At 37.8% G+C, this 72,089-nt stretch overlaps 1 protein-coding gene and 1 long non-coding RNA gene across 2 annotated transcripts; both read right to left on the reverse strand.

Moving 5' to 3' along the window:
- Positions 1–3,021: 3,021 nt before the first annotated feature.
- On the reverse strand, positions 3,022–59,551 carry LOC141431507 (fatty acid synthase-like). Its single transcript, XM_074092694.1, has 39 exons — positions 59,337–59,551; positions 55,744–55,936; positions 55,172–55,292; positions 54,788–54,991; positions 52,277–52,393; positions 51,955–52,133; positions 50,710–50,852; positions 48,676–48,879; positions 48,413–48,599; positions 47,993–48,155; positions 47,730–47,899; positions 46,546–46,697; positions 46,176–46,359; positions 45,937–46,085; positions 45,661–45,845; positions 45,456–45,575; positions 43,195–43,304; positions 40,609–40,799; positions 39,896–40,059; positions 39,235–39,483; positions 38,809–38,929; positions 36,693–36,938; positions 33,939–34,373; positions 33,518–33,673; positions 18,114–18,232; positions 15,790–15,940; positions 15,538–15,718; positions 14,308–14,417; positions 14,057–14,221; positions 11,023–11,198; positions 8,821–8,970; positions 8,512–8,730; positions 8,329–8,437; positions 7,841–7,994; positions 7,603–7,756; positions 7,378–7,525; positions 7,111–7,287; positions 5,711–5,819; positions 3,022–5,401 (listed from the first exon to the last, which is right to left on the reverse strand). Exons 1-39 carry the CDS (start codon positions 59,499–59,501, stop codon positions 4,755–4,757), a joined length of 7,077 nt encoding a protein of 2,358 aa, XP_073948795.1. The 5' UTR covers positions 59,502–59,551; the 3' UTR covers positions 3,022–4,754.
- A 6,261-nt stretch (positions 59,552–65,812) lies between these two features.
- LOC141431305 (uncharacterized) lies at positions 65,813–67,070 on the reverse strand. Its single transcript, XR_012451711.1, has 2 exons — positions 66,378–67,070; positions 65,813–65,978 (listed from the first exon to the last, which is right to left on the reverse strand). It is a non-coding gene; the product is annotated as an uncharacterized lncRNA (long non-coding RNA).
- Between the last annotated feature and the right edge of the window lie 5,019 nt (positions 67,071–72,089).

A 72,089-nucleotide genomic window follows, 5' to 3' on the forward strand; every position in this document is an offset into this window, starting at 1 on the left:
CATGTCCGTCTGTCTGTCTGTCTGTCCGTCCGTCCGTCCGCGCCTTTGCTCAGGGACTATCAATGCTAGAAAGCTGTATTTTTGCACGGATATAAATGTAAACTATGCCGACAAAATGGTACAATAAAAAAACTAAAAAAAATTTTTTAGGGTAGGTACCTCCCATAGACGTAAACTGGGGGTGATTTTTTTTCTCATCCAACCTTATAGTGTGGGGTATCGTTGGATTGGAATTTTAAAACCATTAGGGGTTTGCTAAGACGATTTTTCGATTCAGTGATGTGTTTGCGAAATATTTAACTTAAAAGTGCAAATTTTAATTAAAATTGAGCGCCCCCCCCTCTAAAATCTAAACCGGTGGGTGGAAAACTATGAAAAAAATCAGGATGGTATTAAGTATATCGAAATTTCAAGGAAAACTATAACGGCTAAGTTTTCTTGAGAATTATTAGTAGTTTATGAGTTAATACCAGCCTAAGGTATAAAATATACCTAAACTTGGAAGATTCTGTATAAAATACGAAATTCTTCGAAAAATATTAAGTACTTAAGTTTTTCGAAATGGTTACGGAACCCTATTTTGGGCGTGTCCGACACGCTCTTGTCCGGTTTTATCCACTACGGCCACTGTTAAAAAAAATGCAATTTAAGTAAGCTATTTCTGAAATAGACGACATCAAGGGCCTATGTCATTCACAACACATTGATAAATTTTGCGACAGATAAATGTGATGCCGTCCCTGTTTGCTGGGACTAAACAAACAGAGACCTAGGTATTACTATTTATTACTACTCGTATTACATTATATCTATTACATAAAATTATCAATGAGTGCCGTTAGTTAAAAGTATACAAAACGTTTATACTTAACTCACATTTCTTATTTCAAACCTTATGTTAAATCAATTTATAGGAACTTTTACACAAAGTTTTACACAAAGACGCAGCAACAGCGTGCTTTTAAATAAATGCTTTAAAACATATTCGCCTTAATTAATGCTCATTTAACAGCAATTCAATATTTCTTTCCATTTGCATGAATCTGAATTCTAAATTATTTAGTTCACGTGTAACAAGGTCTTGTATGATATGTTTATTGAAACCAGTTTAAAAACCTGGAGCGTGTCCTTATTAACCGACTTCAAAAAAAGGAGGAGGTTATCAATTCGGTTGTATTTTTTTAAATGGTTTTACCTCACAATTCCGTTATTTGTGAACCGATTTGAAATTTTTTTTTCGTTCGTATAAATCAGGATTTGATGATTGGATCCTAAGGCAATCGAGGGAACTTTTCAAATATTGTAGGGACACCTATGGTAATTTGGATGTATTTAGTAGTAACTCGTGCATTTTGCTCTTGAAAATCTTTATTAACCCCCGACGCAAAAAGAGGGGTGTTATAAGTTTGACCGCTATGTGTGTCTGTGTGTTTGTGTGTGTGTCTGTCTGTCTGTGGCACCGTAGCTCTTAAACGGGTGGACCGATTTGAATGCGGTTTTTTAATTGAAAGCAGGTTTTCTAGCGATAGTTCTTAGACATGTTTTATCAAAATCGGTTCAGCCGTTTTTGAGATATTGAACTGGAGCTACTACTCAATAACAAGTATTTCACGGGTTGAATTTCAATTATTTTAACACAGTTAATACTTAAATTGTAGTTACCTACATCTTCGACAAGGATTACATTTTCTTCTCTGGCTATCCTGGCCTCTTTAGTTATTTTTTCTACTCTGGCCACGGTCGCTTTCTTTTGTTACACATTGTTTGCAGAAACTATAATTTATTGAATCATATCAATGAACTATAAACAATTACTTACTTTGCTCACCCACAACCAACGCGCGCAACTTTTTGGTCGCGGGTGAGCAAAGTATGCTCGTGAAGTTGACCACCCATTTTTTTCCCCGCTGCTGCCCCATCGTTTGTTCATCGTTAGTTCATGTTTGTTCAGTTAGCTACGCTTCGTCCGTCAAACTCTACTCATCCACGAATTGCTTTTTCCCGGCCTCGGTAGTAATGTATGTACTATTTATGCTCCTATACTTTATCTGTGATGTAGCTATTTAATCACGAATACTAATATAAGAACATACATTACATATGTATATGACAAGATTTTGTTAAAATCTATACTCTATTCACCAAAACAACACTTGTATCGTTATGTTTTTAAAACGATACGTAGCACTGCAGCCCATTAATTTATATCACTTAACAAATTACAATCCATATGGTTTTTAAATAGAACATAATGCATACGAACTCAAAATTCAATGAATGTGCGATCAATACGGCGGAATAAGGGTTTCCGTGGACATAAAAAAACAAATCTAAACATCTTTTCATATCAACACCATTTATTGTAATTAATTCACCTCAACACTAATTACGTACTAATTAAACAGAAATGAAGAAGAGACTTTCCATTTCTCATGATCTTAAATAGAAATAAATATCCTATTTATGCTGGATCTAGGCGACATTGAATGACTTTTTAGGCTTTAGTGCATAAGGTAAACTTCCTCTAACAAAAAAAAAAGACAAACAAAAAGCTTTTATACATTTTTTTAATAATTTTTAATTTATATAAAACTAAAAATCAATCAAATAAATCAAAATAAATCAATAAAACGAAATATTTATGATTATATTAACAATGCATGAAAATTAAAAGGTACCTAATAAGTGAACCATGTTTCCACTGTTGTTATTTCATCTCTTCGTAATCGAAGTGAAAGGCAGTGTAAAATTCGAGCATTAAATATTACTGTACTGCTTTTAGTGATCAATAAAGGATATTTGCATTGTATTGTATTTTTTAGCTATTTTTTTTGTAAGCTTGAGCCAAATCTTGAGATAATTTTATTTATTAAAAAATCGGTCAAGTGCGAGTCGGACTCGCGCACTGAGGGCTCCGTACAAATTTGTATGTAAATAGTCTCGAGAATTTTTCCCGTTTTATTAGATTGTTGTTTCCTCTAATATACCTATACAAAAAAATACAAAATATTTTATTGGTCTCAATTTTTTTACATTTTATTTTTAATATATAAAATAGAAAATATTTAATACAATGGAAAGAGAAAAATTAATAAACAAAAACATTTTTTTTAAATTATTGTTCTAGGATTCGAACTCGGGGCCCCGTGCACCGTAGTCACTACGCCGCCTTGATCAACGCAGTGTCGAAATAAACCATCGCTTTCGAACGAAATAAGTTTGTAATCAAAAAAATATATTTTATTTGTGATGGAGCAATAAATTAGCGATTTTCGTTTTTTTTTTCCTTTACTTATGCTGTAAGATCGGAAGTCTTACAGAATTTCATGATTCTAGGTCTACGGGAAGTGCCCTATAGGTTTTGATTCTAATGCGAAATGTATGAAAAATAAGGCTCAAATGGTCGTATCTTTTGATTGCGTTAATGTAGAAGCTTTATTTTTTTACAGCTTCAAGGGCCGCATGCATAAGTATTAGGTGTTAATTTCAACTTGATTCCTCCATGCGTTCCCGAGAAAAAGGTCTTGACAGACTGATCGACACAGAGACGGACAACAAAGTGATCCTATAAGGGTTCCGTTTTCCTTTTTTAGGTAGGTACGGAACCCTAAAAATGATGATACCTTATTAATTGGTTATTTTAATAAATTATTAACAATAAATGTCAATCCTTGTTTATTATATTGAATACCTGATTTAATCTAGGCAAATAAGAGATTTAAAAGTAAATACACATTCACGAACTATGTTTTTCTTATATGATATGATAGCCAATAATAGTAGATTATTGTCGTGGCCTGGAAGTAGGCAATTGCTGGCTGAGTATGAGTATTAAACACGAGCTTGCGAGTCCGTTTAACTAATACGAAGCCAGCAACTGCTATTCCAGCCGAGACTAATATAAAGCTTTTCTCAAAAATGGTGAATAATTCTGAAATAGAATAAACTTTTTCTCAAAATATATTATAAAATTTAATTTTATTCGAATATTTTTCTTATGCTTTCCCGCCTTTTATCATTAAAAATAAACTGCAGGTGTATTTTTCCACCGAAAACACCACAAGCTATTTCAGACCCAATAGAGTAAGTCCGGAGTTCCAACAAAATATCTGATACCGGCCAATAGACTTGGCTGTATATATACGACTTGTGCCAACATTACCATGGCCTTTTTAACTTAAAAAAAAAGTGACTGATTGCAGGCGCGCTAATTCATTATTTTCGAGCTAGCGCGCCTGCAATCTTTTTAACTTTTTAATTTTTCGCTCACCATAAACTATGCACTTCACCTTCTGATATGTAAAGAATAATGTCAACTTTTACGGACATTTTTAAGAAAAAGAAATAAAACCCACTGACACATAAGACAATCTCTTTGCTGACCATGGTCAGCAATATTGTATGAAATTCCATTACCATCCTCTAATTTGAAACTAGAACGAATCTTCAATAAGTGCTACACAAAGACGTACTGGGCGTTATATTATCACAAAGATAAGGACGACATTTCCTTGGATGTTTGAAAAAAATAATATACATGGCAATGCATGATTACTAAAAGGTACCTAGTAAGTGAACAATTGTACCCAATGTTGCTATTTAATTTAAACGCAATCGAAGTTAAAAGCAGAGTAAAACTCGAGCATGATCTCATTTTCCCCTCGATTTGTCTATCTACCCTCTTCGTACTCGAATATGAACGTCTCAGGTAAAATGGCTCGTTTTATGCTCTTCTTGTACAGAACGTATGATTATTACTTTTGACTCTCTTGTGAGGCCATGAACTCAACAGGATTTTCGATGTAAGTATCTAATAAGATTTTGTTTTGGAACTTTTCTAATATTTGTTGATCGAGGTTTTGGTTGATGAAGGCGGCGACGCGCAAGTCGTCGGTACAGCGCGTGAGCGGCGCGCGCAGGTCGTGCACTCGGAGAGTTTGCCGCGAGTAGCGCTGCAGCGGGTGCGGGGCGGCGGCGGGCGCGGCGGCGGCGGCGGCGGCGGCGGCGGGCGGCGGGGAGCGCAGCAGCACCACGCGCGACTGCAGCGCGCGCGGCTCGCGCTGCGCCTGCGCCCGCGCGTGCTGCCGCGCCTGCGTCACGCGCGCGTACGCCGCCTCGATGAGCGCGCGCGCGTACTGCGACGAGTGCGCCACGCGGCCGCGCAGCGCGCGCACGCTCGCCTCCACCTTCTCGCGCCAGCTGGACGCGTCGCGCAGCGCGGCCTCGAGCTGCGCGGAGCCGCCGCCGCCCATGAGCGCGCACATGTGACGCACCACCGCGTCCTGCAGCGCCTGCTCCGAGGACGAGGATTCGCTCGCTGTCGCCACACGCAGCTGCTGCTCCAGCTCCGACAGGTACTCCTCCGGCCCACCGCCCAAACAGAACACTGTGCCGGTCATCCCTGCACAATAAAAAACGCGTTTTATACAATGTACAATACATTATAGTATATTTTTTTACTCCTATACATACTATTATCTGTGATTGACTTAATCACGAACACTAATTTGAGAACATCTCATCAAAAGTGCCTAAGTAAATATTATCCCTAAACAGTTGCTGACATTACAATATAGCCATATTACTACTCTCATAGTTTCTATGACTTCTCCATACTGACCCATTTGGATTGATCACCCTTTATTTTTAAATCGATTTCATAATATGTAATTAGGTTTATTCCTTCAACATGTATATGAAAAATATGAACTTTTTTTATCATTATCTTCCAATATCGAAGCCATCTCCAAAGCCATCGGTACACCCATTTCGTACCCTAAGAGATAGAATCTCTTGGATGCGATCTTCGTCAAATAAATCTGTAAATTTTGGAATATAGAATAGAGTATAATAAATTAATAATAATGAATCCTCTTATAAATATTTTGTTTAGGTATGGTTTAGGTGAAAGAAACTATGTAATAAGAATAAGAATAGTTTATTTGTCAAACATAGGTACAGATGTAGAGATGATAAAATAAAAAAATATAGAGCCCTGTATGTTTTGCCACATGGCGTGCAAAATTTCAGTTTTTTTTCTTTTATAATTGCATACATCAGTCGAAGAAAAAAAGAAAAAAAAAACAATATAAATATGTCATATAAAAAAAAAATAATCAAAACACTATAAAAATAAATTAAAAAAAGTCCATCAAAATTCAAAATCATAACATTAAAACAATATTAATAATTATAAATTGTCATCACTTAAAAATTCATTGACGCTATAATAACATTTATTTATTAGTAACAATGACATTTTTTTTTAAATTGCGCCAAATTCAGTTCTTTAAAAGAATCTGGAATTTTATTAAATATTTGAGGTGCCATCCCTGTACATTTTACTTTGTTACTTCGCGACTACACGTCGCGTGTCGCGTGCCGTGCGTGCGTGGTTGCAGAGTATCAAGGTAAAGTAGGTACATACTATTATAGTAATACTAACTATTATAGTATTCTTTGATGAAAGTCTATAGTTAATTTCCGCAAAGTAACATCTGCATCAATTAATGACTGAAAGAAACTGAATTGGGGTTGAATTGATTTGTGGTACCTACAGACATAGCAACAGATGGCAGACACCGTAAACTAAAACAATTCTTCACAAGAATATTCAAGCCGTCTTACTTAGATGGCGCGGGAAATACCGCGCGTGTTGCGTGCGGTAGGTACATTTCCGTCAATATCTCTGATTGTATAAACTCGCACGACTATTCTCGCACCGTCTACATGAATGTCCTGATTAACTTGAGAAATCACTTGTAATGCGCATTATAGCGAATGTTACATTACAAGTAAAAGCTCACAAAATAAACAGGAACGTTTTAGCGAACATTCTAGCGAGCGTTGACGCGAGTATTCACGCCAAACGACGTAAAATTTGCTGAGAGCTTTTTGCCAAGTATCCGTCAAACAATAATAAAAATTTTGACGAGCATTTACCAGACCGTTCCATGGAATGATCGTGTAAATGTTCGTAGCAATGTTTGGCTCTTTTCTTGGCTCGGTTCGTTATTTAGTTCTTCAAATTTAAAAACGGCATAATGCTCATGTTCTGTGATGATCAAGTGTATGATCAGGTTTATCAACACGTTTTCAGCTGCAACGTACCCTAGCAAACCTCTCAGTCATCTCTTGAACTGTCTCATTGGGATTGTCGACACCTGGCTGCAGCACAATCGCTGGCAGTTTCAACCGCTCACACATTAAACGGAAGCGGCCATGGTGGCCTTCGAGGCCCGGTAATATGCAGAGTAACGTTTGCTTAGCATCAAACTCGTCGTCTCTCTACAAGAAAATATTTATCAGTTATAGGTACAACTTAAAACATGAATTAATTAGTAAATTATGCCATTGTTATTTAAGTCGTTAACCTACCTGTTCACTGTTATTGTATTGAGTACGCAATGGCACCATATCAGCCGTGGCCAGTAGTTCATCGGGATCAACATACGAGAATATCGCATCTAGACCTTTTTTAGGCGAGTAGTTGGATTCTTTTAATTTATTTTCCATATCTCGTATTCTATAATAAAACATTAGGAACGTCATTTATTATTATATTATTTAAACCTAAAATTGTTAATGCCACTAAATACTTACCTCTGTATAGTCAGAAAAGGTACTTGTTTCTCATCGATTTGTATATTTTGCGTGGCCCTCAATAAGGAGGATACAATACATGCATTATCAATATGCATGCCTAGGTCTTGCAAAGTGGCATTTTCAGTGTTATCTTTCAACGATACTTTTATCGCTGGAAGGAAAAGTTTGATAAAATATTTGAGGTCTGAGGTTACATAGTAAATCAAAAATTTTGCAAACGCTATACTGTACCCACCGGCCGCTGTAAGTATTTGATGTAAAAGTGAACTCATTTCCTTTGCCAGAAGATGAGCTAAAAGCACAGGTTGAGACGATCGTAAACCTTGCTCTATCACGTCTATGAGTTCGCGATAATTGACTGGGCGTGACGATTGCCCGCTGGCATCAACCTAATAAAATAATAAAAAAGCACGTGAGTCAGGCATGGGATCGTTCAAAAATCATATCTACTTAAGAAGCTAAACTAGAATCTCAAATCTTTCGTTTCACAGCACAATTAGATACGTATATAAATCCTGATTCCTGCACTTTTACAACGTAACTTAATAGTGACAAGCAATGATATTAGTTAGGTACACATATTTATAAACAACAAGGCGATAGGCATGATAAATGAATGGCGGTTTGCGTGCTGTCGTAAATTATTTTTATCGCAGAGATCGTTGTCTTACTTGTGTCAAGAGGCATCGTGATTATTGCTGCCCGAGAAATGCTTTTATTTACCTTTGTTAGCGTTGGTGCAGAAAGCAACATTGCTGGTAGTCGGTCTATTGAACGTGTGAGGCATATTTGTTCTCCAACAGAGGTGTCGGAATTTATTACTGCAAAATATCTGAAATTTGAGCAAAAAAAAATTACTCACATCACAAAATTATCTTTATAAATTAGTCCAGGACGAAAACATACTTAAGTGATGAACATAATTTTCTTGAGGCCGCGTCCAGGTTCGCAACCAGAGACTGGTAAACGTGTCTTTTCTGGTGAGTGCCGCCGCAGGTAATCAATATAAATATTCCCTCTACGGGGCCCATTTCCAGACTTTTATTTAGCATATTAAATGCGGTTTTATTATTGGAAATGTCTTCTGATGATATTTGCACTTTAACGTTAAGTTTTTGCCATGATCTGTGTAAAAAATGTTATTATGGTTATGATTTACGATTTTTCGTTCTCATGTGAAAAGGTAGATATTTATTGTTCGTAAAATATTAGTACTTGAGTGCAAGGCTAAAGCGCGAGTCAGAGGCTGTGGAATGCAGATGTAGGGTCCTAGCTCCTCGCTTCACCAGTCTATCAGCTAGCTTTAGTGTCAGCCCCACGTCGTCACATAGAACAATCTGGCAATTGTCAGGAGAGCAAACGATCCTGTAATTTCAGAGTTAGTTAAAATCCACTTAATTTCAGTTATTTATAAAGTTACATAATAATATACAAGTAAATAAGCACTGTAACAATTGTTAAGCGACAATGATAGGTACTCATAGCGCCAATTCACATCCCTGCAAATAGCATGCTGCAAAAACGTGTTAGGTTTCGATTGTAGTTAAGTAGGTATTGCAATGTTGACCACTACGATGTGGGTGGATATTGGAGCGTTTCGGCAGACTAACTAACTTTATTTTTAACTTTTAACTTAACTTTGTCTTCTTTTATTATTTTTATTAGTCAACGAGGAAAAGCTGCCACCCTTATGGGCACTTCGTTCTTTAATTTCTTCTTTATTATTTCAGAACAAAGATAGTTCTTACGCCTTTTTTTCTTTGGTGGTCATAAATGCCTTATTAATTTTGCCTTAATTTTATATCAAAAATGTCTTTAAATAAATAGACAGCAATGAAACTTAAACGTGCAACATTGCTGGAGAGTTTAGCGCTATGACACACCATCCGTTTACAGCAGTGTATCTAAAGTAAAGGCAGCCTCGTGTCGAGCTGCTGCCTCAACCCGAGGCAGACGCAGAGGCAGCGTCCACTCGATGGCATAGGAAAAAAAAGCGGCCAAGTGCGTGTCGGACTCGCCCATGAAGGGTTCCGTAGCAGCAAGTAACATAATATAAAAGTTTCCTTTACTTTACGATTTATGACGTATTAAAAAAAAGTAATTACTAGTCTCGTTCAAACCAATTTTCGATGGCAGTTTGCATGGTAATGTACATCATATATATTTTTTACCTTTATCATTCTCTTATTATAGAAGTTACACATTTTACCACTTTGGAAGTGTTTCTCGCGCAATATATTCAGTTAAGAAAAAACTGATATTAGAAACCTCAATTCAATATCATTTTTTAAATTAGATACCCCACACGTATGGGTTTGATGAAAAAAATATATTTGAGTTTCCGTTTTAAGTATGGGGAACCCTCAAAATTTATTGTTTTTTTTCTATTTTTGTGTAAAAGTCTTAATGCGGTTCACATAATACAGCTACTTACCAAGTTTCAATAGTATAGTTCCTATAGTTTCGGAAAATAGTGGCTGTGAGATACGGACGGACATACAGACAGACAGACATGACGAATCCATAAGGGTTCCCTTTTTTGCCATTTGGCTACGGAACCCTAAAAACATTTTGATCTATGCCATTTAGTGGTGCCTATTACCTATTTATTGTTGTTACTTGGGTAGATTAAATACTGTATTGTATTTTATGTTTTAAAAATATTGGAAAATGTATGTGAAGTCAGTTTTTATATACTACTCAAAAGAAAATAAAGGGACGGAGTTTTATTGGTAAAACGAAAATACTAATAAATATAATTCTTTATAACATTCCTTGGCCAAAAATGGTTTTATGAATACTACATACACAATACAAATACTTTTAATTCAATTTAAACTTATTTAGATAAAAACGCAAACGTATTTTAGGGTTCCGTAGTCAACAAGGAACCCTGATTGATAGTTTCACTATGTCTGACCGTGTCTGTCCGTCTTTCTGTCAGACCGCGGTTCAGAGTTCAGAGACCGTTAGTACCTACTAGAAAGCTGTATTTTTTTCCCCGACGAACCCTATAGTGTGGGATATCGTTGGATAGGTCTTTTAAAACCATTGGGTGGTTACTAAGACGATTTTTCTATGCAGTGATCTGTTTGCGAAATATTCAAAGTGCAAATTTTCATTAAAATCGAGCGTTTAATTTCATTTTACCGGTGAAAATCAAGTGGCCCTTATTTTCTTTTGACTATAGTATAACAACAATATAGGTAACCTATACCCATTGACCTATGGAACTTAAAGTTTGGTGATAATGTTTATTATTACGTATGTTTTTATTAAATCAGATTTTGTCTTTGAAATCCCCTAACTTTCGGTTAAGCCAAAGTCGAAGCTGAAGGGGCTCACAAATCGATACATGGCGCCAACGAGAATGGCGGGAAGGTTTTTCACCGTGGGCGTGAGCGATGTTTGACGTACCTGGGTTGCGCCGGCAGCGGCGGCGTCGGCTGCAGGCGCAGCAGCACGCGGCCGCGGTGGCGGCTGGCGGCCAGCAGGCGGAACGCGCGCGGCGCCTCGTGCGGCGCGTACGCCACGCGGGACAGCGGACGCACCACGCCGCGGCTTATACCCTCCGATATCAGCGACTGCAGTTCCTGAAATTGTGATACTAATTAATTGCCGGTTAACTAGATAGTCATAGGCCCGCAATGTCGAAGTTCTCATGACGATCCCCATAGTGCATATGGGAACCGAAGCGATACATGCCATTGCTTCCGCCATGGTACTGCTCTGCTTTCAGAGCAGGACATGAATACGTGAGAGCTAAAGGTACTGCACACATGCTAGTTACTAGCATGCTACTATTTCGGAAATGCTACCTACTAGCATGTGTCCTCGTCAAACTGAACAACATTTAGTTCAGCGACTTTTAAAAATAATGGAGTCTGAATTTTCCTTTTTACATACAAATTAAATACTGCTATCAATGTACGCCATCACAAACCGCAAACTAAATACTGCGCAGCTAAATACTGCAAACAATAGATAACCGTTTTTTCGGTTTATGTAGGTATTCATTTCAAGTTTCTTTCATGAATTTCGGCAATAGATCGAGGTAGAACGATTATAGGGCTATAATAAGGAGCGTTTTAAATGCAGCTCAAACTGTGTACCATGTGTTTATGATGATCGCTAACCATGGTTTTATGAATATGGATATCAATTAAAATTCTACGAGACGAGATAAACAGTTGGTATTAATCTCACAACTTATACTGAGCGGCAAAAAATCTGGCCCTTATATTTATGCAGTAACTAGCTTTTGCCCGCGGCTCCGCCCGCGTGATATTCGGTTATCGCGCGCTGTTCCCTCGGGAATTGTGCATTTTTCCGGGATAAAAAGTAGCCTATGTCACTCTCGGGCCCATAAACTACTTATCTCTATGCTAAAAATCACGTCGATCCGTCGCTCCGTTACGGCGTGAAAGACGGACAAACATACAAACACTTTCGCATTTTTTAATATTATAAGGGCTGTTTCACCATCCATTGATTAGTGTTAACTGACGGTTAAATGTGATGCCGTCTTCGTTTATTCGAACAAGACAAATAGAGACGGCATTATTTGGCTTGAGTCGGTCCTGAACTAAGAACTAAAAAGAATGATTTCCCATCGCGGACCGAAAAGAACTAGTTCGTCGTAAACGATCTTAATCGGTCTCGGTCTCGGTCCGCGCTCCTTTGGCTCCGGAGCTAAAACGGAGCGGGAGCTGGGATTGAGCGAGTGAACGAGGAAACGAATAGGTAAAGAGCGGAGCGGACGGCATGGCGATGTGAACGAGACAAATAGTATTATTTCAAAGCGTATCCTGCTCATGTGCGTGAGAGACGCATTTATTTTACATTGTACATTGTCCGCTTGTTTGATGATACCAAAGAACCATAATTAGAAACCCGGTTAAACGAAACTACGACAACAAATGAATGATTGTTTTTATCTGATTATAACGTTATATTTTTATTATACTCCTTATTTTTTAATATTCCGATCTTTAGCTCCCAGTTCAGTTCATGACCGATTCGAGTCTAAACTCGTTCCCTTCCCTTTCCTTTTCCCTGTTTCGATCGGAGCCGCACCTCGGAGCTAAAGGAACTAAAGGAACTAAAAGACCGAACTAGTTCATTTGACCGATTGACCGAGATCGGAGCGCTCCCTTTAAAGACCGAGCGGGCGCAACTCTACTAAGTATGGATAGTATGGATAAGTAAGGTCAGGGTGGCCAAATCCGTCAGCGGGGCATTTCCGTCTAACGGCGTTTGCGGCTATTCAAACAACAGTACACGCTTGCTCACTCGATCGGTAAAGCAGAGAGAACATTTTATACCCACAGACAAAAACAGATGGCGCTGTCTAGCCAGTGAATGGAAAAAAAACTGTTTTTAAAGTTTAGTTGCGCTCCGAACTCGAACGCGAGTGTAGTGTGCTGTTGTGTTTCGTGACGGTGCGATGAGAAAATGTAAGTTTACGGCTTACTAAGTATGTTTATTATATAGTTCGATATGCATGCTTGTTGGTAGTTTTACAAATTTTCAATTATAATCTGTTGGTGAGAAACTATGGGTGGTTGAATATTGGTATTAACGAAATGATCGAGTAGACAAATCCGTCAATTGTGAAATGGGCAAAACCGTCATCTGCCGGAATTTCCCTATTTCATATGTTGCCAACCTTTTTGATTTGACTTAATTAAGTAATAATATGACAATTAACATTAATACGATTTTAAATTAAAAGTATTGTTGCAAACATAAGGCTGGACCTTACTCAACAGTGGCGCTAACTGGTGAGCACAATAACAGCCCATTATTTAAAAAACGTGTCAGTTGACGGATTTTCCCTAGGGTTCGGGAATCTTTTTTAAAAGGTTTACTACTCCTGATTGTAAAAATAGGCCGGAATTGCCCCAAAAAAATATATTTGCCAATACAATCTAAAATAAACCTTAAATTGAGGTCGCTACAGTTTAGTTTCGAGTAACAGTTCAGCGGTATTTGTTCACTTGACGTATATGTTTGTAATACGTCACGATACAAGAAAAATCGTAGGTTGACGGAATAGCCCCAAACCAACGGGAAAAACCGTCACCTGACATGTTTAAAAAAAAAACGTATTTAAATGACCAGCAGTACTAGCAATTTAATATGAATACCTGTATATAGTTAAATAAATATTTAATCTATTACAGTGATCAGGTTTATTAAAAAGTAAATATCATCTTAGTTGTGACCAGCCAAAGAGAACTTATCAAAAAGTATGACGGAAATGCCCTCCTTGACCTTAATTTTGTATGTAGTGTGAACCAAATTTTGTGCCGCTATCAGAAAAATGAAAATTTTAATAGTGGATTCGCCATGCAAGTACTTTAAGTAGATAGGTAGGTAGGTACTCAAGTTATCGAAAACTTCTTTTCACTACCTTTTTGTCTCTGACTTTCTAATTTGTAGAACTTACTTTTAATGTTCCTCCGTCAGAATTGTCAAAAATTGAAGATAAATCAACGACCATGTATGATTTCTCAAAACCCAAGTGCTGCATTCCAAACGAGAAGTTTTCGTTTCGTTCCACATGGTCAATATCCAACATAACTCCTTGGGGTGAACAGCATGTTAAATATGCCTGTATAAAGAAACATTTTAATTTAAGTACAACAAAAGTAAGTATAACAGTTTAAACAATAGGTACCCAATAAAAATAATTCTTACATTCTTAGATTCTCCTTTCCCACAAAAGACTATCTGACACCCTAGGCCATGGGTCGTAGTCAGTACTACATCCGTAAATGATTGGTCTCTACAGCATATTACATCATCGGCTAAAATGCAAAAGTAAAATTTACAGAAATACATGTTGTTATTGGTTCGCTATAGAACCAAAAAAAATCACTCTATCATTCAATGATGTACCTATATGTAAATATTTTAGGTATATTACAAAATAAATAAACACAATTGATAAACGTTGAGATATAGGTATCGTACCTTCGGCAGAACAAAGGCATAATTACACTTTTTTCATGAGTTATCTTTTCGATTTTTGGACAATCATGCCCTTGTACCATCAGCCAAATAGGTACTGGTCTATCAATTTTTTTTTAACAAGTTCCTATCAAATGAACTTTCAAGTTGACAGACGTCTATTGGCATTATTGTTTTTTTTGACATGCAAACGATTATCAACTTTAGTGTGGTAGACCACATATTTGGCTGATGGTACACGCGAAGATACGATATGTACAATACAATGAGTCATTTTTGTGTACAGAAAACAGGTACACAGAGAGAAAATTACAAGGTAAGCATAGGTGGCCATATCGCTTAAGAGCGATCTCTTCCAGGCAACCTTTTTACAGAATTGCATCAACAGTAGATCAGAAAATTAAAACGCAACAAAAACACATCTACACTTATATACACACTATCGTACTTATAATACACGTCTAAAATAAATATAGGCAATGGGATAAACAGCCACATATAAATAAATAAATAGGATAGTAGGATAATATGTACCAGTGGCGTGGCGTAAACATTTTCGTTAGGCAAGACGGAGGGTGAGAGAAGCGTGTTTCAGACGGAACTCCTTGGAAGTAGTGTGTAGGTATATCAATATCAAGTAAAACATTTAGGCAACCCGGTGGGTATAGAGTTATAACGACGATACGCGACTGATATTGTACAAAGACGAACTGATCCCTGACTAATTCTTATGATGTACCTATTTATGGTTGGTAAGGTACGGTCAAGAACTTTAATTCATGCCATGAGCCACCATGCAAACTTTTTAAAGGAAAGGAAAAGTCATTACGACTTTCCTTGTTAATTAATGCGATTTCACTATGACGTTTACTGAGAAATGGTTCTATGGTGGCTCATGAATTAAATTCCTTGATCGTACATAAAAATGTTGTTCTAGTGCATTTGCACGTAAATTACATGCGTACCCTTTTAATTGCGGAAGTAAATTCAGCAAAAAACGTTTTTTTAACATATCACTGACAACCACGAAAACACGGCACTCAGTATGCAGTGCCAGCGCTATAAGGGCTTGTCCTAATGCGCCTGCACCTCCGCTGATCAGAATTGACATACCAGGCATTAGTTGGGTTTTTATAGCCTATAATAACAATAAGAAATTAGAAAACGTCAACATTGAAGAAGAATTAGTTGTTGGCGGCAGAAGCTTACGAGGCAGTAATAGGCGTGCGCGTAGGGCAGCGGCACGGTGGCGGCGTCCTCGAGGCTCCAGTGCTCCGGCACCGGCCACAGCAGCTCCGGCCGCGCCGCCACGCGGTCGCTCAGCGCGCCGCCGCGCACCAGCCCCATCACGCGCTCGCCGCTGCACACACAACACACCACTACTGTACTAACTACCTACATAACAGCATTCCCAAACAGCCGTGCTGAAAAAAAATTTGTGGCACTCTTAGTGCCACTTAAAATTAGCGGTTTACTAATGATTTGGCGAAAATTATTTAGCAAATTATTAGCTCCCAAACTATTTATCACATATTTTTATTTAGGCGAAATGTTATTTCCCAACTCAACATTTGGGAATTATTATTTGATAAATTATTATGCAAATTATTACCTGGGATTTTTTTAAGATGTCTTTTATGTTTTGGTCAAATGTATTGATTGGCATACCTTAACTTAGCAACATATTGAATGGCATACAACCTACTTTCCTAGTGGCAGTTATCCTGGCTGCTATAAAAAAAAACTAACATCGAAGGCTAAGGCGGGAGCAAAGCGGAGCGTAGCCTTCTGAAGCTAAACTATCTAAGTAGCTTCTGCTCCGAGCCGTCTTGCTCGCTCGCACAAATTTTGAAGTAAAACTTTGCAATATAAAAATTGGCCAAATGTTATTTGACAATTTGTTATTCGCCTAAGCCAATCATTTGCTACATAATTATTTGCCACATAAAAGTGTGATGAAGTAAAATTTTGCAATATAAAATTGTTGCGAAATAAGAAAAATGCGGAGTAAAGTTATGCCAACGAATTGTTTGCCAAATTTAATGAAACTTTGGCGAAAGATTGATTGCTAAGTGAAATTTGACGAAACATATTTCGCCGAAAAGGCAGTAAGTACACCAAAATTAGCGCATTTAAATAAGATTTCAAATTAGTACAATGATACAGAGTAGATGACATTACACAAAGTATTACTGACATTGTCCATATCCACCCTCTTGAGCCAACGACACAATAAGGCAATGTTAATTATAATTTACAGAAATTATTATTCACATTACAGATGTTAGCTTTTTAGTTGAATATTACCTATTGAACTACTACGAAATCTTAATGCGCATGCGCATGTTACAGAAACTTGTACTTCAGGTCTCCTTGCTTTTTTTTCACCATGGCTGTTTGAAATTGCTGCACAATTTTTACAGTCTTTGAAATTTTTATTTTTATTTTATGAATATATTATAAGAAGCGTTTTACTTTCTTGAAGTGTATTTTAGTGCGGTTAAGAGCGTACATACTAACTTAATCAGGTGTCGTTTTCTAGTATTGAAAACTCTAAAGTTCTTAAAACTGTGACCTGTGACTGTGGTACACAAAAACAAAAGACTAAAGGTTCCACATTTACCGAAGTTAAAAAAAGTTGAAGCTGGCTCTGTTTATGTTAATCCCGTAAAATTATTCCAGTAGCATATAGAATACTGACTGCGATCCTCGATCGATCTCTTGTAACTCGTTAGGATTACAGCCCCTCAATGTCATGCTACGTACCGGAATAATGTAATTCATTATAATAATGCCCACTTTAAATAACCTACCAGCCGTGACGATATATCCACTACTAGACGGACATCGACGGTACTGTAGATCTCTTTAAATTAATCCACAATATTTCAGTAGGTGCGTAATATGTAGGTGTGGTGATCGGGTTATTCCCACCTGTTACCACCAATTTTTACCAGTGGTAACAGCTGGGATTTTTTCCCCATCTTTTACCACTAAAGTACCTAGTGGTAACTCTGGAAAAAAAACCAGTAGTTACCACCAATTACTTTAGTTGTAACAGATAGGACAAATATTCGCGATAAGATAAAATAACTCCATAAATATTGAATAGAATAGAACCTTTTTTAATATGTTGACATGACAATAAACTGCTGAAAACTAAAATGAATGTGGTGGTAACTAATTAGATTTTTTTCCCATGCCATATATACCCACTAAAGAAATTGGTGGTAACTACTGGGGAAAAAAAAAAACCAGTTGTTACCACCAATTAGTTTAGTGGTAACAGGTGGGAATAACCCAGGTGATTGGGTCAGCGTGACTGAATAGTTCTTTAAATACATTTCGAGGTTTTTTTTAAATTGTGGTTGACAATTGTTTCCGTATATTGGCCGCTGTTGTAAGCGAATCGAGGGAAAGACGTGACTTCATTCAGTGAAACAAACCCAACCATCTGCTGAAACATTCCGAATTAATTTTAGGGGACTTTATTGTGTATGTGCGGATAATGTATATTTATATAGATAACTTACTTCACAGTCGTACCACTGAAATCCATGCCGAAAAAGCTTTTGCCACTAATGCTATCATCACTTTGAATATATCCTTGAGCTCTTTGAACGTCATTTGCATTTAGTCCAGCGAAATGAACCTGTCAAAAAAATTTAAGACAACCTTGTTATACTAGCTTCAGTTACCGAAGTTAAGTACTATGTATGTAACGAAAATTTTGAACTTGATTTTCACCGAATTCTTATTAATTACTAGCTTTTGCCCGCAACTTCGTCTGCGTACATAAATATCGATATTTACACAATACTCCATAGTACCTAATGAGATTTTCTCGGATCAGACTTGAAAAGCTCACTTTCTCGAAACGTACACTTTCTCTAAAAGCGCACTTATTCAGAAGGACGACTTTCTCGGAACGTTTACTTTCTCTAAAAGTGCACTTCCCAATAGGTTTCTCACTCTCTCTCTGAAAGTGCATTTTTTCAAAAAGTGCATTTTTCCAGATAGAGCACATTCTCAGAAGATATATTTTCTGAGAAGGTGGACATTCTCAAATCATGAACAATCTTTACTGCCTATTAATAAATCTCTAAATTTAATAAAACTGGGCAATCTCGCATGTCGAGCCAAGCTCAGTGTAGGGTTCCGTAGTTGCTCAAACAAACTAATGTACAAAGTAACACCTGTGATGTTCCAGCAAAATAAATAATTTCATTTCTCAACCGTCACAATAGGTTCAGAACGACGACGCACGACGACAGACGCATATGTTTGAACTCTCCGAGCGATTATTTACGTCACTGTTGATTTTGTCGAAAAATAGTACCTATTTGAAGACCACTACCATTTTTCTAAGACCTATTTCACGACACCCCACACAGTGGGGTTGGAGCAAAAAAAACACCTCAATGTGACAGGTAAACAAAAAAAAGTAGTTTTTTACCATTTTGTCAGCGTGAATACACACTCAAAATCAAAAGTCAAAGTCAAAGTCAAAATATCTTTATTCAATTTAGGCTATAACAAGCACTTATGAATGACAAAAAAAATCTACCACCGGTTCGGAAAAAACTCTGTTGAGAAGAATTTAAACAGATTTACAATATTATTAAATGATATCTATACATCACAAGTATTTAACACAACTTTATTTTTAAACACAGTAGGTTCGCTATTTGAAGGGATCGCTAATGCGGATCGGGATTATTTCCAAATATCCCTGTCCATGATATAATCATTAACTTTATAATACGCCTTAGATAGTAATGTCTTCTTGACATTAGATCTGAACTTTGTATCTGTTTCATTTATAAGATTTTTTGGAATTTTATTATAAAACGTATGCAATTTCCCAGAAACGACTTTTTGGTTTTAGCCAGTCTGTAAGATGGCACTTTAATCTTCCCTGTGTTTCTAGTAGCCTTTGGCTTATCGACGTTAGTGGGCAAATCACATATGTTCTTCCTTACATACATGGTTATTTCAAAAACATAAAGCGACGGCAGGGTTAGGATACCGTTTCCTTAAAAAAAAGATCTTAAAGATTCACGCGTCTTCAAATTACAAATTGCTCTAAATGCTCTCTTTTGTAAGATAAAAATTGACTCAATGTCTGCAGCAGATCCCCATAAAATAAGGCCGTACGAAATAATGCTATTAAAGTAAGCAAAATGTCGTTGTCGCATCGGTTAGCTGCCGTATTTTCCAAACTGCAAAAGCGTTCAATCTACCCGCGATTGCCGTGACGTGAGGTCCCCACTGTAGTTTAGAATCGAGCGTTTTTCCTAAAAATACTGTTGATTTTACAAATTCAATAGTTTGACCATTTTAACTTTATATTTTTAGGAACTGAAGTTCATTCTTCGGAGTTTTAACAATCGGATATTCAAAAAAATCGATATTTTTAAATTCGTAAAAATAAATTTCGTGTTTTTAAGTAATCGGAATTATATGTCTTAGGAATTGTGAAAATCGGAATTAGCAAATTCGGAATAAAATATTTTGGAGTATTTGGGTGTTCCCGTCATGAATATTAGGTAAAGGTACCAAAAGAGTTCTGACACAACCATAATCTACATATAATAATAATCTAAATGAATGAGTGAATCTTTAAGATCTTTTTTTTAAGGAAACAGGTATCCTAACCCTGCCGTCTCTTTATGTTTTTGAAATAATCATGTATGTAAGGAAGAACATATAGTAGGGGAACCCAAGAAGGGATTTCGGGATTTACTAAAGCGCGACAGATTAATATACAGGGGGATACCTTGTACCCGGTTAAGTCCTTCCACCAACTATGAGCCCCATATACATGGCCGCTCGTCAAGGATAAAGGATCAGATTAGTAAAAAAAAAATCATTATCCGAAATTCCCGAGCGCGTCAGATTAAGGTAGGATGACTTAATTACATACTAAAACGTGTATATTCTACTAATCTGACAATTTGAGAGTGACGTAAAGAAGGGGTAGGGCTAGAAAGTTGTAAAAAAAAACGTCATCTCGACATTCTCGAGCGTGGCTAATTTTTTTTTATTTTGAAGGGAATTCAAGAATTACGAAAAATATATAATCTGACGGTTTCCACAAGTCGAAATAACAAACATCCATCGATAAAGTTTAATGCGTGCAGCTACGTGATGCCTATATTCCCCTCTCCGCGTTTCTATTCCTCTCTCACTCTTTCTCTATCTATTACTCTCTCACTCCGTCCCCACTCTGGTTTCTGTTGCCATGACCAGGGCATGTTAACGTTACCAAATTCACACTATAAGTAACGTTGAATAACGGTAAAAAACATAAAAATACCTAGTTAACGTTATTTTTACCGGTAAATTTACTTTACATTGTAGGGCTCGTTAACGTTACCCCATTCACATTATTATAAAGATACCGAAGTAACATATGGGTAATATTTGCTATGCTACCGAGTCTTGCCAATTTAGCGATTTTGTCGCTAGAACTAGCGACTTTTGCTTAAGTGTTAGCGACCAAAAAAGGTTTTGATGACTAATATGGTTTAGCGACTGATCTGGCTAATTTTTAACCGACTACAACCCAATAGGTCTCTATGACGCTCGAGTAAATCCCGATTTAGCATCTTGGGCTCCCCTACTAATATGTGATTTTCCCACTAACGTCGATAAGCCAAAGTATACTAGAAACACAGGGAAGCTTAAAGTTCCATCTTACAGACTGGCTAAAACCAAAAAGTCGTTTCTGGGAAGTTGCATACGTTTTTATAATAAAATTCCAAAAAATATTACAAATGAAACGGATACAAAATTCAGATCTATTGTCAAGAAGACATTAATAACTAAGGCGTCTTAGATGAATGATTGGTCTCGCGCGCTCGCTCGACTAGATACCGCCGGCGTACTTGTCAAATGCGGCAACAAATAGTACGCCGAAATCGGCGTACCTGAGCCCGAGGCGAGTCAGCCGCTTTGCAAACTGTGCGTAATGTGCTTGTCCCGAATTTTGTTAAATTTTGGTCATAAACCGAAGTAAAATGCCAGTTTTCGCAGTGAAACTGTTTAAAAATAATACTACAAGAAATAAGAAGGACACTGGGATCACATACCACCAGTAAATATCGTATAATTTCGAAATTACAAAATAAAATAACATGAACCCTAAACGCCATTCTGTGTTGCCGCGTACACAAGAATCTAATTCCCCGTGGTTGAGATTTTAATAAATTGAATTTTATTGTTATCATCATTAAATTATGATAAATTTTAATAACTTATTTTATTTAAGTATCTATTACGGGAAACGAAAAAATTTTTTTTTCGTATTTCTACCCATTTTCCTGAAATGTTAACTTTTTACCCGACTGCCCGAAGGAGGGTTATGTTTTTTCAAGCGTATGTATGTAAGTATGTATGTATGCATGTACCTATGTATGTATATTTTGTAAACAATTATTTTATTTTAGTCTTAATTAACCTGTACATAATATTATTATTAGGTTTAACAATAGGTGCAACGTGTTAAGCACGCAAAACTTCTTAGTTGGTGACTCAGTCCATGAATTTTCAGTAATAATTTGTAAATATTGAATGTCCTTAAATATATATATTTTTTAATTAAATGTGAGGCCTGATCATTGATATACCTACATCATACCTACCATTTTTTTTAAAGAAGAAACCTACGCCTAACCTATACACAAACATATTAATACATTCACTCTTAATTACTTCTTAATTTCTAAGTATTTCCCAAGATACATTTTGTAACCAGTAACTTAATAGACCACAGAATAATTTATTTTCCCAATAACTCGGGTAACAGTGGAGCAGCTGGCAACACAATTCGTCACGCACACTAGCATCCTTGCAAATTGTCTTACACCGTTCTTACGCACACTACAATATTGAGTTGCCGCATTCACGAACGTTTTGTTTTTAGTTAGCGTGGTATCTAGTCGAGCGAGCGCGCGAGACCAATCATTCATCTAAGTAAGGCGTATTAATGATTATATCATGGACAGGGATATTTGGATCCGCATTAGCGATCCCTTCAAATAGCGAACCTACTGTGTTAAAAATAAAGTAGTGTTAAATACTTGTGATGTATAGATATCATTTAATAATATTGTAAATCTGTTTAAAAAATTATATACCTCGTTGAGTTTCTTGCCGGATTCTTCTCAACAGAGGTTTTTCCGAACCGGTGGTAGTTTTTTTTTTGACATTCATAAGTGCTTGTTATAGCCAAAATTGAATAAAGGTATTTTGACTTTTGACTTTGAATGAAAAGCAGGAAATGTTATTGGCCCGAAGTACCTACAGTATTCCGATTATCAATTTTCTGAAATGATATCGCTAATTCGGAAATATGACATTCGGCAAAATAAACTTCGTGGTTTTAATAATCGAAATTTTGATTTCGAATCTCGAATTAATATCAATCAATTTAGATAAATTTACCTGCATACTTAGGTTAGGTTAGGTTAGGTTAGAATTGAGACAAGGCGCGAAGCGCCATAATTGCGCGGAATAGGAGGCGGAGCTCCGTCAACCTTGTGTCACATTGCTGAAAATCAATAACAGTAAATACTGTGTTAGGCTAATCTAACCTACACAGTGTAAGTCGGGATTTATTATTGATCGGTGTAATGATATTCGGAATTTTGAAAATCGGTATTTTATTAATCGGAATTCGTATTTCTGACATTTCGGATTATTATTGAGTCGGACTTTTTATGGTTCGGTTAATTAAAATTCGGAATTTTGAAAATCGTTATTTTAAACATTAGGTATTTTTAATTTTCGGATTTATAAAAATCGAATTTATGAAGAATCGGAATAGTCATATTAGGAGTGTTCCGTACTTTCTTCTATTTTTAATGCCTTTCTTTATTTGTTTCGCATCGTTTAGCACTATTAGCACATACAAATTATTCATTCTTATTTCTAAACGTTATTCTTAATTTGTAACTGGAATGATGCAATTTGAATTCCGAACGAAGCGCCGCGCCAGTGCTGCCCTCCTACGGCGGTTTAATATGGCTGTTATTAGCAAGCAACTTCGAATGGCGGCACGCACGTCCCTAGAAATTAATTCGTTTCTGTTCTTCTTACAATTTCTCCTGAAATCCTGAAAGCTTCATTAGCACCGCAGTGTTTATATCTGACCAGTTCAGCCAGTGACCTATGGAGTGACAGACGGGGGCCCCCAGGAAACCATCAGCTCGTCGAATTTGGTGAGTTCGGATATTGTATTATTCCAGGCTCCTTCATATCATTTATTTCTTTCTTACATAAAAAGTTGGTCCTTCGAACCGGATAGGATCGATATATTGTGTGTGCTAATAATTTCAATTACATTACGTACTTAATTTAAGAGTACAATACGATAACATTTTCTAGAAAGTACCGACTTGCTACCGTCTTTGAAGTGTGTTTTCTAAGATAAGTTCCGATTTAACTATTGATATTCCACCTAAGACTCTTTTTATAAGTGGTTAGGTAATCAATTAAATCATTATTTCCGAGTGTTACATCGTAATTCTCAATTTCCATTTTTATTTCGAACACCGTGCGGGTAACTCGCTCGCTGCCCGCCACGACGGCGCCTAGTCTAGCGTATAAGCGCGACGCCTGAGTTTACGTGGTTATTTCGGTATTTTAGCATTTTCGTGCTTAATACTATTTCATTTCAATATTATAATAATAAGTGTGTTCTTTCGAGCATTACATACAGGGTGTCCCAGAAGTACCACGTCACAGTGACACCAGAGGTAGGCCAGCTCAAGAGGAACCTAACCAACCTAACATGACCCCAGTAAAAGTTACACGGTTTTCGAGTTATTAACGAAATAAAGATTTTTGGGGATACTCCCCTTTGTCTTGACATTTTTAGTACCAGCATCGACATGGAAAGCTTTTAATAACAGTTTTTTATGTGTATCGAATCGTGAATAGTTACTTCAGAAGTGTAGTGTGTTATTTTGTCAGTAACTACCGTAAAATGCTGAAAAAAACTTAATTAATCTTGATTTAAGTTGTCTCAAAAACATGAATTTCAACTTTAACCATCTGCCATGAAAAAAATTACTAGAAACGAAACAAATAAAGAACGTAAATAAATTAGACATGTTATGCAGATTCAGAAATGGTATGACACATGTATCTTACTCCAAGAACATTAGACATTCTTATCACTTTAGCGAAGCCCTATCGAACCAACTTAAAACTGGAACTCCGAAAGCAGTCCCTGCTAAGTGGTACAAAAATGCTGTGTATAGCGATAGCTCATCTATTATCTGATACAATTATTTTGCCAAATGCACGAAGGTTAAATATTAATATTTGTCTACCTTTTCAAGGCTAGGACCGGATCCTAAAGAACCGGATATAACCTAACCAAAAAAAGTTTCAAAGTTCAATATTTCAAAAGCGGCTGAAACGATTTTGATAGAGTATGTCTTAGAACCATCAGTAGAAAACCTGCTTCTAACTAAATAAAAAAACGCATTCAAATCGGTTTACGCGTTTAAGAGCTACGGTACCACAGACAGACAGACAGACATAGCGGTCAAACTTATAACACCCTTATTTTTGCGTGGGTGGTTAAAAACAGGTTTATCTTTCATTCGTTTATTGGATTAAATTTAGTTCACAATAAATGTTCAAATTGTCTCCCATGGACTCTCTCATCTTCTAATAAACCAGGCAGGTCGTTTTGCAAAAACTGTAAATAGTTTCTACCATTAAAAATAGGAGGCAACTCGACCGGTCTCACAATTTGTCCATTATGAATTCCAGTCCACAAATTAATTTTGAATTGGTATTGGGACCGATCTTCTCGTTCTTCATGTGTATGTGTTGGTTTTCTGTCTGCCAGCTTGTGTAAATTGAAATATCCATCCCTTTTGCAAGCCGATTCTTCAGTCCACAATATTTCATTGAAATAAATTGGGTTTTAGAATATTTTTAATAGGCTTACGTTTGGCCTCAATCTCGCTTGATGGAAGGCGAAGATGAGGCCTAAGATGGTACACGTTTGTCTAGAAGGTGTCTGTTCACTTTGACCTTAAAGATGTCCAGATTACAGCGTTAACCAAATAATATTACCTAACGTTTTAAACTTTCATTCATATTCATAATACCACCAACGGGACTTACCACGCTTACACACACGAGTAATATTTACCTCGACGTTTCGCCAACATTACAGTGGCCGTGGTCACGAGTAGACTGAAGTGTGGGGTGTCAAGTCTGCTAGCAGCGCGAGTCCTTCGAACTACCCTGTATTTTTGCAGTGTGGAGGAGGAGGAATTGAATGAACACACATTTCTAGTATAAACGTAGCTATCATAAGGTCGCGGTTAAGCAAAGCAGGTGATTGTTTCAGTTCATTAATATAAACCTCGGCAAAGTAACGCCTGATTCAATAAATTAGTAGGTAATGTAACATGTTTTTACTTAACAGTGACGGCTTGCGGCATCAGCAAAGTGATAAGAATGCCTAATGTTATTTCAGTAAGATACATGTGTCATACCATTTCTGAATCTGCATAACATGTCTAATTTATTGGCGTTATTTTTTTGTTTCGTTTCTAGTAATTTTTTTTCATGGCAGATGGTTAAAGTTGAAATTAGAATTTCAACTTAAATCAAGATTAATAAAGTTTTTTTCAGCATTTTGCGGTAATTACTGACAAAATAACACACTGCACTTCTGAAGTAACTATTCACGATTCGATACACATAAGAAACTGTTATTAAGAGCTTTCCAAGTCGATGCTGGTACTAAAAATGTCAAGACAAAGGGGAGTATCCCCAAAAATCTTTATTTCGGTAATAACTCGAAAACCGTGCAACTTTTACTGGGGTCATGTTAGGTTGGTTAGGTTCCTCTTGAGCTGGCCTACCTCTGATGTCACTGTGACGTGGTACTTCTGGGACACCCTGTATATTTGCGCACTACGTGGTAAATAATTAATTATTATTGTAATATTACTGCCGCTCCAGTTCAAATTTCAAATTTCATTTTTTTTTTCAGTTTTGTGACGCAAATATTTCGCCACTAAAATTATAATATCTGCATAGTAGTGATAAATAAATACGCATTATTGCGTAATAATATTTTCAACTAACAAATACATTTTTGTTAATTTTTCTTATTAGATTTCATACGCTATGGAGATCGAGCAATTATATTTCGAGCGAGACATTCAATTGAATACTTTACAAAAAATGGCAGATTGTTCTGAATCAGATGAAATGCAATTTCGTTGTAGAATAAAAGAATTAAATTCAATTAAAAAAGAATTTCTTAAAATTCAGGTCAAAATTGAAAAATCTTTAGCTAAAAGTAATAGTTTTTCTAAGGAGGAACAGCTGACTTTTCGCAATAAGTTCGATGATTTATACTATCAGGTTCAAGTGGCAGCAGACACTTACAAGATTTTGCAGCGTCGCAGTAGTCAGACCGGCAACAATAGTGATAATAAAGACAGTGTCATGTCGCATTGTTCCCGCGGGGCGAGCTTGCCTCCGCTGCCGTTACCGTCATTTTGTGGGCAGCCCACTGAGTGGGCTGCGTACTACGATTTATTCAAATCACTTGTCCACGACAATGCCGACCTGACGGATGTGCAGAAGTTTAGGTATTTGTTGCTAACGTTAAAAGGCGAACCTTACAACCTGATAAAATCACTTCCCATTACAGACGCTAATTATACTATCGCTGTAACGATTTTGAGCAATAGGTACGAGAATAAACGGATTATTGCTACGAAACATTTAGACCACATTTTAGACCTGGAACCTCTTACTGATAAAAATACCTACGTTGGTTTACGTAATCTTTTAAATGTTTTTCAAGAAAACTTAACAGCACTCAGTGCCTAGACCTGCCTATTCTATTGTTTTATTCTTTTGAATATTTTGTTGCGAAAAATGTCTCCCAACATTCGTCGACGTTTTGAACTATCCTTGTCATCGTCTTCGGAGATGCCCGATTATAGGGAATTACTTGAGTTCCTAAGGCGTGAGCTGACCGCTCATGAGGTGATGTTAGGCACGGCCGGCGGCCCGTCTGGGGGCACGCGGCCGCTCGCCGCCGCGCCGCCGGCGCGCCGCGCGCCGCCGCCACTGCGGCAGCCTTTCTTTCGCGCGCAGTCGGACAATAGAACCACGTCCGCGCGCAATCGCTCGTTTTCTAATGTTTCTACGAAACAAAACCCACCCGGTCGGTACAATTTAACGTCGAGTCTTCGACTACTGGTTCGTCGAAATCGAACAAAATATGCATATTTTGCAAATCAGTTTCACACATTTTAAATAAATGTGAAGATTTTCTTAAACAACCAATTACTGACCGTAAGCGTTTTATCAGTGAACACAAAGTGTGTATCAACTGTCTTCACGTCGGGCACGACATTAAAAATTGTATTTCGAGATTTTCGTGTAAAGTTTGTTTGCAACGTCATCATTCCTCGTTACACGAAGACGGGCAAGCGCCGCACTCGTGTTCGCCCCCGGCACTCCCACACGCCGCGGCCGCGACCCCCGCGACGCCTAGCATGACGCACTGCGGCACGCGCGCGCACACGCCGTGCAACGTGTTGCTCACCACGGCTCTTGTCGACATCCGCGCTGCGGCGCCCGCGCCGGGGCCCTGCGCTCCTATTGCCGTGCGGGTTCTTGTGGACCAGGGTTCTCAGGCTACGCTTATTGCAGAGTCTTGTGTTCAGCGTCTGATTTTACGACGTTTTCATGCTGCGTCTGACTTAACAGTTACAGGAATAGGTGACAAGGATCAAAAATTTCGTGGCTACGTCTTGGTCGAGGTGACGCCTCGTGGTAAACACGAGCCCAAGTTGTTAATCGAAGCGCATATTTTGCCTAAAATCACAAGTTACGTGCCCAATGTCAACTTTTCGGTTGAAAACCTTCCGCATTTGCGAAATTTGACCCTCGCTGACCCTGAGCTCCGCTCGTCGCGTCCTGTAGAACTCTTGTTGGGATCTGATTACACAGGTAGTGTCTTGCTTCAGGACAACGTTGTCGGACCTCCTGGGACTCCTGTCGCTATAAACAGCATTTTCGGTTATTTATTGAATGGTCGGCTTCCTGCGAGGGACACGAAGTTTCAGTTACATGTCGGTGTCAATTCATGTCAGAGTCAGAGTGATCTCGGCCTTCAAAGATTCTGGGAATTAGAGTCCTTACCAGAAGTGAAACCGCTGACGCCAGACGAGGCTAGGTGCGAGTCAATTTTCATACAAACTCATTCGAGAGATGAAACTGGCAAATTTACTGTTGCTCTTCCTTTCAAGCCCGACGCCCCTCCCTTGGGCGAGTCGCGTGACATTGCTCTTTCGCGTTTAATCAAGCTGGAACAGAGGCTTGAGCGCAATCCTGACTTGAAGTCAGAGTATGTTAAATGTCTCCAAGAGTACATTGACCTCGGTCACATGGAGCTAGTTGATGAGTCTTTGATACCTACGTCGAAGCCCTACTATATTCCTCACCACTGTGTGGTTAAGTCTTCAAGTACCACAACAAAAGTCCGTGTGGTATTCGATGCCTCGTGTAAAACCACTAGTGGCCGTTCCTTAAACGAGAATCTTCTCATAGGACCGAAACTGCACCAAGATATAGTGCAGGTTCTTCTCAAATTTCGTTTGCACAAAGTGGTGTTCACTGCAGACATCAAGATGATGTACCGTTTCATTTCCCTGCGGCCAGAAGACCGTGATTTTCAGCGTATCCTCTGGCGCACCAGTTCTGATGTGCCTGTTCAGGAATTTCGATTATGTACAGTGACATTCGGAGTCGCTTCTTCTCCTTTTCTTGCGTTAAGAACCCTTCGTCAACTCGCTATTGACGAAAGCGCTTCTTTTCCTAAGGCGTCTAAGATTTTACTTTCGGATGTTTTCGTCGATGACGTAATTTCGGGTACGAGTTCTCTTGATGAAGCGTTGCTTCTTCAACAAGAGCTTATTTCTTTATGCCAGAGAGGATCCTTCGACCTCAGAAAATGGACAAGTAACCGTCCAGAGTTAATATCTTCTATGACTAACGCGGAGCCCAGCGAAGCGTTAGCGATTTCCAATTTGGATGGTGATACTTCGGTCAAAGTGTTGGGTCTTAAGTGGTTTCCTAAATCAGATACCTTCAGTTATGAGGTCACACCAAGTCCTGAAGCTTGTTCAAAAAGAATCATATTGGCGGAAATTTCTAAAATTTTTGACCCGCTGGGCTTTCTTTCTCCAATAACGCTATTTGCGAAACATTTAATCCAATTACTTTGGATCTCGGGAATATCGTGGGACGAAACCCCGCCAAAATCAATTTCTGACGCTTGGTTTACTTTCATTTCTGAGTTACCCCTGCTTAAATCCATTTCCATTCCGCGTCATGCATTTCCTGAAAGCAGGTGCGTACAAGTCCACGGTTTTTCGGACGCTTCGGAAAAGGGATTCTCTGGGACAGTGTACGTACGCGTCATAGACACTCACGGCAATGTTCATGTCCATCTCGTTCTAGCAAAAACCAAGGTAGCACCGTTGAAACGCATTTCAGTACCTCGCTTGGAGCTTTGTGGGGCTGTACTTCTCTCAAAACTCATTGAGACCGTACGCAGCACCTTTTCGGGTGTGATTTCGAATAACGATGTTTATGCGTGGAGTGATTCTTCGATCACTTTGGCCTGGTTACCATCTGCGTCGTATCAATGGCGTACGTTTGTGTCAAATCGGATCACGGAAGTAACGAGTCGCGTCCCGGCTTCTCGTTGGCACCATGTACGCTCAGCAGATAATCCTGCAGACCCCGCATCACGCGGCGTTTTACCGTCCGCACTTGACCAGGAACTTTGGTTTCACGGTCCCACTTGGCTTAAACGTTCTGAAGCTGAGTGGCCCGTATCTGACCTTGATTTCGTTATGGACGAAGAAAAGCGAAGTAACGTTCTAGTGACATCAGTGGACAGTACGGACAAGGCTAATACGGATTTCATTTCTAGATTTTCATCACTTTCTAAACTTCTACGTGTGGTTTCCTATGTTGTTCGCTTCATAAAAAAATGTCGCAAACTTAAAATTGATTCTAACCATATTACAGTTTAAGAAACTAAATACGCACTTTTGCGTCTAATCTCCCTTGTTCAAAGTGAGCAGTTTTCTGACGATCTTTCGAAAATAAAATGTAATAAAAATTGTTCAGACCGTTTACAAAAACTGAAACCCTTCGTCGATAGTTTGGGCCTTCTGAGGGTCGGCGGCAGGATTGATCGAGCTCATATATCATACAGCGCGAAACATCAAATTTTACTTCCGAAGGGACATCATTTAACGAGTTTAATAATTGATCACTATCATAGGGTTAATTTACACGTAGGACCGCAGACCTTGCAATTCATTCTTTCTCACGAATATTGGATATTGTCGGCACGCGACGCGGTACGTATGCGCACCCGCCGCTGCGTACAGTGTTTCCGAGCGCGGCCTCGTCCCGCTCCACAACCACAGATGGCGGCTCTTCCCGCAGCGCGAGTAAGATCGTTGCGTCCTTTCTTACACGTCGGCGTAGATTTCGCTGGTTATTTTCATTTGAAGTCGAGTAACTTTCGTAACGCAAAACTGTTTAAGGCCTATGTCGCTGTCATGGTCTGCATGTCGACCAAGGCGTGTCACTTGGAGTTAGTTCCAGATTTGTCCACCGAATCTTTTCTAAACACATTAAGACGTTTCGTGTCCCGACGGGGACTTTGCTCAGACATATATTCAGACTGCGGTCGTAACTTTGTTGGGTGTGATAGATATTTGAGAGAACTGTTTGATTTTCTAAAGACAGACACGACTCAGCTCGAACTTAATGAAAAATTAAGGGACACCGGAATAACCTGGCATTTCAATGTGCCTTACGGAAGCCATCTTGGTGGAATTTGGGAGGCTTGCGTGAAAAGTTTTAAGACACATCTTCATCGTGTGATAGGATCACAAACTCTTACCTATGACGAGTTCAATACCCTCCTGTGTCAGATTGAGTCAGTACTTAACTCTCGACCACTTTGCGTCTTAAGCAATGATCCAAGTGATCCGTTACCACTTACTCCCGCGCATTTTCTCGTTGGGGAACCACTGACCGCGTTGCCCGAGTATGACTTCGGTGATGAGCGACCCAGCCGTCTTCAACGCTGGCAGATCATTCAGCAGGCTGTTCGTCATTTCTGGAAGCGATGGAGTGCCGAATATCTTTCTCAATTGCAACAGCGTGGCCGATGGTTCCGCAATGAAGGCGCGTCCCCGGTATCGGAGGGCTCTGTGGTGGTGGTGCGCGACGACGGCCTGCCACCCCTGCAGTGGCGCCTCGCCAGTGTGCACGAGCTGCATCCGGGTGCTGGCTGATGGTGTTACCCGTGTAGTTACGCTACGTATGGGTAATTCTTATACGAAAAGATCTATCGTTAAGATTTATCCATTGCCTGTAGACTAAGAGTCTTAGGTGCATTTTACTTATAGGTAATACTTAGGTTTAGTATTAGTTAAAATAATTAACTTATTTTAAGGCCGGCGGCATGTTCCGTACTTTCTTCTATTTTTAATGCCTTTCTTTATTTGTTTCGCATCGTTTAGCACATACAAATTATTCATTCTTATTTCTAAACGTTATTCTTAATTTGTAACTGGAATGATGCAATTTGAATTCCGAACGAAGCGCCGCGCCAGTGCTGCCCTCCTACGGCGGTTTAATATGGCTGTTATTAGCAAGCAACTTCGAATGGCGGAACGCACGTCCCTAGAAATTAATTCGTTTCTGTTCTTCTTACAATTTCTCCCGAAATCCTGAAAGCTTCATTAGCACCGCAGTGTTTATATCTGACCAGTTCAGCCAGTGACCTATGGAGTGACAGACGGGGGCCCCCAGGAAACCATCAGCTCGTCGAATTTGGTGAGTTCGGATATTGTATTATTCCAGGCTCCTTCATATCATTTATTTCTTTCTTACAAGGAGTTTTAAAACATTCGGAATTAAAAAAATCGGTATTTTGAAGTTCGTGATTCCGACTTTCGGAATTTAGTTTTTCGTATATTTGTAGTGTACCCATTCATGATTTTATTTTAAAATTATTGACACTTGATGACAGAACGCTGAATGAAACCGGATTTTTACTAAGCTCTTGATTTAGATATACTTGTGCCATCCACGAAGACGCGTGATTTTGTCAAAATAAGACCTTAATGACATTGTAATAAGAACCACGGCACGCGTCATTGTGCATGAATCTACCTGTATAATGTTAGGTACCTGTACCTATTGACACGAAACCGAAACTTGGCAATTATGCACGGTTCAGATAACAATACAATAATATATGATACCATCGAGATGATCTATGGTAGAGCCGGATGCTGGACACTGGACAAGACAGAAAAACTTCTTAGGGTGTATTTTGACTAAGATTAAGACTTTAAATAGGATTAATAGTTTTCTATTAATCCTATTTAAAGTCTTAATCTACCCTAAGAATTAGTTATTTTTCGGTTTTTTAGTTATTCTACAGTCGGTTAAATTTTATATATTTTTTACAGTATTTGTACTTGCCTATTTATTACTTTCAAGGCTATCTTATCTCAAAAGAAAAAACGAAACCTCTACAAATGACCTCTCGTGTGTCCGTCTGTGTGCCTGCCTATCACAGCTATTTTCCTGCGTATCTACTAAATTGTGTTTAAGTGTAAGGCTTACGTTATCTTTAGGAGCGGACCAAAAAATAAAAAAATATCCTTAATAAATTAATAATATCATAATTATTATGTTTTTTTGTTGGTTACGTTTTCACACTTAACGTATTTATCAGATACGCAACTACCGGTGACAAGTCCAAATCGTATTTGTCCGGTATTTTTTTAAACTCGTGTTGCGACAAACCGTTGGTCGTTATTTTGCACACACGTACCTTGATGGGTACTCCGGCACTTGCGGTGTCTACACAAGACGTTTCCACCCAGTGCAATGATTCCAGGTCTCCAACTCGGGCGCTCTTTAATGTTATTCCACTAGTTGGGTTCGGATTTTGTTGAAGATTTACAAAATATTCTCCTCCTAATTCCCCCTAAAAAAAATTACTTGTACAGTTAAATTAAGGTTTGCAATCGCTTATAAATGAAAATAAATTGTTTTAGATACCCAAGTGAACTAATAAGCTACGGTTAGAAGTAATTATACGATTACCACTGTGACACTTCAATTGATGACTCTAATAATACTCGTAAAATGTCACAAAGTCGGTAATGTTTTACCTACTAAACAAAGTTTACAGACTCACAGGGGTCATCGTATATAATTAATGAAATGCTAGACAGACGGAGGTAACTTACTTGATAGACAATGTTATACATTAAATCTAAATCAGGTATTTGGTCTAAAGTCATATTTTCAGATAGTTCATCTTTGCATGATAATAAGTGAACTTGGTTTCGCTCTGAATCTTGTTTCCATTGCTTGATCAGATCTTTGAGCTCCGATACCATTGGATAACTTGCGAATATGATCATCTTTTGTTGAGGCGGAAGAATGTCTTTTGCCGTGCGCAACAGCTCCAAGTCCAAGTTTGTGCGAACAGAAAACGCACTAGTTCCTTTAGTGGGGTTAGGTCTCCACTGGATCAGTTCAAAGCGTGTGCTTTCATTATTATGGGACGAAACTATTTTATAGAGTGCATTAGGTCGAACGTGCTGCAAATCCGCGTTTCTTTCCTCAGCTGCGATGATAAAAGTGTCTTGCTTCAGTGTTTCAAACAGATTTTGGCACATCTATAATAAAAAAAAAAGTTTATAGGTAATTGTCCTCTGTCATTATTTTATTTGCATCAATTATTAAATGCTTCAAAAATACTCGCACGGAATGTATGCAAAAATTTAGATGTATTTGAGCAAAAAAATACTCAATATTTTAAATGTGAAAGTTTGCGTGTCTCTGTGTGCTCAGTGTGGAATTTGGTATATATGTATGTATATTAGCTGGATCACTGGAATAACGATTGGTTCCCGGTTAGTCAGATTCTTGTTTCGTCGCATTTTTTTTGCAAACTTTTTAGCTTGCCCTGTTTGTTTATTTGTTTATTTGTTTGGGTCAAATCTTGGAAGCTAAATTTGACCCACTTCTAGTCGATACGATACACTTGGATGACGAAGTGGAGGATATGTACGAGGACATATCCAAAGCCTTGCACAACACCACTAAGGCTCACTTCAATGTTGTTATGGAGGACTTTAACAGCAAAGTGGGAGTCCAGATCGGCAATGAATCCAGGGTGGGCCCGCATGGCTTTGGATGTAAATCACAGGGGGCAAATGCTTGTCCACTTCCTAAGAGTAAGAGGGGATTTTTTTTAATGAACTCGTTCTTTAAGAAGAAGCCCGATACGTGGATGTGGCTAAGACCCGATACTGTGACCAAAAATGAGATCGACTTCAACATGACAGATAAAAGGCACATATTCAAAGACGTCTCAGTGATCAATATGTTTAACACCGGTTCAGATCACCGACTTGTCCGAGGCTCTCTGAATAAAGATGGAAAGAACCGTCTGATGAAGTCCTTGCTCCGGCCCAATCTACTCCTGATCATGGCTGGTATCGAAAAGAAAGCCAGAAGCTTCTCGGTGATAGATTCGTTGCCTTAGAACCCGCCGATGATGTCAACGCAGCCCTGCATAACGTGGCTGAGACGCTGAGGGACGTGGGCGTCAAATTCTGCCAAACGCAGCCTAAAGGCAGGAATTCCAAGCTCTCGGCTGAGACTCTACTCTACGGTTGATGACAGAAAGACGGGAAGCTACTCAGGCCACTTCGTTAGAGAGGTCAAAACTAAACAAGCGGATTGCGAAATTTGCGAAGATGATACGGCGTGACCTTCGGAGCTTCAAGACACGTCTCATTATCTTTAATGAGACGTTTTTTGAAGCTCCGAAGGTCACGCCGCCTCTTGGCAATAGAGCGGAACCGAAGGTCCAAATTATTCACTCAGCAGCTTGGAAGGAGCCACTTGACGAAACTTGAAATTTGGCATACTTATGCTGGCCATACACCATCCTTCCTATCGTCCAATTGGCATGACGCTGCCGATTGGATCAGTTATCACTGACCGTGTGTGGGTGTGAATTGGCATGCCAGTTATACTTGACGGCACAATCAAATTTCAATTATTTTGGCTTGATCACGCTGATTGGATCATGCCAATTGGAACGTGTATGGCGGTCGGCGTTCGTCAGTTCAGTAAACTCAAGATTTTTGTTGGTGGTAGACGCGTCGTACCGCGAAGTATAAGTATGAGTAAACTGAATTATTTTTATTAACCACTGTTTGCGCCACTCTGCTCGATCTTTTCTTTTTTTTGTTTCTTTTATCACGAGTAAAATGGCCAAAATAGCTAACACATCGTCGTCTGTCACTGGTAACGCCATGGCTTCAACTGAACTTCGCAGCCAATTGGACAGTTCAAACTGATCGTGTGTGGTGTATATGGACGAACTACAGATTGGATCATGCCTGCTGCGTCATGCCGATTGGACGATAGGAAGGATGGTGTATTGCCAGCATTATGTAAATTTGGTGACAATACAATAATCTGGAAATGACATCTTGGTGGCCCTGCCAGGATCGTCTCCGCCGGAGAGGACTCCTCAATGGTTAATAGTACCGACGTAAAATTTGGTACGGATATGCAGTTAAGATGACAATGCAAGTACAGCCAGAAAAAAAAATGTAAACGGAAAACCTATTTCAGTTACAGAAGATCAAACAAAAGAAAACTTTGGGTTACCCTATAGTACGAGTATATACAAAATGGGTAACTATTTAGTAAAATCCTAGAATTTCTTTTCAACTGGCAGATCTAACGGCTTACGCTAGCATAAGACAAGTATAGGTGTTCTTAATATGCCTATGATTATTTATAAAAAAGTGCCGATTTTTACTATGTAAAAAAAAAATACAGAAAAAATTTAACTGACCTGTTTCGCTGTAAAAAAATGTTTAACAAATCATAATCTAATAATATTTTATCAAAATCCACTCATCTTTTTTTGCATATTCCGTGCAGCATTCTCAGTAAAATGAGCTAAGACTTACATTGTCATCAGTTGACAGATTGTGAATCAAAACCAAATCAGCTTCTTTAACTGAATCGCATCTCGCGTTGTCTCTGTATACTTTGGTATAATTCCCAGTAATTTGAGAAAATTCATCAGTATATGTTTTGAAGTCACCGAAGGTCGTAGTCTCACCGTTATCATCATAAATTTCTACAATATTTATGACATTTTTGCTAATATTTTCATTAACTATTTGCGCAAACACTTGCAAGATTTGTTTCATCTGAAAATTGATAATTTGACGTTAAATGCTTACACTACTATTTTAATAACTATTTTAATAGTAGGTACATTACTGAAGAGGCCGCAAAATAGGGGATTGACAATCCCTGTTCGTGGAAGAGACTTGTATAGTGCTTTTCTCAAATAAAACCAAGGAAATAATACCATGTCACTTGATGAACTCATATATTATCGGAGACCAAAAAATATTTGAATCCCGCCAAAATACTCTTTTTCTGCTATTTTTACAAGCTTTTCTTTAGCTTGCCCTGTTTATTTATTTGGGTCAAATCTTGGAAGCTAAATTTAACCCCCTTCCAGCTGTCCGATTGACTTTGAATTTGGCATACTTATGTAAATTTGGGGTTAGTACAATAATCTGGCAGTGACATATTGGTAGTCCTGCCAGTGTCCTGTGTCCTGCATAGATTTTGATGAATTATGGATATACCTACTGGACCTACTCATGAGTGAGACGAAATGATTTCGTGACAACTAGGTATACTTCGTTTAATTACGGTCAAATTGTAACACACGTTTCTCGGTACATATTTCGAACACAAATGGATTAAAAATACCTACATGTACATTTATTATTAGCGGTAGGTATTTATTATGTTTTTATTATAGATTAATACAATTTTAAAAAGTTTCATTGTTTCATTTTAAAAACCGGTCAAGAGCGTGTCGGATACGCCCAAAATAGGGTTCCGTAGCCATTACGAAAAAAATAAGTAATATTTTTCGAAGGATTTCGTATTTTATACGGAATCTTCCAAGTTTAGGTATATATTATACCTTAGGCTGCTCTTTACTCTTAAACTACTAATAATTCTCAAGCAAACTTAGCCGCTATAGTTTTTCTTGAAATTTTGATATGTTTAACTAAAATCCTAAATTTTTAAAATTTTTCCTACCACTAGTTTAGATTTTAGAGGGGGGGGGGGACGCTCGATTTTAATGAAAATTTGCACTTTAAAGTTGAATTTTTCGCAAGCAAATCGCTGAATCTAAAAATCGTCTTAGCAAACCCGCAAAGGACGGACGGACGGATAGACAGACAGACAGACAGACATGGCGAAACTATAAGGGTTCCGTTTTGGCTCCGGAACCCTAAAAAGTGTTCAAATTTTACCGTTAAGTTTCAAATGCTAAAATAAATGGAGTATAAGTATGTCGGCTCGGTTTTTTGGCACAGAATACGTGCCACTAAATGTAAGGTCGATGTATAGGTACATATTTTGACGCTGATTATGGCTGTATAGAGATATTTATGCCCTTGACTTAGCTACAGTCAAGTGTAAAAATATGAACTTATTCAAAGTTTCAAAAATAAGTAAGTACCACAAACTCTTATTCCGACGCAATAAGGCCGTAGTAACATATTTTTGAGTGGTTCGAATAGATAGTTATTTTGGCACTTGACTACCTACAGCCCGGTTTCCGCCACGAGCGGAGCGGACTCATTAATGACTTAGTTTAACTTGTTTACATCGGCTTTCATGCAGTCGATCGTTGTACGTTAAACTGAGTCCGCTCCGCTCGCTGTGGAAACCGGGCTTAAGAGTAGGTAGTATTTATTACTCCCATGTATTAAATATTTCCGGGCGCAACACACCCGAGAGGACGTCCGCAGATGAGATGGAAGGACGACATCAAGAGAATAGCCGGGTCAAACTGGATGCAGGTAGCACAGAACAGAGAGGAGTGGAGAAAGCTGAAGGAGGCCTACACCGATACGGTAGAAAATGGCTAAGAAGAAGAGGAGCAGGAACGCAATAACGTGTTTGAAATAGGTACATGTATATGTACTTATACATATAACTTGTAGATCGGTAATCTTCATGACATGACGCATTATAGGTACTCACATTTAAAATATTACGGACTGGATATCGTGGAATAAATTTGAGCACTTTTAATGATAGTTTATTTTCATCAGCACCAATTATATTTTGAAATTTGAGAGTTTCCAATAGAACGCCTCCGCACCTGCAATAATAAATCAAAAATGATTAGTAACTATAGCTTTAAGGATCCATGATTAATTATATTAAATATATTTGTCTCGGTAGGTATGTATCCCTCACAATGGGCAGACTGAAGAATTTGTGGACTACTCGTGTATTTAGGTAATAAATATATGGGATAATAATGTCTTATAGTTTCGAATCTATCCGTGATCAAGGTGGGACATTAATAATATATTATCAGAAGTCATCAGGTGTGTTACGTTTTTTGTGTGTAAGATTGTGAGATAGTTAGCTAGGTCCTTGAGATTATTTAATGCATCTTACTTCGTGTAGTCCTGCAGTGGACAAGTGGTTATTTTCTGTACGTTTAGATTTTCAGCTTTCATCTGAGCAATTTCATCGACGTTTATTGTAAGTTTCCGAATGTAAACTGGTTGAGAAATGCCGTCATGAGGCTGCCGTAGAGTGTTGAACTGAAATATGCCGTCAATGAAAGTCACCCAGTTGTCGTCCCACTGTAGGTGCCCTTCGGTGAACTCCGCGTTCGTATCCTTGATGCTTTGGAACTCACCGCTGTTAACAATAAATAATTTACAGTGTACTTAAAATTTTATAAAAGTTCAAATACATTTTCGAACGCACATTCAATGAAATCACCGGTCCGATATCTAACCTAACCAAACCCAAACCTGCATATAGAAGGCAACGGCTAGCTTATTTAGAAGTAAACTTCATCCGCGCAGCAATGAATGAGAATTTACGCCTCTTCGTTCTTCTTTGCAACTAGGTAACTAAAACTCAGTCCTTAGCATTCCTCTACATGATAAAAAGGAAACCCTGTGCACAAGTTTTTAGGCATAATAGTTGGTTCCGTTGATATATCAATCAGACAGTTGAACAATAGTCAGTCAGTCATTCTTTCAATTGGTCAGGTTCTTGGTCCTGTTTTCATTTATTTATATAGAGATGTTATAAAATGTCTTACCTGTACATATAGCTTCTATCGCTCAAAATCTTATACACATCCTCTGTTTCAAGTTTTCTAACGTCATTTGCTGCCGTGTCGGCTGTTTTCTCTGTACATTTCGAATTGTTTTTTGTATGAACCATAATTTTCCCCATTACTACTCGTAAGCCGCTGTCCAATACCTTTTTTAGAAAAAAAAAAAATGTTTATCATGCCGACGTTAAGGGAAACGAACTTTCAAAAATCACTAGCAGCAATAATATTAAAGCAAGTTAGTTCGTCACTTCGTATTAATGCTGCTGGATTCGTATAAAATGACTTTTTATGCTCTAATGCATAAAGTAAAATCTTCGTCTAAGACCAAGGTAATCAGGTGTCAAAAGACAAAGAAAAAAGTTTACATAAGTAAGTATATTTTTTAATAAATTTTAATTTACCTATATAAAACTAAAAATCAATCAAAACAAATCAATAAAACTAAAATTGTATAGTTACATAGTAAGTTGTATAGTAAGTGAACAATGTTTCCACTGTTGCTATTTAATTTCCTCTCAATCGAAGTGAAAAGCAGTGTCAAACTCGAGCATTAAACCCATTTTCTCCTTGACGTGTCTATTCTATCCACCCTCGCCGTACCGTACGTATGAACGTCTCGTGTAAAATGGCTTTTTTTTTATGCTCTTGTTGTACAATGTACTATTATGGGAGAAATGAGAAATGGCAAAACAAACCTCGAAGAGTCCCGTCCCGCGCTGCAGCGTGACGGCGAGCCTGAGCTGGCGCGAGTCGTGCAGCGCGGGCTGCGCGAACAGCTGCACGTCCCGGAACTGCACCGACAGCTGCTTGCGCGTCGCGCCCAGCGTCATCGCCAGCGTGTCCCACGCCAGCACGAGCGCGCCCGCGAACGGATACACAGTCGAGCCTGACCAAAGTGACAAGCGTTTTATTGGCTGTTGGAAGTTTACAAGTTCTTGCTTTTTCGTGGCTTCGTGGGTTCAAAATTAGTAAGGTTATCTTTCTAGAAATGTTCATCACCCAATGTTATATTGTCAAATCATGTCACTTTTAAATTCTTATTGTGTACATGTTATTTAACAGTTTTATTTAAGTGTACGTAATAATCCTTATTGCTTATCTTACTGAAATAAAAACATCACCTGTGTAAGAGCATGTCGGACCATACTCAGTGTAGGGTTCCGTAGCCGTTACTAAAAAAAGAAAGGCTAGGGGAGGGACATACTCTTTCAAAAATGAAATCGATCCAGTGACGATACGATGTGAAAAAAGTTGCTAGCAAAAAAGACCTTAAGTATTAATTTTAGTTTGGTCACATGGCGGCCACGACTTGGTTGGGGTATGGCTTAGATGTGCAAATAAATGTAAATGTCGTTAATCTTACCTATTTATTTAAACCTACTTAAAATGTGTCTGTCTGTGTATTTCAGCATTATTTTCAATTCCAATAGATATACGACTACAAACTTAAATGAATTATTCGGTAGGAAGTTATTTCATGTATTAATCGCGATAATTTCAGAAATCATTATTTATTTATAGAAGGAAGTTGGGAGGGTACCGTTAACATTTCGCAAAATTATTGCTCCCGAAATTAGTGCAGTGCGGCCGACATACATCGCGTTGCGCACCCGACTGCTTTCCTGCGGTTTTCCTGCAATCTGCGCTTGAGGGGTGGGGTAACGAACGAACCGGTGCGGGGCGGAGCGTGGCCATTCTGTACGTTAGTGCTATTATATATTCTGTGGTTCGGTTTAGAAGATACTTGATGAGGATTTTACCGCATGCTCTCCACCAAAATTCGTGACGTTTACGGCACATCACTGCAATCCGCACCGTCTGCGTATTGAGCAGCGGTGTGGAGGGCATGCAATAAAAACGGTGCGCATACAAAGCGTCACTCACTGTGATTCCGTACCGTCACCGTTTTGTTAGCAGCGGTATAGCCGCACATTTCTTGTATTCATATCTTTATTTGTGTAAGATAAAGGGTTGCCCTACGTCTTCGCCGTTTGTAGCAAAAAATGGATTAAGGAATTAAGTAACTTTAGGGCAGAGATTCCTTAAGTGGGGTCCACGGACCCCTTAGCGGTGTTGTGTATCAGGCAGGGATCCGCAGTAGGTCAGTCTGTACACATATTTTATTAGGAAATTGTGTAGTAAACTTGACGCGACGCATTGTCGTTGTCGGGTGGCGCTTAGGCACTGCGCGTAGGTTTTATTTTTATTAATATAACGAAGGCTTTATTTTCATTTCCAACAATATTTTTTGACAGGGGTCCGTGGGATTGTTTAAATTATGAAAGTGGTCCGTGGCTGCAAAACGTTTAAGAAACCCTGCCTTAGGGCCTTTCACACCGCGTTTTTAAACGCGCCGTTGACGCCGCAACCCGGCGATACGCACACGAGTTGTATATAATTATGGCTGCTGTAATGGAAAGAAAATCCTGCAGTCAACGCGCGTCGACGGAACGTATCAAAACCGGCCAAGAGCGTGTCGGACACGCCCGAAATAGTGTTCCGTAGCCATAACGAAAAAAAAAAACAAGTAATATTTTTCTTAGTATTTTGTATTTTGTACGGAATATTCCAAGTTTAGGTATATTTTATACCTTAGGCTGCTATTTACTCTTAAACTACTAATAATTATCAAGAAAACTTAACCGTTATAGTTTTCCTTGTAAGTTTGATGTACTTACTACCATCCTGAATTTTTTCAATTTTTTCCACCTAAGTTTGCTAAGTTTCCGGCTAAGTTTGCTTGAGAATTATTAGTAGTTTTAGAGTAAATAGCAGCAAGGTATTAAATGTACCTGAACTTGGGAGAATCTGTATAAAATACGAAATCCTTAGAAAAATATTATTTATTTTGTTCGTAATGGCTACGGAACCCTATTTTGGGCGTGTCCGACACGCTCTTGGCGGGTTTTTAAAGATCTCCGTACAGTGTAATCCCTCGGAAAAAACACTATAAAAAGCTGATTCCACAACTGAAGCGTTCGCGGAAAGGAATTCACCCTGAAACGTATCGTAATTGTCAACGCAACTTGCGTGCAAATTTTTATTGTACCATTTTGTCGGCATAGTTTACATATATATTGTAGAAAAATTACAGCTATCTAGCATTGATAGTCCCTAAGCAAAGCCGCGGACGGACAGACAGACAGACAGACATTGCGAAACTAGAAGGGTTCCGTTTTTGCCGTTTTGGCCACGGAACCCTAAAAACGTGGTGTGCAAAGTAAAATCGATGCTGTTTCTTTTACATTTCGGATAACTATTGGGTAAGAATGTTTTTTTACCATTGATTATATTTCCTTGCAAGTATTTGTTCTCTGAGTCGTGTACTGATAGCACAAAAGTGCATGTAGCAGTCACTTTTCTTCGTGCGCCCGCGTACAGTGGTATTAACCTGAAATGTTAATCATAGTTACCAAACTACCTAGCAGCATTACAAGCGAAGGTGTGTCCGGCTATCGTTAAAAAACCCGATCTTTTGACTTTTCGGTTTATAGAACATTTATTATCTAAAGAAATTGCAATTAACTTCACTTAGAAGACAATTTCTACTGCTAGAATTACAACAATTATTACGTTTCGCAGTAGTTGATACGTACAGTGACTTAAGTACCTATATTTATACAGTGCACAGTGTTATGCAATTTTTCGTGATGAAACCGTGCTTTTTATTTTTTTTAAAGTACTACTCATAAAATTTAAGAGTATCTAACTTCCGGCTCCATCATCAGATCCTCGTTGCCAAGTGATACGTACTTGTCATACGTAACGAATCACATAGGCTAAAATTCGAAGTTAGGGATAGAGGGCTCCTATGTGGTTCTTAATGGCGTGGGTAAACTTGCAATCACATCCGGTGCTATGACATGTTTGCCATTAATAGGTTTATGTTTACTCTAATTGCTTTTTGACACTCATGAGGACAGACGAAGGAATACCTACACACTCGTTTGTGCACAACGAGTGTGTGTTTGTTTATTTGTTTTTTAGAAAAATGTGGCTCTGTCCATTGGAGGATAATTTTACCAGTGTCTATCAAGGGATCCCTTTGTTTCCCATACATTTTTGTTCCGAATTTCGATGGTCAGAAATTGATATCCATATAATTTATAAACATAAACATCACAAGTCATAATTTTTGTTCAGTATAATGCTTATTAGCTCTAATATTAATGGCATATAATATTAAATTCTATAAGCGCAAAAGTCATAAATTTGTAACTATAACGTTCAAAGATCTAACGATAATTATTCAGAAATAGTTTAAGCCATAATATATTTCACCGTACTAATGATTGTTTCTCATATCGTTTTAATGCCTAAAGTGTCTAGGTCTAAGAAACCCAATCCATAATATTGATTAACATATAGATAATTGCTCAGAAACATTTCCAGGCAAACATTTAAAAAAGCTAATTCATTTACGACTTTAGACAACAGGTATGACTAATAGAAATTATGTTGAAAACAATTTGATTTGTGCGAGCGAGCGAAGCGAGCAAGCAAGACGGTTCGGAGCAGACGCGACTCGGATAGGTGAGGTTTAGAAGGCTAAGGCGGGAGCGAAGCGGAGCGTAGCTAAGGCTAAGCCTTCGATGTTAGTTATTTTTTTTATAGCAGACCGGATAATATTGATTCACAAATGATTTTTGATCTTCGATGTTCCTATAAAAATTATTTATTATGAACTTTGATTATTATGCATACAACTACAGTTAGGTATACATTCGGTAGTTAAAATATTATGTATTTTATTTTTCTGATAAATAATTGAATTCATTCTTATAATTATTATGAGTGTTTTTATTGAATTTAACATTATGACGTTAAATGTTATGACTAACTTATCAGGTGACTATCAATCATTATGACCTGCGAAAAAAGACCTTACAACAATTATTATAAACTAGTTTATTGCCTTTAATATTATGGAATGGCATACTATATATGGACATCGAATGTTTTGACCAACCAATTTTATGACTTACAATAATTATGACCTGCGAAAATCGGAACTTCACTTTATAATGTTTCATGTTATGACTTAAGATAGTATGACTTGCAAAAATTATGATGAATAACGTTATGGATTGTTAAAATCGGAGTTTAAATTTTATGGGAAACAATAGAGACCCGTCTATCAATCATTGCTAACAAACTACACTCATGTCAATGTCATCTTACGTTACTGCGAACTCAATAACGTCACTCCAAAGCGAAATAAATATGTGTTGCTAAACTTCAAACTCAGATAGTCCAATCTACCTTCTGACTTTTTTTTTATTCTACTGGATGGCAAACGAGCAAGTGGGCCACCTGATGGCAAGAGAGCACCACCGCCCATCCTATCTACCTTATTTGCCTTTTCTTTTGATAACAAAATCTTAAAATTCTTAGAGTTGGACTTATCTGAGTTTGAACTTTAACAACACATATGCATATACATACAACCTCTGATACTACAAATTTTCTTCATGACAAACGTGATCATTGTCCGTTATATTCTTCGGCAGATAAAAATGATTCTACTTGACGAAGTATTTACCAGGTTTCATTGTGAGCCCACTCCACCAATTGCGACAAATGTGGTGTGCCAGTTGAGACCGGAAATTCTACTTTCGGGTACAAGACACGAACATCCGGGTAATATCCTTCTATAAAAAGTCTGAAAATTATACGAAAGTATAGTGCCTACCGAAAGTAAGTATAGTTATGTAATATAAACATTATCACGTATGTGTTGAACCTACTTGCCGATGGCTTCGAGCAGGAAACGCGCGTTGTCGGGGTGGGCGCGCCTGGTGAGCGGCACGTGTGTGCAGGAGGGGGGCAGGGAGCGCTTGAGGATGGCCTGCAGCAGCCCGTGCGGCGCCACCTCCACCAGCACGGCCGTCGCCGGCACCAGCCGCGACGTCTCCTCGAACAGCACCGGGCTCTGCACACACACAACACACCAACATTACATCTTATGTAACATAGCCTCTAGAAAACAACGACGTGAATAACCGAACTATGTATGTCATTACCAAAAGGTTATTCGTGTGGTACTCGGCTGAAGAATATTGGGCGGATACTTCATTCCACTTGTTTTGAGGTACAGATGTCGAGACCCATTTCTCGCTGCGGAGCTTTGGAGTTTTTATAACATCAGACAAGTATTTAAGCAGGCCAGGTCCTAAAACAAGGTTTAAAGTTCAGCTACAGAATCACATTTTGATTTTATCACGTTTCGAGCAGTCATAACATAATTTCGGGAATTATGTACCTGCTTCGGCAATGTATCGTGAATGGTACGCTATGTTGGAACAAGGGACCTCCTTTGCGAAGATTCCTTTCGCAGTCAGCTGAGCCACGAACTCTGTCATGATTTCGGCCGGGCCAGATATAGTGCTGGAGTCTGGCCCATTGTGGCAGGCCACTTCAATTTCCGGCGGACACATCTTGGAAACCTGTTTGTGACAATTCAATAATAATAAATAATATCTTGTGACTAAGAAAGAAGTAATATTTCATGAAGATAAGAAATCACCATCATGGAACGCTATTTTCTGTTGGAAGATTTAGCAACTTACAAAACAGAAAATTAAAACAAAGAAGTATGGTGTTGGTGATAATAAATGAGTAAGTATACAGACTTCTTCAAATCCAATGCCGACAGCAGCCATGGAACCGCGAATGAAAGGAGTCTGTATGGAGACGAGTCCGCGACTGTACGCCGAGAGAATCATTTCCTCTGCCGTCAAACAACCGTCGGCGTAGGCGCACCCTAGTTCACCTACGCTGTGACCTGTAAGAATAGATCGCAATCAAGTTTCAATGGATAATACAAGTACTCACATACAATTCGTAGTTATTTTTTTTGTCCTACTCCCAATATTTTGTTTTCTTATCAATCTTCATATTACTATTTTCTGAACATTTGCCGGTTCTGTTGACCATTTCTTTTACCAATAAAATAATAATGTATTTATTTGATAACAATGTTTTTTTTTTATTCGACTGGATGGCAAACGAGCAAGTGGGTCTCCTGATGGTAAGAGATCACCACCGCCCATAAACATCTGCAAGACCAGGGGTATTGCAGATGCGTTGCCAACCTAGAGGCCTAAGATGGGATACCTCAAGTGCCAGTCAGTAATTTCACCGGCTGTATGTATACATGAACTAATAATGATAATGAATGAGCACTCATGTAATACATATTGATGTCCAAAATAAATTTCAATACGTGTGGTCTTTTTATTCTATATATTTTGTCTAATTATACTATAATAGGACAAGATCGACGAAGCGGAACTTACGCGTTTCGCACCTCGAAGCAAATCTAATATACTTAACCGTCGTGTAGGTTAGGACCTACTTGAAATTAGTAATTAAATTATGCTTGAGATAGTTGCGGGCTGTTTTCTGTAAGCCTTGGTTTGCGTGTCCGACTCTCACTTGGCCAGTTTTCATAGTAGGTAGGTACCTATTTACCTAGTAGGTACTATTTATTTTCATGCTCTTAATAATAAGTGTTGTTACGTCGATCTTATCCTTTAGTCTCATTAGACAACTATAAGGGTTCTGTTTTGGCTACGACTCTGGAAACTATGATAGATACCTACTCGTACCTAACTTTATTTTATGAAGAAAAAAGTTTTGAAAATGAGTTGCGTTGGTAGTCATAAAGTTTTACGATGAAAGTAATAATGAAAAAATATGAAGAGATTATAAACAAAATTCGATAGTAGATAGGACTAGGACTGGAGTCTGTATTGGAGACCCATGTTCATTCCGAAGATAAATGAATTTGATTGTAAGTAATGTATTTAGCTACCAATAATTTTATCTGGAACCATTCCTAATGCGTGCAAAATGTCAGTCAGGCCGATTTGGACAGCGGCTATTCCGACAAATGAATGCAAGATGTTGTCGTAGATCTTCTTGTCGGGTGACGTTATTATATGTACTATATTGATTCCCTTTGGCTCCAAAACTTTATGGCATCTGTTAAAAGAAAAATTACGATATAAGTGAGTCATTTACGAAAAGCTAGTCTACTACTAATAATGAGAAGAAAGCGACAGAAATATACTAAACCGTTCAATAGCAGCTGAAAAAATAGGTATGCGCATGAGTTGTGCGCCCATGCCGGCCCACTGCGAGCCCATCCCGCTGTACACGAACCATAGCGGCCGGTCGCCCCCGTCGAAGTAGTCTGCCTTTTCACTTAGGCTTACAGTTTTATTTTCCTTGTCTGTGTCTGCAAATCGGGAAAAAAAAACTATTACATTGAGTATAACTTGATATTAAGATCTTGTAGACGTATTTAGTAAAAATTTGCTACGTCAAATCTAATGAAAGTATTAGATCGCTAGTTTGACATTGGTTAGGTATCATTATCGTTACTGGACTTGGTAACACTCATTCTGGATTCAGAGTGTGAAAATCGTGATTTTTTTTCGTCACAAATTAGAGATTATAAAAAAACCTCAAGATGTGTGTACGCTTGGTACTTGCCTAATATAGCATATCCCCTTCCTAAATGCCCACTTATTTTCGCTGTGTGTATGTTTTGCAACAGTGCCAGCTCCTCAGGGTCAATGGACCGAGATTTGAGGTCATCGATAATTTTTTGTACCGCTGAATCCTGTCTGCCCGTGAGCATCACTAAACGGGGAAGATTGCACTGGTATTTCCTTATATCCTGCAAATTATATTCTGTGTTAGAATCAACTTTTTATGCATTTATGAGTTAAATAATAAATATCTATGTTACAGACTTTTGGTTTGTAATGTCCATCCAGAAGAACATGAGAGTTGACACCGGTGATTGATAAACCATTAATTCCAATATATGTTCTCTTGATAGGTTTATTGTCCGTCAAGATCTCGATGCGTCCTTCGCGTAATCCTGCCACATCTTCTCGTGGATTAGTGTAATGTAGGTTGCCAGCCAACTCTCCTTTGTGATAACCTAAGAGGACCTGCAAATTACAATACCTACACTTACGTAGATGTATTGATTGAATGGTTTTCGTTTTTACTTCTTGGTAAGGTACTTAAATATTCAGTTGACTTCATTTTTTTTTTTATTTAAAATGTTCATACCTCACAACGGTTTACCATATAATTGCATTCAGCTTATAAATCCATATCAATTCAAATCGCTCATACATCACGATTTACATTATATTGAACAAACCATTAAAGCACGATATACGTTATAATGTATGTACTCGTTCACCTCTCAAGTCAAGTCAAAATATCTTTATTCAATTTAGGCTATAAAAAGCACCTATGAATGTCAAAAAAAATCTACCACCGATTCGGAAAAACCTCTGTTGAGAAGAATCCGGCAAGAAACTCAACGAGGTATTTTTTTTTAAACATTTACAATATTATTAAATTATATCTATATGTCGGCGGCCGATCGTAAAATCCGCCAGATCACGAAATTCCTAGGCATATCGTGAAACGCCGCCATTTCATGATATGCCTAAACGTTGGCCAGGCATATCACGATGTGCCTGAGAAATAATACGGCAGATCGATTAGAGCAACGCATTCGACGATATTCCTAGCTCTATACCGGGCACATCGTAAAATAGCTTCTTTTTTGGCCACTGGTGGCGCTGTGTATGTGTCGGCGGCCGATCGTAAAATCCGCCAGATCACGAAATTCCTAGGCATATCGTGAAACGCCGCCATTTCATGATATGCCTAAACGTTGCCCAGGCATATCACGATGTGCCTGAGAAATAATACGGCAGATCGATTAGAGCAACGCATTCGACGATATTCCTAGCTCTATACCGGGCACATCGTAAAATAGCTTCTTTTTTGGCCACTGGTGGCGCTGTGTAGGTATGCAATGGCGGCCGTGACCAGCTGACCGGTGTTGTTTGGTTAGCGCGTGAAAAATGTCGGCGTCGCAACAAAATGATCCTTAAACCGAAACTAGTGATTGAATTCAAAATAGAAGTGCAAAAGAAGCTTTTGAACATCAGCTCCGTTCTTTTTATGTGAATCAAACGGATTCTGTGCACAATATGAAAAAACCATGGACGTCTGCCCGTATTTTAGAGGTTAGTATTTTGTTGATAAATAAAGTATTCACTAGTTGTTATTTATTTATATAGAAAAATTTAGGTACGACGAGCGAAGCGAGGAGTGGTTAGTATTAATTGTGATCACGACGCACGAGCCGATCGAGCGAAGCGAGCGTGCCGCGGCAGCGGCCGGCGAAGTGCCAGAACCGATATGGCGGCGTTTCATGATATGCCTAGGAATTTCATGATCTGCCTAAACTGGCCAAATCATGAAATGTCGGCGCTTCATGATATGCCTAGGAATTTCATGATCTGCCTAAACGTCACTAGGCAAATCGCTAAACGGTGAGTTTTGAACGATATGGCGGATGTCCCTTAGCCTTCAAGCATTTCACGATATGCCTAGGAATTTCGTGATCTGGCGGATTTTACGATCGGCCGCCGACATATACATCACAAGTATTTTTAACACAACTATATTTTTAACACAGTAGGGTCGCTATTTGAAGGGGTCGCTAATGCGGATCGGAATTATTTCCAAATATTCCTGTCCATGATATAATCATTAACTTTATAATACGCCTTAGATATTAATGTCTTTTTGACAATAGAACTGAATTTTCACAAATCTCTCATCCTAATTATCACAAATTTCGCTCACGCATACTTCACATGTTACTTGGCCGATAAATAATTGGCGAAGTAAGAGCGGAAAAATTATTTCAGCCAACATTTAGGTACTATTTAAAGAAATGTTATGCATACCTTGGTGACAGCAGTTAATCCTGCAGCTGCCTCACAGTAGCCGACGTTAGACACCACGCTGCCAACTTTTAACGGCTCATTTCGGTTCTTACAGAATACGGTGTCAAACGCTTCGAGTTCTACTTTGTCAGATTCTTGATCAGCTGCAATATTTTTCATAATATTTTAATAAATTTTTTAATGTTTGTGGTAAGGCACATGTAAGTTGTTTTTTAGTTATCTGGTAGAAATACAGGACCTCTAACAATTCATAGAAAACTACATTAAAATCTACAGCTAATTCGTAAAAAATATGACCAGAAAACCGGCCAAGAGCGTGTCGGACACGCCCGAAATAGAACGAAAAAATTAAGTAATATTTTTCTAAGGATTCGTATTTTGTACGGAATATTCCAAGTTTAGGTATATCGTATACCTTAGGCTGCTATTTAATCTTAAACTACTAATAATTCTGAAGAAAACTTAACCGCTATAGTTTGCCTTGAAAGTTTGATATACACAAAATAATACAAAATACGAAATCCTTGGAAAAATATTACTTAACTTTTTCGCAATGGCTACGAAACCCTATTCCGGACGTGTCCGACACGCTCTTGGCCGTTTTTTTGAAGATCTCTCCCTCGTAATCCCTCGGGAAAACACTGTAAAAAGCTGATTCCTCAACTGGAGCGTTCGCGGGAGGGAATTCATTCGGAAACGTATCGTAATACGGTATTTGACAACTCCTGATTTTGCCATATCTTAATATTATTATGATAATATAGATATACAGATAGTGTTAAGCGAAGAGAAAATTTAAATCAGTTGAAAATTGGATGTACGGTGATTTTTTGAAAAATCTATATACCTGTCTCTTTCTCAAACGCTTTTCTCTATGCAGCAAGTATGGCGGTACTGGCGTGTGACGTCACATGCCAGTATGTCTTTCTCTGTGTAATCTTAAATTTCAAACCTTTATAACTTTGTTATTTGTAAAGGTAGCTTAAAAATTGTTTTTCTATTCGATAACATTCGTACGGAATGAAAGTTTGAGAAAAACATATCTATACCACTACCATGAGTTTACAGTGACCGTGCTTGATAGCGACGGCGTAAATTATTTGTAGAGGCGCTGTACAATTCTCCGTACAAATAATTTACGCCGTCGCTATCGAGGACGGTCACTGTAAACTCATGGTAGTGGTACTGCAGCGCGAGCAAAGCTACATATAAACGTAAGCTTGTATCTAATAATAAATAATTTACCTGCTCCAGTGCCTTCAACATATTCAACTTCTGCAGGTGATATTTTTGCTTCATCATAAAAGTTACGTAGGAAGCTAGTCACGGCATCTAAGTCGCGATCAAACCCATATTTTGGGCCAACGTCTGTTGTCTTTAATGAAACGAATGAATTTTTAACATGTATGACATCAGCGTAAATCCTGAAAGTACCAAATTAGTTTTTAAATAAACATGAAAGACCCTTCTGCATTATTAGTTCATAAAATCATGTCTTACGAAATTTTTCGTGAAATGTAGACTTTGATTTTATACATTTATTAAGTCAATATATTATTAGTCTTACCTTAGAGCATCACTAGCTTTTTGCAGGAATAGAACGCCAATAGTTTCGGATCTCACGCAGCCATTCGCGTCTTTGTCATAAGATCTCGTTATACCGTCCTTGCACAAGTTTATAGCTCTAGAATTAATACAAATGATTGTCATAAGATATTATAATGATGATACTAAGTAGTTATTAGGTAGTTGGTAACTTGAATGAATGAATGAAAATAATTAATTAGACATTCATTTAGAGAAATACATTTTTTTACATAGCCCTGCAAAACCGTTTTCACAGTTTGTCTATGGAAGCTATAGGAACATAAAATAATACGATGTTAATTGCATACCTACCTAAATGTTTATTTATGTTGCAACTTCAACTACTAGTATGTTACTGTTTTATGAAGAGTTTCTAACAAATATCTTGTAAAGCCTAGCTTCATGAACAGACATTTCTTGATGTCATGACTGTACAGTGACGTGCATTAATACGTACGTATGCATTCATGTACAACAATACAATACAAATATTCTTTATGGATCACCTATTAAAATCATATAATTATAATAATATTAAATTACAGAATAAAACATGTTTACTTACAAAAATCTGCAATTGTTTCAAAAATGTCGCGGACATATTATATAGTGTGGGTAAAAAATTTGATTGGCCCATATATACATATATAGGGGAAACTGTTTACACCGGATAGCTTTGCCTTTTTTATTTATAGAATAATAACTAAAGATGCGTGTAATGCCGGGTTCGATAATATCTAAAAATACATTTATGCGATATAAAACATATTAGGTTGTCTAAAAAATACGAGAAAAGTGTCCATGGTAGGTACAACACCCTTGATGTTCCTTGGACATTCGCCGCTGTACCATCAGCCAAATAAGTGGTCTACCACCCTAAAGTATTTTGATAGGGAATCGTTTGTGTATGTCATAAAACAATAATAATAATAAATGTGTCTGTCAACTTAACAGTTCGACTTTAGTGACATATTCATTTGATAGGAACTTGTTTAAAAATTGATTGATACATTTGGCTGATGGTATTACCTACCTTGGAAACATGATTCAAATTCAAATTAAAAATCGTTTGTTGCATGTCACATTACATGTGACGCCCTGGTAGGGCACGCCAGTACAAGTAAACAGAGGGTGCTTATTGTAATGAGGGCTATCGTTTTTTGTCTCACTAGATGGCGCACAGTTGCGTGAGGTTTTTAAGTATGGCTTTCAAAGACTGTTATTACGGGCGTGGAAAGAAAGTTTAGATTAAAATCATATTTAATACAACTTAAAACCGTACCATGAAAATATCGAGCATGCCACAGTGTTGCATAGTCCCCGTTTTGTTCGAAAAAAAGGGAGGACAAAGGTTTCTGAAAGACAAAACTGTCTCAAAACACAGACATTCATTGCCCCGCAATGCATATTTGCCATAATTAATTTCAGATATTGCAAAATATTCACAAAATTATTCTAATTATAAATAAACCCGCGTAGCTCACCCAAAAACTATGAGATTTGACATTTCGGAGACCTCACGCTACACTAGCGCCTCTAGTGGCGAATTCATACGCGATAGCCCCCATTGGAATGTATGTATTTAACATGCTTGAAAAACAAACAAATATGTCGGTACAATTTTACACTTATAGCATTTTTTATAGCATCATATGAACACTAAAAGCCATCCGCCAGTCCTCTATGATGTTTTTGTCAAGAAAGTATTTAATACCTACAAAGAATAGTACATTGTGTCTTAAGGGCGGTAAATAAGGAATTACGAACGAGAGTCTATTAGAAGCCCGAAGTCGAGGACTGAGGGCTTTAATGAGTCGATGTTCGTAATTCTAGTACCGCCCGTGCGACATACAATGTTTTTCATCACATTTGCGAGTAAAATTGTATATTTGTAAAAGAAAAACTAATATTTTTTCAAAAATTGCCGATACCGCTGACTTCGCTCTTGGCAGCGCCAGCCTCCGCGCCGCCCTCCCCCTCCGCGGCATGTGCATGGCGTGCGTGTGCAGCGCGCGGACGGAGCAGCAGCACGCCATGCAGTAACAAACTCATTTACCGACCACGGGTTTCATGACAAGCACATTAAGGTCGAGGGTTTTATTTGGGGGGTTGCAACCAAGGTAGCCTGCATGTTACGACACTGTTTACGAGCAAGTGTGATGAAAACAAATAAACACCAACTTAGGTATTTATAAAATAATATAGTTTAGGAAATAAGGAAATTTATATTTAAATTAACGCACGTGACCTTACGTTGACTTAAGGTTGACTTTGCTTAATAAATTAGGTATATCTACCTACTTTCTGTTCTATTACCGACCAAACTTACTGTTTAATGATATTTCGTACCTACATAATTATTACATTGAAATAAATCAGAAGCTGTATTTTAATAAGAAGCCTAGTATAACAGTTTAAAGAGTTTATAGTAGTTAATTTTATTTAATAATAATAATAATAATCCTTTTTTTTCAAAAATTAAATGACTAACCTTCCAGTGTGTAAAGAAGATTGCGGATGCAAGCATATGTTGGCTCCCCCGACAATTGCCGCCTCGCAGTCTCCGCGCGACATGGCCAGGTAAGCCTGCTCCAGAGCTACTGTCGAGCTGCAGCAGGCCGCGTCTATAGCTTGCGACGGCCCTTTAGCGTTCAACCAGTAGGAGATTCGGTTGGCGAACATGGATTTGCTGCATCTGAAAATGTTCAGTTGTATTTAATAACTCAACCGCACTAATACGGCGGTCTACGTCGACAGCGCCACTTAACGTGTGTAGCTCTACTCTACCTTCATAATTTATGCTAGAGTTAACACAAAATATATAAAATACGAGATCATTTCAACCTTCAAATTATTCAATGAAGTACATACATACCCTGCAATACCGAAACCGTGCTTTGTGGCGGCGACATAGAAGGCCATCTTTTCCGTTTCTGACATAGAACTTCCAATAAATACACCAACTTTCTTTCCAGAAAAATGTTCGGGATTGAATCCTGTTGAACAGAAAAAATAGTCCGGAATGCTTGTATTTTAACTCGTGGTTGGGTAAATGCAAATGAATAAAAGATTTTCCAGATGTTTATTTTTTATTCAAGGTTGCATACTTTATTAAAAGAGCGGGATTTTTTTAACAAATTTTAATTAAGGTTTAGTTTTAGTTATTTTTATTTAATAGTAGTTTTAGTTTCAGATAATTATTTACTTTCATGTTATTTATTTCACATTAATAAGTAATTCGTTATCGACGTATTTTTAATACTATAATCTCCTCTATCTTTTTATTTAGATTTTATATTTTAGTTGAGATTCTAAAATTGTTTTAGGATTATATAAAAAAAACCACCCCTTATGTTTGACGTACAACTTACTGGATGCTGGTATAAGTATTTCATACTATTATAGATAGATACCTACTTAAAATTTACGGCTATGACAACTTATTACCTGCATCATAAATGGCTTGATAGGAATGCTCCAGAGCTTTTCGCCCCATACTATCCATGTTACAGCAGAGACGGTAATGAACTTTGAAGAACTGAGCGTCGAACGTATCCAAGTCCGGAATAAGGCCGACATATTGTGGTACCTCTGGATTATCAAACTTCCAACGAGGTTTCAGTTCTGCCATGAAATTTACCTGAAATTGGAATTAAAACTGATTTCTACACTTGCCAGGACCTGTTCCTCCAGTTTCATACTGTTAAACTACCTTTTACGTAAGTTATGAATAAAATACTGGAAAGTTGAATCTGTCGGATGATGGTTTTTTGATTTCATTCAGGTCAGGGTACATAACAAAAATTACTTTCCCACCGCTATCGTTGCAAGGGTTGGCAGCGTTTCATCCACACTAGATCGAATATCATAAAAGCTACAGGATTTTTCGGGCTACAGTAGGAAAACCGTTGGCAGCTGATAGAAATATTTGAAAAATAATATTTAATGACATGTTTTTAACTAATACATGCTAATACTTTTCACACCCAAGATTTCGCTTGTATATACCAAACCAATGCACATTCAAATGTATGTTAAAGTTATGATGGTGACACTAGGCGAAAGTCATGACCATGACGCACGCATCAATATATAAAAATCAATGCCAATGTTTGTAATTTTATAACTCAAGAACGGGCTCACCTATCCAAACCAAATGTTTAGGCTTTGTTCGGACTATTTAGTAGATGGTTTATGTGAAGTTTGCACAAAACCGGTAGAGCGGTTCTTCATTCATCACATTTTTTGTATACGTAGCGAAGCACGTAGCGGGCCGCTAGTTATACATAAATAACACATTGTCGGCAAAAAATACATTAATAATTAGAGGCAAAGATTTATAAATTTAGTTGATGAGTAATAAGGTAAATACTTGGCTTACAATAAATTACTAAACCAAATTATATACGATTTGTATGGCTTTAGTGCAATAATTAATACGCTTATACTGTAAACATTTGAAGAGTCTAGCTATAATCGCTGGGCTGCGAGACCTGTGTGACAGACGACGGACGGACCGATAGATTGATAAATCTATATGTACTAACACTAATACTAATAATAATATTATAAAGAGGAAAGATTTGGATTTTTGTATGTTTTGGATGTTTGTTACGAATTAACTCAAAACTAGACCGATTTCAAAAATTCTTTCACTGTTAGAATGCAAAATTATGCCAAAGTGCCATAGGCTATATTTATTACCAGAAAAAATTGGGTTCCGTACTAAAACTTCAATAAGTACTCAAAGTGTAAAAAAAGTTCGCTCGCGCTGTGGAAACTATTGATGATAGAACAAAAAAATGTTCTACGATATTAAAGAATGTATTAATATCTTACAAAAAACTTCGCGATACTATATGACAAACTATTATCTAGTTATGTCACTTTAACTACTTTTTTAAATTACATAAACATAACTTACTTTTTTGACGACCGGATGGCTAAGTGGTTAGAGAACCTGACTACGAAGTTTGAGGTCCTGGGTTCGAATCCCGGCCGGGGCAGATATTTGTGTGAATAACACGAATGTTTATTCTCGGGTCTTGGATGTTTAATATGTATTTAAGTATGTATTTATCTATATAAGCATGTTTATCCGTTGCCTAGTATCCATAGTACAAGCTTTGCTTAGTTTGAGACTAGGTCAATTAGTCAAATGTCCCATGATATTTATTTTTTTATTTATTTACACATTAAATATATTGACCCGGATAACTCATGTCTTAAATCGAGTTTAGCTCGACATGTTTCAGGCTAATCCGTAGCCCTTCGTCTTCGGAGCAATATGAGTGAATCTCACGGTAGTTTCCTGTTTACTTTTTAACATTTTAAAAGTTGACTGAAATGCCGACTAAAATCACACCATCTTATCCATACCTTTGTATTAATCCTTATCCAAATAAATAATTTTATATTCAAAACGGTTTCAATACCTATTGATTACTTTTTAAATTATTCAAATCGAACATTCCATTCAAGAGATATTACGAAATCCAAAATATCAATCTAACCAAAATCGGGTTCGGGTGTAGTTATTGGGAAATGGAGCTGAAAAATGTGTGTGAAGTCGTACTATTTCTGTGGTGAAGTGCCCTTGATTTGAGACCTTTTTAGAGTTGTGTGCCAAAAGGGTGATAAAAACAGGACCCTATTACTAAGATTCATTCACGTTAAAATAAATAGTTAAATTAAAATAAAATAAATATTTAAGGGGGCTCCCATACAGCAAACATAGTTTTTTTTGCCGTTTTTTGCTAATGTCTAATGTTGTACAGGTATGGAACCTTTCGTGCGGGAGGCCGACTCTCAGTTGGCCGTTTTTTTATTTTGCCCGTACGAAGCCGGGGCTGGTCGCTAGTAGGTAAATATAAGCAGACGAACGCGTGCGTGAGTGACAGTGATTGAGCTCCGTGTGTACCCTTCGGGTACGGACTCTAATGAGGGCTATCGTTTTTTGTCTCACTAGATGGCGCACTGTTGCGTGAGGTTTTTAAGTATGGCTTTCAAAGTCTGTTATTACGGGCGTGAAAACAAAGTTTAGATTAAAATCATATTTAATACACCTTAAAACCGTACCATAAAAATATCGAGCATGCCACAGTGTTGCATAGTTCCCGTTTTGTTCGGAAAAAAGGGAGGACAAAGGTTTCCGAAAGACAAAACTGTCTCAAAACACAGACATTCATTGCCCCGGAATTAATTTCAGATATTACAAAATATTCACACAATTATTCTAATTATAAATAAACCCGCGTAGCTCACTCAAAAACTATGAGATTTGACATTTCGGAGACCTCACGCTACACTAGCGCCTCTAGTGGCGAATTCATTCGCGATAGCCCTCATTAGGGATTAATTCTCATCATAATGATAAAAAAAATATTGAAAAATAAATCAAATTAAAAAATATTTTTAACCGACTTCAAAAAATTAGAAAGTTCTATATTCGACAGTGTTTTTTTAAGGTATGTTCACCGATTAGTCCGTCAATTGTGGACCGATTTTAAAAATTCTTTTTTTGTGCCAAAGAATGCTCTTCTGAGGTCCCATTGTCACCATTTCAGGATTAGATGATGGGATTCTAGGGAAATCGAGACGAACCCTCAAATTTAATAAGCACGTCTATAGCAAATTCGATATTTTTAACTCTAAGTCAAGCATTTATATTCAAAAAGTATCATTTGGTGAACTAGACAGGTCCATCAGTATGTAGAAAACCGCGCAAATGGCCAACGGAACTCGTCAATGCTATGTAATGCTAGCGCGGCTATAGTGATCTCGATTAATATACTCGTAGATAAGCGACTAGGATCAAGTCTTAAGTTAACGATTCCATCACACTGATCTGATGCTAAAGCCGGAAGGTAGTACCGAGACTATGTTATAAGACAATGTCATTAAACCGTGAACAAAAAAGTTAAATCAACTCCAAAAAGTGTTAGAAGCCCAATATATAGTACCTATGTAGGCGAGGTAGACGATAGTGCTCCACTCCTGCTGGCAAATTAAATTCGATAATGGCTTGCAAATTGATTTACCTTGTTGTACAGAGACTCCGAGAGCTCTTTCACGTCGTGAGAATTTGGGTAGAGACCAGATATACCCGAAATAACGACTCTTTGGCCGTTCAGCGCTGAGCTGTCCGCCTCTCCATCTGACGGAAGTATTTTTTCTTGTGCAAGCTCTTGTGGAATCGGCGCCATGATTACTTTTGGATGTTTACCAAGAAATACAGGTATCTACTGTCGGGCCACGCGACCTCGACAATGACTCACTAAATTTTTAGCACACGTTTAAATAGCGTCTGTGTATACCTAGCGGAGCCCTCCAGATACAATAAAACTAATGTGGACGGATCGGATTTACAGTTCAATGTACCTTGTGAAATTCACAGGATGATCCAGCAACTGCTATTAGTAACTAAAAAAAATCAAAAATCCGACTGCCTTAAAAATACTTAATAATATTTTTAATAATAATATCACGGGACAATTCACACTAATTGACCTAGTCCCAAAGTAAGCTTAGCAAAGCTTGTGTTATGGGTACTAAGCAACGGATAAATATAATTATATAGATAGATACATACATGAATACATATTAAACACCCAAGACCCGAGAAAAAACATACGTATTTTTCATACAAATATCTGCCCCGACACGGGAATCGAACCCGGGACTTCAAGCTTCGTAGTCAGGTTCTCTAACCACTAGGCCATCTGGTCGTCTATACTTGAAAAAAAAAACTAAAAATGAAAAAAAAAAAGAAAAACTGGGCAAGTGCGAGTTGGACTCTCGCACCGAGGGTTCCGTATTCATTTTTTATTTTATTTTTATTAGCGGTTTACGATTAATGACGTACTTATTAAAATAAAACTACCAATTTTCGGTGGAAACTTGCATGATAATAAAGTACATCATATATTTTTTATAATTTTATCATTATCTTATTTTAGAAGTTATACAAGTGTCTCTCGCGCAAACTATTCTAGAAATAAATGATAGGTATTAGAAATATTTTAGTTTCAGTTCTAAGTATGGGGAACCCCCAAAATGTAGTTTGTTTTTTATTTTTATGTGAAAATCTCAATGCGGTTCACAGAATACATCTACTTACCAAGATTCAACAGTATAGTTCTTATAGTTTCGGAAAAAAGTGGCTGTGACATACGGACGGACAGACAGACAGACATGACGAATCCATAAGGGTACCGTTTTTTGCCATTTGGCTACGAAACCCTAACAAGTCTAGTAGACCTGAACTCTGCTAGGTACGTAAAGTTTAACTATCAAGAGATTTTAAATGGGTCCCCACTGTTAAAGTCAAACAGAGCATCTAGTCTACTAACAACACTTGTTTTTCCCTATATTTGGATATTTATTTATAACACTCCTTCGGGAAGTCGAGTAAAAATAGACAAATAGGTTTATCATTCAAAATATACTTTTAATATTTTTGTTGCGGTTGTTGATTTTTCAACCAAATTCGAATACTTATTAGTCCATATTTGGCCATGCATTAAGCCATAAATGTCTAGCTTTGCCAAACATAAATCATATCCACATAGGGCAATATGGCTCTCATCCACTCTAAGGTTGACTGGTAGAGATCCCTTAAAGGGATAAGTTCGCCTTTGTACACAAGCGTTCATAAATGCATTCTCACTTGAACAAAACTTTCCTGTGAAGCAGAAATTGGCGCCATCTATGTGTAGTAGTATAGACCTTGTAAACCTTCGTTATCTCAATAGATGGCGTTGATTACCTACGGTAAAAAAATTAAAATAAAAACCATAATTCGGGTAGTCGGCTAATTACTGCTTCGTATATTATTGAATCATATTTTGCTCAGTTTCATACTCTTATGTCACGGCTGTTTTCTTTATTATCGTCGGTAAATCCTTCTAAACGAGGGTTTTTTGACAGCCGAAATACCGCTGGATCAAGATGGCGCGTTAATATCGAGAGGTCCGTTTGGAATTACAGCCTTGTTTGCAATTGGCTGATTTAGTTATTTAATCAATTACAAACGTGACGCAAATGTCAAAGTTGTCAAACGGATCTTACGCTACTAGCGCCATCTAGCCTGTTACCCTGTTTACGATAACCCTCATTCGCCGGCCGCTATTGTGAATTCGCTTTCATCAAGCTATCCCGTCGTGTTCATTTTTATATTTACTATGGTCTGTTTCTTAATCCGAGATACTTACTAAAATGACGTTTCATGTCTCATAAATAGTGATGTGCCGCAACCGGTTATCACCGAAAGATTTTGTAGGTAGTACCTATGTTATATGTATAAAATATTAAGATATGAACGGATCCGTGACGTACTAACATGTAGGGCACATAGGACATTCTAGAAAAGGTGAAAGGTGAAAATGGGTCTAATGAAAATGTGACGGTTTAGGAGATCTTTCTACTTTTTACACATGTTGATATTTATGTTTCAATTTCATTCTAAGTACGATCCCCCTCAATGCTTACCATAAAAACACACATACCATAACACGAGTAAAGTAACGACTGTCGATCGAATACGAAAAACATGAATGACGTTGTGTGATATCTGTAGGGTTACTACGAAATTCGTAAATCGAAGTTCGTATCGTATCGTCGTTCTCACTCGTATGAAAAAATTCCAAAAAAACAATCTTAATTTGATTGCTTAGTAACGACATCTCTTGTCCGGGTGAGCGGTTGGTTCCAATGGAGTGCCGAAAGTTTCTCGATGAGGGCTACGGTATAGATGTCGCTAGCGTCACTGCTTAAGTGGCTAAATAAGTAGCAAACAAGCTGAGATATGAGGTGCATAGGGGAAACTGTCTATACCGTTGACCAGCAGTGGTGTAGCGGTATAGCACGTGGTACGGAATACCGAGGACCTGGGTTCGATTCCCAGTGCTGGTCTTATTTTTCTGGTTTTTCTGTGCATCTATATTTCAGTTTGTATTTTCAATTTAGGTTTTACGGGATGACCGTAAAAGTAAAAAATTGGAATTGAAATAAAACATACAAAAAGATTCCAAAAAACCAATCTTAGCCCTACTGGCCCTATAATACGAAATGCAAAACTCGAACTTCGTATGTTGCCATCCCACTGACGCTTATCTCATTTAATACGCAAGTGCTTAAAGGGACGGTGCGATACGAACTTCGTTTTTCCAGTTTTGTAGTAGCCCCTCTGTGTTATGATTTTTTAAGTTGGCACTAAGTGATGAACACTGTATTCTTACCTGTGCTTAGATTTTATCACTTTATCGTAAAAGTGAATTTATATTTTTTAAACTAGAAAGTAGAATATTTAATGATATAATGTTATTTTTATTATCATAAAATATACGTTTTCCCGATTATTTACAATTATATCGGAAACCGAAATTATAGAGCAGCACTGTTCCGTTTTATGCTGGCCACATTATTTTTATATTTGACATTTCAGACTGTCATTTTAGTATCTAGGTTTCAGAAATAGACCATAATCATCTTTCAGCACTCAAACATTCAAAAACACAAAATACTCGGACTTTCTTTCTGGATTTGAACCCGGGACGCACCCGGAAACTCGTCCACCTTTACATTTTAAGCGTTCTGCCTCTGCCAGTGTTATTGATAATTCTTGCAAAAATTTTCAACTCCTTCAAAGTAAATCTAAAAAATTTGTTAAGTAATAAAATTACAGTTCTATCAGGAAGATACAAATGTTTAATTGGCAGACAAACACTTTTTTTGTGCACGGGCAACATTTAAATAATACGTTTAGTATAAAAACTTGAGACTGTAGATTTATGTTTTGAGATACCACCAATTCCACCAAACTACTTTTATTAGATCGAGTTATTGCTTGTTTATTTTTGAGAACCTCCATTTTTGTTCGTCGGTTGAGAAATACGAAAATCCAAGTCTTTCCTCTTTATAATATTATAACAAATTACAAGCAACACGACCGAATCAAACGATTTGGGACTGAATAATTAATAAATGAATAGGTAATTAACATTCAGTTGACCTGAAGCACAAGGGTTCACGAAAAGCACGGTAATGTTCCGTTTATAGCGATACAGGTATAATTGCGCGCAGCTGCGGCCCGAGCTAGTGCTGCCTACCCTACCCTACCCTACCCTGGAATTGACCCAATGCACGTCACTGCATTGAATGACGTGTAGAGTAAGTTTGTACCACGATGGAACCTCGCTACCATGACACAAAATTGTAATAAATGTTATCAATGAAATCAATTTGATTGACTGTATTTTACTTCTGAAGAGCGTTAAATTCGCTTCTATGGATTCAAGGGAATTTTGGGGAAGACTTCAAACAAGATGCCGCTTGTAACGTTTGAGCACATTGACGTCAAGAGGCTTCTAAAGGTTATCGTGGTACTACGAGCAGATATTACAGCCGTTCAGAAAAGGTTGGTGACGTGATAGAACGGGAGAACGCTGGTTGAGTTGACTTTACTGCGCGGAGCATGGCGGCTTGGACTTGTTTGCATCAGCGGAATGTAACACCGAGCCGTCTGGATTCACTTATTGCGCAAAACATGGACTCTTCTATCGGCACTAAACTATTTGAACAGGTTCCCTGTCCCATGAGGCATATATGTGCCTTATGCATTACTTTATGATACTTTACTTACGTCTGATGAAAATAATGCAGTTGTTCTTTCGATAAATAATAATTTTTATTACGTATTATACTCATATATATTATTTTTATTCATGAACCACATTTAGATAACCAATGAAAATTACTATAGGGAGGGATATTACATTGAGGATATACATTACAATGTTATTACTTTGAGCCTATGAACGGGTGTCAAAATAACGCTACACATTGCTTGGTAGTTCGCTCGAGTCTAACAGAGCTAACCAATAAGTGCCAGCCAAGCACCGGGAGAACTTTCTGCACTCTGACTTCTGGCCGGATGGTGTGGTGTTCCGACACTTTAGTAAAGCAAAAAAGAAGTTGATACCAATATAAACTGTAACAGCAATAATTTATGTTGTAAATTTTCAATGGTAAATTATTATTCAAAAGATTTGCTGACATCAATCCGTTGATATTTTTTTAATAACTTGTTTCCCGTTTTCATTAAGGTCGTTTGTCACGGTCAGCTAGGCACTACAGTGCCAATAGATGACGTTAGAGTGCAAATTCCACGTATTTTATTTTTTTTAGGAATGAAATCGTGGATATTTTTATAAAATAATGTACATACCGCCAATAGCGTGAAATTTGTGATATATCGTACCAAGTTTCAGATGTATTTTAATTTAGAAAATACTTTCACTTGATCGCTGCAGTTTCGACTGCGATATTTTCGCACACATGCTTGTAATTTGTTGTAAACAGAAGTCTTTGTTAATTTCGCTCTCATGATCAAAGAGCAGATTGGCCTAGTTGCTTAAGGCTAGAGTTTACCCTACCCTCAGCTTAGGAAGTTCGGGTTCAAACCCGTTGTAAGATTTAATTTTTTATTGTTTTTTTTTATTGTTCTCAGTTAATGATGTTAATATTTTTTGAAATGTGTAGCTAAAAATTTAGAAGACCTAATTTAGGCACAAACATTTTAAAAAAAAATTATTTAAATCTGAATATGCACAGCACAACTACAGTAAGTACTATGAGACTTATAATTATATTCAAGGGTTGCTTGGTAGAGATCCCTTCGAGGGATAAGTTCGCCTTTACAAAGTCAAGGAAACCGAATCACGCACCAGAGTGGAACCCAAGTGGAACCTTTTCATATTCAATTGCGCTGTGATTTCTTTGGCAAGTGTATGGGATGTCAACATGACATTAGTAGCACATATAGGTTCCACCCTGGTACGTGACTCAGTTTCCTTGACCGTAACTCAACGATTGTTTATTTTTTTTTATTTTTTATTATTATTTTTCTTTTTTTATTCGAATGGATGGCAAACAAGCAAGTGGGTCTCCTGATGGTAAGAGATCACCACCGCCAATAGACACCTGCAACACCAGGGGTATTGCAGATGCGTTGCCAACCTAGAGGCCTAAGATGGGATACCTCGAGTGCCAGTAATTTCACCGGCTGTCTTACTCTCCACGCCGAAACACAACAGTGCAAGCACTGCTGCTTCACGGCAGGATTAGCGAGCAAGATGGTGGTAGCAATCCGGGCGGACCTTGCACAAGGTCCTACCACCTGCAAAATGTATTGTATTTACAATATGTATGTGTATTTACAATACACTTTACATACTATGAGAAAATTAGTCGTAATCATTATCCCTATACATACCTACATACACAGGCCTCCTCTCACAATGAAGGCTTGGGCGTTATTTTCAAAGCAGGCCCAGTGTGAATTGAAATATAGCACACACCATTAATTATATAGCAGGTGTGTGTACGTTTCTTCACGATATTTTCCTTCATTGAAAAAAACGTGAAAATATGAAATTAGACTTGTTTATTTTTATTTCAAAGTTAATTGGTTGGGTAGTAATCGAAGGCTTTATTGAACAACAAATAAAAAAGTCCATCACTAAGTCAGTTTTTATTTATTTATTTACATCAGTCAATTAAATTAGCCCACATACAACCACTGCTGAGTGCCTCTTGCATTTTCACGCCACTTTTCCAGTCTTGTGCCAGTCTCGTACACAGCTTACCAGCCGACAATGTATGTTATGACAGTGTTTTTCACTCTGTAATTAAATATTTTATTACGAAAATAAAACATATTTTGAAGAAGCATATTTTATCAAATGAACTTTTCTCTGAACTCCAAAATTACCGAGATATGAGGCTCAAAAGTTAGTCCGCTACCAAGGGGCTGGGGACTTGGAATAAAAAAAACAGTAAAAAAATCTGTCCTAAACACCTACGGTCATGGAAACTGAGACTTTAGGCCTCCCCATATTTTCCCGTGTTGCCAATACTCGCCACGTTTGATAAGCGGGTTGGCGAGCGTAGTAAGTATATGATGTGGGGTTGCTTGGAAAACGCTGCTGCCCTCTCTTCTGATATTATCCCTCAGCCGATTCCTACGGTACCCACGGGGGTGGTGGAAGTTGTATGTTGTACTCAGCCTCTACTGTACTTACTTTTTAATTTCCTTATATTGCGTCTTTTTCGAGACCAGAGTATTGATGCTTTATGTATTTTTTTCGCAAAGTTCGTGGCTTCATAGTTTCCAATGTGAATTATAATTCAGTTCAATACTTGAAAATATAACTGCATTCACATTATAGATTGTAGATAATGATAATCCCGCCAGTTTCGAGGACAAATTACGATAATTTAATTTAGGAAAAAATTACTCCATTAGTTTACAATGTCATGACAACCTATGACAACAAACGAACAAAAAATTATGACTTGACGAATTTGACATTTGACTTGATGTTTTTTATTTTTATTTTATGGAAAAAGCCACAAGCCATGCAGCCTTTATCTGATTTTATCACTACTAATTTATAATCCGTTAATGCAATTTTCCGTACTTATTTGTTACTACGTTAATCTTATGTGATTTTCTTCCTAATTTCTGTCGGAAACCCAAAGAATTGGCAATACATTTGTTCGTTGCACTTCAGTCTTTTGACTGACGGACTTTGTACCTATGGCCTGCAAAAATATTTAAAAAAAAAGTTAAACGAGCTTCAAAATGGTAATTATGTGATTTTGATCAGACAAATCAAACGAAATCTGGCAACGTCGCTTAGCATCGAATTGTCAGCGAGTTGACAACGTAGCTGAAACACACACTACTAACCGAGCCGTTGGCGTACGATACTGTCGCCATCCACTCACATATTGACAAAAAATAAAACTAAAATAATCATCTAGATTAAGCTATTAATCAAAAGCTTTCTTTAGGTAAATAAAAAATGCCTCAAATAAAGAACAAAATAAAAGTCAACAGATGTGATTTTAATTTCAAATTATTATTTCAAGCGCACATGATTGTGTTAATACATTAGTATGGAAATCGTTCCACCTTAAACAAAAGTATCTCGGTTAGTCAAAGTACACACAAAGAAACGAAGAAAGTTTTATAGATAAAAATCCGACTTCAAATAAACCACAAAAATAACTAAAATCTGCAGATTTTTTATTTGACAGTTAAATAAATGGTCATAAACACGAATCCCACTATAATATTGTAGGTAAGTGAGAAAGTTTGTAAGCCTGTTTGTTGTATGTTTGTTTGTTACCTCATCAAGTCTAAACTGCTGAACCGATTTAGAAGAAATTCAGTACGTATACAGATCATTTGAGTCTCGGGGAAGGACATAGGATAGTTTTTATCCCGGAAAATTGCATAGTTCCCGCGGGATAGCGATGACCGAATTCTACGCGGACGGAGTTTCGGGTAACGGCTTGTGCAATATTAATTATAATAATAATATTATTCCCCTTTGCCTTTTATTCCTAAACATAGGGTTACAAGAGGTCCCTAAGTTCGGTGTGCCTTTTGGCATAGGCCTCCTCCAATTCCTTCCAATGGATCCTGCCCCTTGCTACTCTCAGCCAGAATGGTCCCGCTGTCTGTTTCAAGTCATCTTCCCATCTGCTGACTTGACGACTCCTACCTCTTTTACCGTCTCTTGGTTGCCAGAGGGTGACTTGCTTGCTCCATTTGTTAATGGGGTGGCGTAGCAAATGTCCAGCCCACCTCCATTTTTAGACATCTATCCGGGTAAGAATGTCTGTGAGTTTTGTTCTTGTTCTCATGTCTACGTTCCTGACTCTGTCTTTGATTTTTAACCTTTTCTTTCTTTCCATGGCACGTTGGCATTTTGTTAGCCTTTCCCTGTGATGAAGTGTTGTTGAGCAAGTTTCACAGCCATAAGTAAGAACTGGCAGAATGCAGGTCTCGAATTTTTTTTTATGTGATTGCCTAGATCCACCTAGATCCTTACTTTTCACTATTTCCTTCAGTGACCAGTATTTTCTCCATCCTTGGGCTACTCGCCTGTTTATTTCCTTTGTCATTACATCTGTAGGGGATATTATCTGTCCTAAGTAAATATATTCTTTCACATATTCGATCTTATTGGCATCTACCATAACGTCTATTTCCCTTGAGTTTGACTTCAATTTTGTTTTACTGGCATTGATTTCCAGACCACCTTCTCTACTTATATTTGCTAGGCTCTGCATCATTTGTTCTATTCTTGCTGGATTCTTTTCAAGAAGTACCAGATCATGTGCAATATTATTATTAATTAATTATATATGTAATAAATCCGACAAAATGCTTTCTGGTCTATAAAAGTACACTTATGGAGGGTTTCAAAGTAATGTCGTAACAATAGTTTGCCTTTGGTGTTATAGACATTTTGTGGTTACATAATACCTACACCTACGCTAAATTAAGATCTCCACTTTAACCGTGCGTGCTCGTGCTGAGGCATTGACTTAAACTGGTAGAATAGCTATTTATGCATACTGTATCGGAATAGGGGTCCTTAAAACACGAGTGTTGTTTCATGGAACGAGGCGTAGAGTACAGTTGCATACAATATTTTAGCTACATCCATATATTAAATCCTATCATGTGTTCCGCGAACCATTGAGAATGACCTGCATTGCAACGAGAACTACGAGCAGGTATGTCTGCTCCACGAGCTGCGCCCGGTGCGCGCCCGACGAGTACCTGCGCCTGCTGCTGAACGCCACGCTCTACTTACTGCACCGGTACTATAAATCACATTATGATACAGATCTCTGTATCGTAATAACCATTACGATACTGCTGTGTTCATAATAGAATCCAATATCGTGTCGCTGGTCATTATCTATGGTTTTTGAACGCATAATGGAATTTACTATATGGGTGTAGATAAAATTATTTTCATGGTTTTTTTGTAGTCGTTTAAATTTTTTGTTATATTATATAGTACCTTGTTGTAAAGGCTGGAAAGTAAGCAATAGTTGAACGAGTACGATAATACGAGTTCATCTATTGCACTTTTGGCCGAGACTAAACATTGTGCTTTTCACGACCACTGCGAGGAAATAAAAAACATTTATCACAAAACAAAAAACAATAACCGAAAGACTGCACCACATATTTAAAAAACAAAAACGGCAGCCTGGCTGCGACTGCAAGTCGAACATGATGAGGATGTATTTTTTTACCAAATAATTGGATAACGAGCAAACAGATCGCCTGAAGGTAAGCGATTACCGTTGCCCATGGATACCTGCAACACCAGAAGAGTCACAAGTACGTTGCCGGCCTTTTAGGAGGTGGATGTTTGTATGCTCGTGCACTGAGCAGCCTGGCTGCGGCAGCAAGTCAGACATGAGCATTGAGCAGGATGTATGCTCGCGCGCGCACTGAGCAAGCCTGGCCGTTCAGCCAGTGCAGTGCCGTGCGCAGCAGGATTAAAAAGTTCTTAAAAAGGCTTAAAAAACGTCGTATGATACACGGCGGTTGCCAAGGTTTTACAAACTCGTGACGACGAAAATCCTCGCCTTGCAGCTCGGGTTTATCACTCATCAACTCATTTGTAAAACCTTACTTACCAACCTCGTATCACAAAAGTTTATTTTCTTCTTTTTACAGCATTTAAAATAAAACTTGGTTTCAAAAATGTTATTTTACTTTTAACTTTTTTCTTAGTGCTTCAGTCGCAAACTAGTAGGTAAATTGTCTAGTTTTATTTAGCGTAGCCTGTATATTCTCTTAAAATTCAAGGTTATTTACAAGTTACGGTATAAATTAGGTGACCTGTTTATTGCGACAGTCACAAGTTGTAATGCAAATCATAGACATCGTACGAGCGTTTTCAGAATATCCGATTCGATATCGGTATCGGACGCCGATTCGATATCGGGGCAAGTAAAATGTATGAAATACTAGCTTTCGCCCGCGACTTCGTCCGCGTGGAATAGTAGTTTTGGGAAGTATTTAATTTATTTAGGATACCTATTGTGCCAATAATAGTACATAGAAACTTTTACGGTTTACCGAAAATAACCTATTTTAATACATTGCTATAAATATAAACTATTTTTTTTTGTTCTTCCATCCATCCATCCACCCGATGTTGTTTGGTAAAACATAAATATTTTGCGGGTAGCTACAATTTAGCAATACGACGTGTATTCTACCCTGCCAACACAAAAGGACTTATTCTTCATAGTGAACTCTTCACACCTTACGTCCTTTATTGTAAGTTAGGAGGGTAGGATTATAATTAAGACGGCATTTTTACTAAGCATAGCTACACATATTTCCGATAAATATACTTATATGTAGTAATTTGTTTGGAATTCCTTAAGAACTTTCATCCCCATATTTTCAAGTAAATAGGTTGAAATTTGAAAAGCGCCGGAGCAAATGTTTTTTAGGGTTCCGTACCTAAAAAGGAAAAAATGGAACTCTTATAGGATTACTTTGCTATCCGTCCGTCCGTCTATCAAACCTCTAAGTCAAGGCAATCAAAAGCTACAGTCATTTAAAAGGTGTTTCCAAACCAATTGCCTTAACAGAAAAAGTTATAGGGTACTTCCGGCTGTCCTAGAAACTTGGAATTTTGCATAAAGGTAGCTCTTTTAGCACAATTAATAAGAAAAATCTGAAAATCATAATTTTTCATGTCTGACTGTCTATGTGAATACGCCATCTAAAATGACCCCACATTGAGTACATTTTGCCTATGAGCTTAGAAGGCTCTACTAACACTGCATCATCCCCATCTGCTAACATTCCCTCGCAGGTAAAATTTTCAAAAACGCTTGAACAAATATCTTTTTATTTCTTATAAGTAGCCCAATGCCAAGTTTTATAAAAAACCGTCGAATTATCTTCGACAATGACGATCTTCCATATAAAGTTTCATCCCCTGTTTCACCCCCTCACAGGACCAAATTTTAAAAACGCGCGTTATAATATCTGTTTATCTCTTATCACGTACCCAAATGCCAAGTTTCATAAAGAACCATCGATTTATCTTCGACAATGACGATCTTCCATATAAACATTCATCCCCTATTTCACCCCCTCACACGAATAATTTTAAAAAACGTGCGAACAAATATCTATTTATCCCCTATTTTAACCCCTTAAAGCCTCTTTTTCGCGATAAAAGGTAGTCTATGTTCTTTCCCAAGGTCTATTCTATCTCTGTACCAAATTTCATCAAAATCGGTTCAGCGGTTTAGACGTGAAAACGTAACAGACAGACAGACAGACAGAGTTACTTTCGCATTTATAATATTATAATAGGTAAATAATAGTAAATAATAGTATAATAGTATGGATTTCTTATTAAGTGCCTAAATGCCAAGTTTCATAGTTTTATCTTTGACAGCGACGAACTTCTAAAATTTAAACTTTCATCCCCTATTTTAACCCCTTAAAGTCTCTTTTTCGCGATAAAAGGTAGCCTATGTTCTTTCCCAAGGTCTATTCTATCTCTGTACCAAATTTCATCAAAATCGGTTCAGCGGTTTAGACGTGAAAGCGTAACAGACAGACAGACAGACAGACAGACAGACAGACAGACAGAGTTACTTTCGCATTTATAATATTAAAAGTATAAAAGTATGGATGATCCGATATCGGATCGGATAATCTGAAAGACAAACATATTTCATACATTTTACTTACTCTAATAATAATCTGAAAACGCTCCTTTTTTTAATACACCTTTTTTGAATTTCTTTCCGGATTCATCTCAACGGAGATTTTTCCGAGCGGGTGGTAGGTTTTTCTTGACATTCATAAATACTAGTTCCACCCTAAATTGAATAAATATATTTTGACTTTGACCTAGATTTGAACCCTAGACCTGTTCGCA

The sequence above is a fragment of the Choristoneura fumiferana genome, chromosome 9 (genome assembly GCF_025370935.1).
Source record: "Choristoneura fumiferana chromosome 9, NRCan_CFum_1, whole genome shotgun sequence".
In the NCBI taxonomy this organism is placed as follows: domain Eukaryota; kingdom Metazoa; phylum Arthropoda; class Insecta; order Lepidoptera; family Tortricidae; genus Choristoneura; species Choristoneura fumiferana.

What these genes read in the sequence shown, in the direction of transcription:
- LOC141431507 (XM_074092694.1), bottom strand. Translation starts at nt 59,501, where the DNA reads ATGGCGCCGATTCCACAAGAGCTTGCACAAGAAAAAATACTTCCGTCA. An exon ending in GCAAGGAAATATAATCAATG is followed by an intron (nt 40,800 to 43,194) that starts GTAAAAAAACAT and finishes CACTTTGGTCAG; the next exon opens with GCTCGACTGTGTATCCGTTC. An exon ending in GATAGAAGCTATATGTACAG is followed by an intron (nt 39,484 to 39,895) that starts GTAAGACATTTT and finishes TATTGTTAACAG; the next exon opens with CGGTGAGTTCCAAAGCATCA.